General features: G+C 34.4%; 1 long non-coding RNA gene across 1 annotated transcript; it reads left to right on the forward strand.

Moving 5' to 3' along the window:
* Positions 1-47,487: 47,487 nt before the first annotated feature.
* Positions 47,488-54,354, forward strand: LOC136287781 (uncharacterized). Its single transcript, XR_010720325.1, has 3 exons — positions 47,488-47,655; positions 51,876-51,935; positions 54,275-54,354. It is a non-coding gene; the product is annotated as an uncharacterized lncRNA (long non-coding RNA).
* Positions 54,355-72,089: the final 17,735 nt, after the last annotated feature.

Here is a 72,089-nt window from a genome sequence, read left to right on the forward strand (position 1 = left end):
CCTCAGTCTCCTCCTGCCTGAACAGGCCAGGTGACCTCAGCCACTCATCATATGGCTTCCCCTCCAGACCGTTCACCATGCTTATCACCCTCCTTTGGATGTTCTCTAATAGCTTAATATTTATCTGGCTGTCATGTTTGAAATGGGTTTTGACACCTCTTACATAGGAGTTTAAGTAAGTCCCTTTCTGTTAAAATGTTGGAGAAAAAGAATGCGGGTATTATGATAAATACAATAGTGAAAAGTTCTTCAAATTTTTGTGCAAATTTCTGGAGTGGGATAGCCCTCTCAATGGCTCTAATCCTTAATATTTTATATTATTTTATATTATCTCTTAGTGTAATAGTAATTTAATATAGAAGAGAATTATAGGAAAGAATGGGCACATAATATATGAAAGAGTTTGCAATCCTGAGGCTAATTACTGTTGTAATAAGTATGTAGAGAGTGATGTTAACCATGATGGATGCTCGGCTGAGAGGATCATATTCATTGTCTCTACAATGTGGAAGCACTAGAAAGGAAACAAGGTCTTGAAGTTCAAGTCATGAAGTTGTTATGAGCCAAATGTTTTCATGAATTGGATTAAGGATTGTCCAGGTACTGCTACAGTTTTTGACTGCAGCAATGTGTGGAGTGTAACCAGCATTGTCTTCTTGTTTACTTAACCTTAAATAAAACCAAGCTCAGGATTATCTATATGATACAGGTATTTTAGCTATAGTTTTCTCATTAGCTCATTTATAATATGGAACAATTTGACATGAAACCTCACCATAGTGATAGTCTTGTGAGCTTTGGATGTAGAATATGACTGTTATGAATTGGTTTTGAGATTTGGTCTAGCCTAGATTCTCAGAACTTAATTGGACTATTTCTTGTTTGCACATTCAACTCTACCTATAAATAACATATTTTAAACTGCGAATGGAAAACACACAAGGATATGTTTTAGACGGAGATTTATTCTGTATTGTTCCTTAGTCTCAAGACCAAAAAGATTCAGGCTGTAGGGAAACAGCAGGTACCACATAGGTGTCCGTGGTCAATTTGCAATTACTGGTTTGTATTTTTTGTCTTTCTAAGAAAACAAGAGGTGGATTGCAGAAAATATTTATGTGCTTCTAATCAGTGAAAATTAGCTCATCCTGGGTTTCTGTCTCTTCTAAAAGACAAGGTCAATCACTTTCAAGGGGCAATGATACGCTCCTTGCAGTGATCCTGCAGAGGAAATAAAGCCCACAGTGTTATGAAGGGTTGACAGAACAGGATTACCAACAAAGGCACAGTCCCACAGGGACTGAACAAGGCAAGCAGAGGTCTGCTGATGGCAACAAGGGTCACCCAGAAGTGGTGTTTGCCAGAGACGTCTGTGGTGATAAGGAAGCCTGAAGGTCAAGCCAGGATGTCAAGTCAACAAGGCAAGGCCAGGATTAGCAAAACATAAGGCCAGGCACCAACATACCTGCGCTTTCGCTTGGGCAAGGGCCAAGGGAATGCACCTGAGGTTCTCTGCAGCTCCTGAGCCAAACTAAACAAGCAGGCCCTAATGATGTTTCTCGCAGCTTTTTCTAACAACTACTTCTCTTCACACCACCTGGATTCAAAACGTTACACAGTTGCCCTACTTTTAGGCTGACCTTGAGTGAGTGTAGGCAGCTGAGCCCCTGCAGCAAGGCTGAAGAATTTGGTGGTACACTGCACTGATTTGCCATTTGTTTTTTTTTTTCCTGAACTCGAATTGATGAAATTTTGGTTTGTATTTAAAGAAGGCAATATTGCTTGTGAAATTCATCTTTTAGAGGTAATTTCAACTTTATGAATATGTTTGTTCTGTGTTAATTGTGTGGCATCTAAGGACGATAGTTTAAGTGATTAGAACTTGTTGTATATCTGTCTGAATACAATTTTTAGCATGCTAGGGGGCAGATAATGATTGTAAAAAGGAGTACTGAACCTCTTGTGTTTTCACATTAAAAAACCAAAAAAACTCATGGTAATGGGGAGGATAGCTACTTGAAGTAATTTAATATTTTCAGCATTCATTTGGTCAGTTAGAGGCTTATCCAGAACAGACTTCTGTTGAAGTAAGTGTTGATCCTTTGTTTTTATTGAAAACTCTAAGGTATTCTTATAATTTCTAACTTTTCCTTCTGGTAACGTTGAGCCAAGCGGTCAGTAAATAGTAATACACCAATTAAATACATTCAATGGCAGTCAGGTATAGGTATGATTTTCTTCTGAGCCTAACATTTCACTTTTTCAGGATGTCACTAAGCATTGTAGCCATGCTCTTCAACATATCTGCCTGTTGCTTTGCCCTAATCTATCACTGCCTTAAAGATTTTGTGTTGGGGATATCAGTTTTTTAAACTACTACATTTAAGGTTTAGGGTTTTTTTGTCTTGCTGCAATTTTGTTATCTTTTGATGATGTTTTCAAGAATAGTAAAAGACACCCTATTAAAAATGTTTTATCTTTAAGCTCCTTTAGAACTGCTGTGTCTTTCTTTCTAGGATAATCACTTTTTTGGATGGAATATCAAGTAGGCTATCTGAAGCATTTGGTGCATTTGTTCCAGTCTGTCATAGAGTGCTAGACTATATTAGAGAACTTAGCCTACAAAATTTTGTAATTTATCTTCTCTTTCAAGTCTGAAGTAGGATAGTCATAGTCCAAAAGAGAGCTTAAAGCTGACATGGACCTTGTAACAGTAAATTGAATAGTGGTGGTGAGCTATAGCCTAAAGTATTTGTGTTCATTCAGTTGACAATTGTAGACAGGTATGGATCCTGCAGATAACTGACTAGTGAAAGGAGAATAAAAGAGTAATCTTTGAAGAAAATTATACATTATGTACACCTTTGATATGTAAAAATGTTATTTTGAAGATGTAAGGTTAATATAAGCTAGAGGTATTAGAAACCTTTGAATTAGTTGCATTCCTGAGTGCCCAGAGGACTTGTTGGCTCCCGTTCTTATGAAACACTTTCTGCTAATTTCTTTTATTGCATTTCTTTGGATTTTTTTCCCAGTCGATTCCTGAATTCTATTTTCTCATTAGCAGTTTTTAAGGCACCTTGATATGTGGCATATTTTTTCTCACATTGTTTTCTGCCAATATTTGTGTTTCTATTGTGTCTGACTTTGTTAAGCCATGATTTTTAATTGTCAGCTTGATGCTCCAGTTAGCAAATGTATCAAAATGGCTTGTTTGGATTGCAGGGTTTCCATTTCAGCTCTTGTATACCTTGCCACACAGTCACAGATTCCTGCCACTTCAGCTGCTAAAATTTCAGTACACAGCCTGTAAATATTGCAGCTTGCTAGATCAAAATATACCTCTCTGTGTTCTCCTGAACCCTAACCAATAGTCAAAAAACATCTTTCATAAGGTTTCCACCAGTTTGGTTAGTGTATGATCTTTCCTACTAGTCCTGACTTTCTTGCTTTTTTTCCTCTCTAATCTCCCCCACCACCTAGGAGCAAGAATCTGGCAGGAGAAATGAGTCTCTGCCATGGAATATCTAAAAAATAACTGCAGACTTTGGAAACATAGCAATTTTTAAGCTTCACAAAATGGTGATATGTTTAGATATCTGCTTTTTTTCCTCTCTTTTAATGCAGGATAAAAAAAACCCTCTCAGGTATTGAAATTTTGTTTCAAAAATTATTTTCTCATGTTATTCACCCTAGTCCTTACATTATATAATGGAAATTATCCTTTGCTCCCTACATTGTTACACTCTTTAAACTTTGTTTAGTTTTTGCACAGTCCTTATAGTCAGAAGTCTTTAAAAGATACAACATTACTTTTGTCCATAAACTCCATGCTGTCTATAAAAGACTCAATACAGTTTTCTAGTATAGTTTCTGTGTTTGTTCTATCATATTTATTTTAAGAATTTTTTTCTAAGTTGATATTGAAATCTTTGGTCTTAAGTAATCGAGTAATACCTTCTCTTCCTTCTAAAATTCCACTAAAACAATATGTTATCTATTTAATTAGAATTATTTTACTGCTTTAGCTATCAAGCAATTTCGGAATTATTAATTTCATTTATGTTAATACTGTAAAAATCTAGATATTGAAGCAAGGAGGGACAAAAAAAAAAAGTTGGGATTTAGAATGTTAGACGTGAAACACCAGATATTTATGCAAAAAGTTAATTAAAAAAGCACTACATGAAAAAATACTAGTAAAGGGCAAGAAGACATCCTGATTAATTTGAATGAACATTTGAATGATTTGAATTAATTTTGATAATCTGACCTTTTGATCAATGCCATGCTGTTTATAGCAAATGAAGATAAGATTGAGACAGATTGAAAGGGAAGAGGAGAAAGAACTGAAGCAGCAGATGAGAGGACTCACAGTAAAAAAAAAAAAAAAAATTACAATGTATGAAATCATATCTACATACATAAATCAAGAGTACAAAGGAATGTCCCTGAACACTACAAGTCACTTTGGTATGGTTGAAAAGGTGGTACACTTCCTAAGTGTACTTGTACTTCTAAGCAGAGTTAGCAAATTAGAACAGACCTCCTGGTCTATTCCTACACTAACTTCCCAAGCTGTGAAAACATGAATCGAACTATGCCAGACAGCTTTGGTGTTACAGGTCTGTCCTGAGGAGGTCTTAATTTTCTAGTAACAGAAAAGACTGTACTACAAAGAGGTAAGGGTGAGAAACTATGAGATACTAACTTATGTCAAAAAGTAAGTTTAAGTATTGGAAGATTTCTAAAGACAAATGAGTGATCTCTAAACAGGGAGACATTATGGGTTTGATACATGCAAAGCAGGTTCAGACAAGGTCAATTCAAGAAGTACCTCATAAAATGCAGATAATTCATAAAGATTGCAAAGCTGTGCAAAATAACTTTACTCAAATAAAATAAAATATTTTCTCTTCAGGTTCTGCTGCCATTAAACTTTTAAGTTCAATTTATGATGCGATCATACATATTTAAAACATAATTTTTTTTTGTTGTCCTAGACCCTAAAGTATCAGGATTTTTCAGATCAAGATAATTTCATTATGAAGAGCTTAACCAAGATTTACAAAATACTATGTTGATGAATGCTAAATGCCTAATGGACAATGGAATATATAGAGGGTCTGCTTGAAGGGAAAGGATTTAGACTTGGTAAGGAAAGAGCATTCCTAGCTGTATGTAATCAGACCACTGTGGTTGATAGAGAGTTAATCATATTAATGTACTTACAAAATGTGTCCTCTTTGTGTACATGTGAACTAGTTTGTTTATGGCATGTGAGTTTTAATTGATGATGATAAACTACAGTTATGTATGGAATTTTGGAGTCTCCTGTTTTCTGTTAATGTTTAAACACATCAATAAAAAGAATACTGGTGTTTATGATTTTGCAAAGTAGTTTTTGAAAGAAGCATATGTGATCAGAGTATACGTACCAAGCAAAATTGATACAGAAAGGAAAAAAGCTTTTCACTAGCATTCAAATGCAGAAAATGACTTTATCCTTTAATACTTTAGACATTAAGGTAGACTGGTTGACATGATGAATAGCATGCATGCAACCATTGCATGTTTAACTTAACTGTTGTAAACAGCCTATTAAACTCTTTCACTAAATGGGGCGGTATCAGAAATTTTAAACAATTATCTAGTGCCATGGTGGACTGACCCTGGCCAGTAGCTAAGCTCCAACACATCTGCTTGCTGACCCGCACCCAACATGATGGAGGAGAAAATGGGAAGGGCAAAATCAAGAAAACTTAATAACAAGACCAAAGTAACATGTGCAAGCAAAGCAAAATAAGGAGCTATTTACTATTTTCCATCTGCAAACAGATATTTTAGCCATTTCCAGGGAAGCAAGACTTCATTATGCATAACAGTTACTTGGAAAAACAAATGCCATAACTACGAACTTTCCCTCTCCCATCCTCTCCCTGGATTAAATGCAAACTGTGACATCAAATAGTATGGAATAATCCCGTGTCCTGCTTGTGTCTTCTTCAAACTCCTTGCATATCCTCAACCCACTTACTGGGAAGGGCAGAGTAAGGAAAAAAATCTTCAGATAAAGCAGTCTTATGTAGTTGGTCATCAGGGAAGAGGACTGACTGGGACCCAGTAGAAAAAGCAGAAATTTTCTTAGGAAATACAGTAGGCAATAGATAATCCATAAAAGGACAACTGCTGGTGTCTTGTGGATGAACTTATATATGACAAAAGGCATTGAAGTTTTATCCAATTACAGTGAAGTTCTAATGGTGAATTTGTTTGAAACAATGAGAACACAGACTGGGAGAAAGATGCAATTCATAACATCCTGTGAAGGCAAAGATGAGTTAAAAATTGTAACCTTAACTCACAGTCTCCTCAATAAACTTTGTTAATTGTTTCTCTGAAGCAATTACTCTGATATGAGCAGTTATAATTTATATCAATGTTATTCTGATTCTTTCGTCCAAAGACATCACCAGGATCCAAATCCTATATGTCAGAAAACAAAACTCAGATAACCCTTGGAAGTCTCCTGGAAGATTATTAATAATAAAAAATATTAAATTTGTAGCTAAACCCAAATATATCACCCCACACTTATGCAATAAATATACACCAGTTTCCAGTAATTATAATTATTTTTCTTCTAGATGCAGAACTGATTTTTTTTTTAGGGATTAATGACCACATTCAAATTCTAGCTGAGCTGCTGGTCAAAATGTTCATTTTTGGTAGCAAGGAAAGAAAAGTTTATTTGAAATAGTAATAGATTTGCTTATTGATGCATAGAAGTGTGGCAATAGGATACACTTGTTAGGTTTTGACTTCCTGAGCACATATTTATCCTGAAAATATGTATGCTCACCTGAGGGCAATTTTGATGATGCATTTCTAGTATTTTCTGTATCTAAGAAAATATCTGACACCTCATGAAAGAACTCCTGATTAGAAGTTTTCAGTTCTGTATTCTGGATTATCTACCCATATTTTCACCTGATTATACATTCAACCACTTGAAACTTTTTATTTTTTTGCTGGTTTCCCTTGTGTTTTTTCTTGGTTATTTTGTTGTTCACTCTAGAGCCAGAGGACCTTAGACAACTTACATGGTAGAGGGCTTTACACAAGGTTAGAAACTCATGTACAGAAAGCGTATTATTACAAGTAAGTGTAATTGCAGAACATAAAGGGGACTTTGAAAAGGGACTTTGACAACTTTGCAACACTTTGAAGCCTCTTCTTAAGACTGTCTGCAGTTATTTGAGAGATTCTTCAGCTAAAGGAACATCCTTCCCTTAAATTTTACTTCTTTTTTTGTCTACCACATTGTCCCAAAATATAGCTTAACTAACTTGGGTTCATTCTAGCTTACTTTAGCCATCTAACCAAAGTGGATTATTTCAGAATGTATTTAATTAAAACACATTTTACTTTCAGTAGAGGCAAGCAACTGAGTCATCCTCTGTTTACCAGTCGTAAAGTTGAGAGTAACTTTTGAATCAGCAAATGCTATTAACTGACTTAGGTAATAGAGGTTCATTTGGGCCCTAGAGTGTCAATGGCTTAGATGAAGAGCTGAGAGAGTAGAATTCTATTTCTCTTAGCAAACAGAAGGGTGCAATAGGAGCAGATCTGTGGAGTGAAGCAGTTGAATATTCACCAAGAAAATTTTATTTTGTAGTATTGCCTGATCCTCTACTCATACATCCAATAGCTGTTTGAGTGCTTCTGGTGACCATCTTCCGTGTTACCTTGTGCTAAAGGGAATTCAGTTAGCATGTTCACCCTGGCTGCTACAGTGAAAATACAGATAGATAGAAGGTGAATCACAATAAATGTGATTTATTACCTGTGGGTTTTTAACTAAGACTCTCATTCACCTTGTGTCTATTGAAATCAAGTTCACAGCAGTTTCCCATCTTAGGCACATGCACAGAGAGAATTAATTTTAATTTTACTTCCACAAAGAAGAAAATTGCTTTGAGCATATCAGAGGTGCACTCTAGAGCACACTGTAAGGCACAAAAATTCAAGGTAATTTCCAATTCCAAAAACCAAGGCCCTCCCTAAAAAAAAGTCCCTCTCCACAAAACAATGGGAGATGAAAAAAACCACCAATATCCTGCACACTAATTTTTTGGTGTAGATGTATGCAGAGAAGAGTTTATGATGCAAACCAAACTGTAGGAAGTAGGGATGACCAAGATATCCCCTTCAAAAGATTAAAAGTGATTAAAGTTTAAAGAGTAAGGTACATAGCTTTAAATGAGCAAAAATGTCTGTCGGAAGGATTCCAGGGTAGCTTTTTAGAAACACAGAGCAAACAGAAGAAAAGTGTCAGAAAAAGAAACTAAAAGTGAAAGAGGAACTTGAGATGGAAATAAACCAGACCTTTTTATCTTGAAGGATGCAGTAGCATGAAATATCAGGACATTCTGAATTTAGAATTGAGCCAGTGCTTCTCCAGAACAATAATATTTTTGAACCCCATTGTTGGGGGTTAGGTTTGTTCCTTCTTTCTCTAAAGAATTTTTTCCCCACAAGTTACCAAGGAGACCAAGTGTTGGATACTTGAGAGTACTTAACCGAAACAAAGAGGTGGACAAAGGTGGAAGGGGGAGATAACGCAGGTAAAAGACAAAGCTTGAGGCAGCTGCGTGCTTTTCTTTTTCCGGCATTCAGGGAGACGCGTGTCTGCCGCTCCTCGAGAATCTCAGCCGCCGCAAAGCACGCCGAGGAGAGAACGGCGGTTGCTGGCTGGAGGAGTTTCACGGTGGCCAAAGGGATCCAGTCCTGGGAAATCTACTATCGCCGGTTCGGCCTGAATCCTGAGTTTTCCCTGCCACCTACGGGAGCTGGTCCAGGCCCTGCCTCGCCTTCGGCTTCTTCGGCGCTGCTCCTCTTGCTGCAGCGTGACCCTGCACCCCCTGCGCTGCCGGGACATCCTGCCCCTGCCTGCCAGGACACCCTGCCATCCCAGCTACCAGCCCGGGACTTTTCCACTGTTTCAGCTTGGTGCTCTGAGGATCCTGCAGGGACACCGAAACCAAACTGCCCTGGGTTTTGTGAAACAAAGCCCTCAAGGTTCTTGGTACTGTTGTCGTTTGTCATTAATGCTGTAGTTGTTTGGTGGGGGTGGGGGGAGTTTTTTTGTGTTTGTTTGCTTTGTATTACATACTAGTAAAGAACTGCTATTCCTATTTCCCAAATCTTTGCCAAAGAGCCTCTGATTGTAATTTTACCTGGCAGATACCTGTCTTCCCAAACCAAGACACCCATGAAGGCATACTGACAAGCCTATACCACAGATAGGTTATAAGGTTATGGCTCAGTTAAAAAAAAACAGAATAAATAGCCTCCTTCAAATCATCTGCTGTTGAGCTTATTGGGACTTAAGTTTATTGAATAAATACAAGTCCAAGTTGTCACTACATTTTTGGAGTTGTAAAACAGGTTAATACAATTCGGTTTAAACCAACAAACTGAAAAGAAAATATTTTGAGTTGGAACAAGCAGCCTGTTGTAGCTGCTAGTAATCAGGCTTTGTTTCCTTGGCCACCTTCTTATTTGACTTGCATATTTCATTTGAATACCAACTGTTACAAAACATATGGACTGCCATAGTAATCCCATATGCCGGATGAGAACTTGCAATTATCTGTGCAGGATTCAGAAAATGATGAGATTACAGAGTATTTTAAACTGTATGTCTAATTTAATGAGCATTACTGAATGGGTATTTTAAAGGCCAGTAGTAGAAATTTTACTACCTTTAATGTTTCTACGCCTTCTTAGGCTTTCAACTTGAAAACCTGAGTTTTCATGCACAGCTGAGGTCTTAACAGATGTGAAAAAGTTCTCTTATAATTTAGGAGGGAAGTTGAAGAGGACTTAATGGAGTGGTAAAAGTTTCATCTTGTTTGAAGGACAAATATGAGTGCTGGAGTCTCATTCAGCATATACATGTACATAGCAGACATAAGTTTCCCTGTGAAATATTTTGACCACAAAGAAAAGAAAGTGAACTTGGAGTTTCATCATGTCCATGACTATAGAGGATCAACTGTACGGTTACTTTTATGTTAGATATTTCCATGTTAACTCCCTAAGAATCATTTTCTTATTTAAACACAACACAGTGCCATGCAGACTAACATTTTAACATTAAAAAATTTTAATATCTTATTAGTGGAATCTTGTTGTTAGCAATGTACATTTTAACAGGCACACTGAGAAAATAGGATATTTGTTTACATTTTTTGTAAATGGAAGTATTATTTGAGTACTTATCCCAAGAAAATCATGACTATTCCACGTTTTCCACTCAGTGATAAGCTTCAAAACAAAAATCATAGACATAATCACAAAATATCCTTAAAACCAGCACATTTATATGGTCTTATCTTGCACTTGTCTCTTTTATTCTGTGATTTAGAAAATGTAAATAGACAAAAGTGATAAGTACCCTGAAAATTACAGGTAATAAAGCAAAGTACTGTTTGGTAAAAACTCAAACTACATTTCAATGAACAGGATATTTCCAACTTACCCAAGTTTCTAGGAAGAGGCATACATCTCTAATTCAGAAAGACAAGCTCGAGAAGATAGTAATCCTTTATACCAAGATATCTTGTTTCTACATAAATTGAAACAAAATAAAACCAACAACAAAATGAAAAATAAAACCAAGCCAAAATCAAAACTAATTACTAAAAAATAATTTGCCAATGAGTTTTTCAGATCATAACATAATTGTTAACAGAATGTTCTTCTGTATTTGTCTTCTTTTGAGCAAACACCCAAACACTTTAATTCAAAATAGAAAATAAAGGATTTTGTAAAGAAATCCTTGGTCAGACTCTTTTACCAGAATTATGGAGAGTTTGATTACTGTGGGATTTATGTTTTCTCTTCATATGATGAGTGTTATTGTTCAAAAATATTGGCAATGATAATGTTGAGTTGAGACATGCCTTCCTAAATATTGTATTTAAATGTAAAGTATGTATTCTACAGTTTTAATGATACGCTGCAGATGCGATCATGAACTGCTTACAGGATTCACTAATCATCAGCTGAGGTAATTTGAATATCTATGTTGTTACATAGGTATTCATAATTGATCATAATTTAATCTAGGATTCACTGCTGGTGCTGGGAAATAGATGTTTGTTCTCTTCAGCTGAAGATCAGCTTGGTAGTTGTATCAGTAAAAACTCTACTAGAAAGAAATACTAAAACTGTATTGCTCACTAAGTAGTCATATCTAATTCTTATTTTAAGAATGGGGTTTTTTTCCCCTTCCTCTTTCTGTTTGTTATATCTTGATAGCACTATAGAACTGGAAAGAGAATAGCTTGCAGATAAAGTTATGGAAAGATGTGCCTTCACTGGCCTAATAAAATACTCATTGTCTTAAAATGCATTGTATTTCAACTGTATTTTCAATAATAATGCTCAGTGCCTTATTAATTAACCATCTTTTTAATAGAGAACTACTCTTGTAGAGTCCGAAACTAAAGCAGAAGGCACTAGAAGAAACAAAATTATCAATTTCCTAAGCCTTTTTTCTTTTCCTTTATATCTCATTCCCTGTGATTGATTATTCCCTCAAGACTTCATTTCTTTGTAAGTTATGAGGCAACCACATCATCTTCAGATGTCTTTAACACCATCTGAACTAGGAAAGCAGTGAAGAACTTTTTCTGTCCCCCACTGTCCGATAAAAACATGCTCAGATAAATCTCTGATATTAAAGCACACCAATGTAACAGGCAATAAGCAGGTTTTTAGAAGTAAAAGTAAAAAAAACCCCTTGAAATCATAAGCTACTGCCTTGACAGTAAACAATACTTTTAATTTTAAGGATGGTTTTAAAATTCTGAAGCTAATAAGACGCTTGAAATATGAATTCAAGGTAGAACTCCATTCATGTATTCCCTTAATGATGCAAAGAGAACAATCTTGGTTTGTGGACAGATGTTTACAACATGCCAGTTATGTTTTGGTATTGAATTGAGTTTTGGAAATTTTAACTCAGAATATAATTTTTCCTCCCATTATAATCACATTAGGCACACTATTTTTTAATATATAGGTCTGTCTCTCTCCTAAAGAACAAAACAATATAAACAACTGAATAGAATGGGTACTAAAGGACAAGGTGAATGGAAAAGAGCAGTGAACATCAGCAGAAATAGCTGGTATTTTAAAACACAGGCATTGATCAAGAAGGAAGGTCACCTAAGTTTAACTTGTGACTTCCCATAATTTCACTACTAATCATTTTAGGCAGGAAATTCTAAAACTATAACTATTATGTTCATATTTTTTAGTCCTGTATTTATAGAGACATTTCTAAATGAGGAATGTTTTTTAACATTGTAAATCTCTTTAACAGAGATTTACAAGTGCAATAAAGTTGTGAAATGTGCAAAAAGTGCAGAAGATGGAATGCATTCCAAGAGTCCAGGTCAGGAACAGAACTCCCCTTCTCTTTTCAAGCTGTGGAATGGGAAAATCCACAGCATGAGAAAGGAACTCTGCCATCTGTGAAAGGAGGAAGAGCAGCCCCTGGCTTGAGACATCAGAGGAGCACAGTCAGGAGTAATCAAGTAATGTGTAACATTTTATTTGAATATCCTGAGTTTTGATGGAACTGGAAAACAACAGCATAATCTCAGGGATTTTGTCTGTAAAAAATCCTGTATGTTAATGAAATAAACAATATCAAGTCATGGGTTAAAATATCAAAATTTAAAAATTGTTCATACTGTGAGTGTTTGAACAATCCTCAGCACGTCTTTGGGCCAGGACAAATAGTGCTCTTCCAAGGACAGTGTGGGAACAAGCCATGGGGCAGGTTTCCTTCCATACCAATGTTTTTCATGTGAAAACTGTCATGGATGCTAAAGCACTTTTAAATGTAGCCCACAGTACATAGTCAGTCTGTGCAGCTATGTTCAGGGCCAGAGAGCAAGCCCTGGAAGTGCTAATAACCTAGATGTCTCCAGAGCTTTCCCTTGAGCAGAACAGTGGAGCAATAGGTGAGACAGTGAAAGTGCAAGGTACTGCAAGATCCCCCTCATGTTCCTTGCTGCCTCTGCATCTAGTGTGCTCTGTTCTGTGCTGTAGGCAAACAGTCCATGTTACCTTTATACAAATGCTTAGACACTTGAGACAAAAAAACTTGAAAATAAAATAATAGAAGCAGAGTAGAACAGATTAGTCTTATATTGTGTAATGTGTGGTAGTTATGATCTTTATTATTTTATTTACTCAAAAAAAGTGGTGTCATAATTGTGCATGAAGTAGCAAGAATTACCAATGCTATACCTGCAGATAACCATCTCAGGGAATAAACTGATTCTAGTCCTCTGTAAATCTTTGTTAATACAATTTATTTTCTACAATATTAATTAAAAAAAAAAAAACAAGATTGATTTGGATCAGGACAAGAGATATGTTTCAAGTTTGGTAGATTCTAGCATGGTCAATATTCGTTTCATGTCACATGAGGTGTTATTGCTCTGTATCTAATGGGTCTGCCTGTGTTATTCATTACAGCAGCGTATCAGATAATTGAGAAATACAGGATACAGATATAAGATGTACTTAAATAACAAAACAAACAAAAAACTCCCACACCACCAAAAAACTCAAACCAAATTACAATATTAAAATTAAAATGTTCATAAATTCCTGATTGTGCACCAAATAATAAATGTGACCAATTTCAAAATTCTTATTAATTTTAAGTATGTATGATAAATTTAATAAAATTCTTTTATTAAAATTTTATTCTAACCTACAGAAAATTTTTTCCAGCACATGGAAATTTATAGCTTCTAAGGTCAGAGGCAATCATACTGAAGAAGCACGTTAATGGATTGTAAACGTGAAAGTATTTATAGTTGATACCCAGATAAGAACTGCAGTGCTCCTGAAGAAACATAGGTATCCTAAGCTACATACATATAGACACTAAGCAGCTTGTTATGATCAACCTTTCAACAAATTCAATCCAAGAATATTCCAAAGTTTTCTTTTATACATAAGTGCAGGTGTGACACATATGTGCCTGTAAAACTGTTCTAGAAAAACTGAGTGGTGTTGTATTTAACTCAAAGAACATCTGATAAGGTGAGGTGATCAAATACCTAAGAACATATATTTTTTTACTTATTAATTCAAATTCATCATAAAGCCAAAAAAAGTACTAGAATGTAATGAAATTTATATTCAGAACTACTTTGAAAAATATTTCACTTAGTGAAATTGTGTTTCAGCTGATGCAATCTCACTTAGCATTTCACTGTAGCACTGAGCAGATTCTTCAGCATACCAGAGAGGAAACCAAAACCCCAGATTATAGCACCTTCTATAAAATAAGAACAGCTAAATAACTTCTGTTGTTTAGTTCTGTCTGAACTTTATCCCTTTAAGTAACTTATCCCTTCAAGGAATGTAGGTTATACATATTTTGTGTCACTGACTGTTTTCCAGTCATGAATACAGTAGACAAACTAGATTAGTTGTGTTCTAGTCTTACCAGAATTAGCTAAGCATTATTTTAATTCAAAATGGATTGAATGAAAGTGGTTTATTAATTCATCAGAGACATATAATTAACTGTCAGTGACCTGTACACTACAGATCGATATTAACAGGGCAGCAAATAATGAGTTCCATGCAGACCTCCCACAAAGGCCAAGTAGGTTACACACAAAAATGTGGAAACACAGACATGAGCACACACACGTGGCCCTGCTCTGCTTGACTTTGTTGTGGCCACTCTGGATGGGACCATGCTCTGTCTCCCACAGTTAAAAATCACGATAGATTTCTTCTGTGCTTTTCAAGTTTGCATTTTCTTAGTTTTAAAAATCCCTTCTTCTCTTTTTTTGAAAGATTTGACACATACTGGTAGTATGTCTGATATTTTTTCAAGGAGCAGCTGAACTGAAAGAATTAAATAGCACCCCTTTGAACAGTGTGTTATACTGCTGAATTTTCCCATAATAATTTTGATTACATTCTTCTTATGGTAGCTTTTTTCACGGATTGCAATTCTGTCTGATTAGATAATGAAAACCAGGAGATGTCATTGGAATTTACATCTTTTCTTCATTTAGAAAAGCTATTCGATAATGTTTTGTTAGCTGTCATAGAAGTATGGACTGCATGTATGATACAATTTTTTACCTAAACACACACCATGTAATATTTTATATAATTAGAAACTCTTGATGTGCTGTTGTTTGACTTCACTAAAACTTAACAGAAAGCAAGAACTTTTGTTTTAACTGCATTCAACTGGATGCATGTGTAAGTTTTTGAAAGAGGGATTTTATATACACATATCTATTTATCTGCAATTTCATTCATTGTAGAATTATTTATTAGAGCATAATTAAAATAGTTTTGATGAATCTGGTCTAACAATATTATCATCAATATTCAAATGCTTTTGTGCTCTCCCACTGCCATTGCAGGAAAAAGACAGCATTTAGGTTGTTAGAATAGCTTGTGTTAGAATTCACAGTTGGTGACAAACTTCCTGATTCTGTGGTTCTTCAGTATGCCTAGTGCTCCCAAGGTGTTATTCATCTTGCATCATGTTCGATGGTTGTCATTTAGACTTATAATCCTCTACTTCTAATCTTTCCTTGTAGTGTCCTTTGTCAGTTCATCGAGTAGGCTTCTGCAGACATTAAATCACACAAACACTTTTCAGAAATGTTCTTCATGATGAGTTGATGTATCTTTTGAGAGAGTCTTGTTTTCTCCCCATCATTAGTTTAAAACACTGAATTTTGGGACTGGGATGAACCCTTATTTTCCATACACAGTTCTGGAGGATTTGTGGGACATGCATGGTATATGTTAACAATGCATGTGAGAGTATACGAACTGACACCTGTTTCAATGACCCTGAAATAGAAGTTTGTAATACAAACCAATTTTTTAGTAAATAGTAAAGGCAAGCATCTTTTGGTGGTGGAACCCTTTAATACTTTCTGTCCATACAGTTCATGATGACTCAATATCTATTACCTAGCAGGTATGGTGGATGATTGGAATCTGCCTGAATAGCAGTCTATAAAGCATTATAGTCACTTGCGTGATAGTCTGTGCTGTTCAGTGACTGTCAATCATCAGGTAAAGAAGTGTTAATCTTAAATGCTCCTCTCCAATAAGGCAATTGTTCTTCATAAACCTGCGACTTGGGTCACTGACAGATGAGCATTATAAAGCTGAGCCATAGGTTGCAACATCATGGACAGCCAGGTTTGCATATTTGAAAGTCCATTAGCTGACACTGTTGAGCTTTCACTGCAGAGAAACACAAGTCACTCTCCTCATTCCCATCAGGCATGACATTTTTACCTGTTGTTTCCAGAAGATACAATTTACTTTGGTTTCTGTCTGCCTGAGTTGGCACTGCTGGGAAATGGCATGACTAGGAACATATCTCTACCTCCACTAGTCAGTGGAGGGCACTGGAAGACCAGTTTGATGTGTTTGAGATCAAGGTAGGGCAGATACTTGGCTTTCTTCTCATGGTTCTTCTCAGGCATTCTTCAGCAAAAATGGGTAACACCACTCTTCAAGTTCAGTTTACATCTTAGTTGCTAAGTGGAAATACAGTAATTTCCATGGTTAGTTCCAACTGTCTACAGCTAAAGCAAATTTTGAGGGAAACCTTTCATATTCAACCATTTTTAAACATAATATTAAGAAACATATATTTTTTAAAAATGAAACAAGTAAAATTCCTATAAAATATTAACATGTTGGAAAGACGAAAGACGCCCTAACTCTGTATGTTTCTGTACTTACAGTTAAAAAATTACAGACAATCTTGAAAGATTTAAGACTGATTGAGTATTTTAGGTTTTACAACACAGAAGGCAGTCTCTTAAATCAAGTCACTTTTCCTGAGATAGCTGAAGATTCTGCATAAAAAAATTTGCAAGCTACAGTTAGTGTAAACCTATCTCTTATTCATTAGCAGCTATGCATTCATCTGCATTCAGTGCTGGTACAGACTCATCTTCAGAGTGCAGTTTGGACCTTGCAATCTAAGGCTGTTCAAATCTTTGAATGCAACCAGAGGAGGGCAGCAAAACTGGTGAAAGGCTGGAAGGCATATCCTGTGAGTAGTGGCCGAGGAATTTGGCTTTATCCAGTTTGGAGAAAAAGACACTGGGTGAGGAAGAGGAGGTGATCTCACTGTACTACAGCTTCCTGAGGAGGGGAAGCAGAGAGGGAGGTGTTGAACATTTCTCCCTGCAATTCAGTGATGAGACACATGGGAACAGTTCAAAGCTGTGTCAGGAGAGGTTTAGACTGCACATTAGAAGTAATTTCTTTACCAAGAGGGTGTTTAAACACCCTGGAAGAGGCTTCCTAGAGAGGTGGTTCATGGCCCAGTCCTGTCAATGTTTTCAGAGGCATTTGAACAATGTCCTTACAACATGTGTTAACTTGATCAGCCCTGAATTGATCAGGCAGTAGGATGATTGTTGTAGATCCCTCTCAAGAGAAACTTTCTATTCTATTCTATTCTATTCTATTCTATTCTATTCTATTCTATTCTATTCTATTCTATTCTATTCTATTCTATTCTATTCTATTCTATTCTATTCTGTTCTGTTCTGTTCTGTTCTGTTCTGTTCTATCCTGTTCCATTCCATTCCATTCCATTCCATTCCATTCCATTCCATTCCATTCCATTCCATTCCATTCCATTCCATTCCATTTAATATGTCAGTGTATACCTGCATCTATCTACCTTGAAAAAGTATATGCTAACATTTGCTTAAGAGTTGGATTTTAAAAAATAATAATAATGATCCTGATAATGTGTTGAATCAGTAAGTTGTGAGAGGCGTTGTTGTAAATAAATGTAATTTTGCAAAATTAGTGTAGTGAGAATATCTACCAGCAATACTTCTTCCAGTAAAGAGTGTTACAATAATAACACTTCCTATATGTTGAATACAACAGTAAAGGTCGCTGGAATAAATAAGTTTTAAAGGGTATAAATAGAGGAAAAATTTCAATCCAGTCTACAAACTGAAAAAACACTGAGACAATTTAGGAATTAATATTCATAAAAATACTTGGTGCTGCTTCTGTTCTAATCCTTGTAGCTTTTATAAGCATGCTCTGCTGACTTCATAGTTATCATGTGATATACTCACATCAATGAGAAGGCAGTCAAACCCTGCCCTCGACTCTAAAACCTTTACTACCTATATTCATTTTCCTACATCTCCCTCTTTTCTTAGGCCTTTTTCTTGTACTTTGAGTTCTCTTCCTGATCATGAGATTAAACTAAAATTAAAGTTTATCTAATTAATGTCAGTTACCATATATACATCCATTTCAATCAAAATTAAAATATAATCAAAACTTTGTCAAATACTAAACTTTGTGTTGTCTTTCCAAATTTGCCATCTGTTTTCAAATGGAATTTGTTATTAGGTTATCAATCAAAATGTTGATTGATTACAAACAAATCACAACAAACATAATGATTGTATATTTCAGGGTAATTCATTAGGTCCTACATTTTAGCATATCCACAATGTGATGTACTCATGTATTTATCCTTGTACATCCCTGTACTTAATATACGTATAAATTTGGAGCCTGACTTTTTCCTGTTTACCTTTCTGAAGCACCAGAATAAAGTCCATACTACCCATGTTAAAAGAAGCTGCAGTGAAATATAAAAAAAGTTATGGTAACTTGACAGAAATTCCAAACAGACTACCTGTTTTGTTTTGGTGTTTTTTTTTTCTCTTTATTTACAGATATATTTTATTCAAGCCTCCTGTGAGCAAACCTCATTAGATTGAGATCTGTATTGTTTGGAAGGTTTGAATAATTTAATAAAGCTGTCTATTACAGTGGAAATTCACAGGGAAACCAATTTTTTATAAAGACAACATGTCAAGATCTCTTTGTATTCTTTCTTTATATTTGAAATTTTGCCAACAGTAAAGAAAAGGGAGGAATTGTGACTCTTCAGTTACAGGTTACAGCAATGATGCATGGTTATCAGATACAGAGTTAAATGGTGTGCTTTTGGCTTCACTACTGAAATTGCAGCAGTGCAGCATTCAATGCCACCAAATTTAATGGAGGCAGATCAAATCACATATGTAGTCATCCCTGAATCAAATATATTATGACACTGGTCAAACCGCAACATAAAGGAATCTTCTGTTTATTGATAAAAAAAACCCCAACCAAACCTTTTGGAATAATCAATGTGAAATACTCATTTAATTTTCTACCTAATATTAAAATTAATAGCAATATGTAGACTAGAAAACAATGGAAAATCCCAGAGTAAAGAAATGGCAAGTCGTCACCAGTTTCATCCACTGGGAATAAGCAATTTTTAGATTCCTTGAAAAGTCTTCTTATTTAATTTTTCTGCCAATGACAGATACATTGTTGAATCCCTATGTGTAAAAATAAACACAAACCTCATTGACAAATGACTACAATTCAGATCATCTTACAATTGCTGCTATCCTAGGCTTATTTATACATGTTAAAAACGTATCCACAATAGGTACCAGAATAGAAATATAATATTTTTGAAATGACAAGTATATTTTCTAAATATTCATTCATTATTTCCCATTTGATAAGAATTATCAAAAAAAAACCCAAAAAACCAAAACCAAACAACAACAACCAAAAACCCCAACAAAAATCAACAACAACAACAACAACAACAAAAACCACAAAACAAACAAACAAAAATACGAAAAACCAAAACCAAAGAAAAAACCACCACAAACCAAAAAGGAACACCAAAGAAATGCCTATATAAAAAAATCTCTTCATTTTTCATACTTCTCCATGGAAACTTGCTATATCTGAAGAGAAAAGCTCCAAGGAACTTTGAGAGAAAACCCCAAACTCTTATTTGTACTCTTTTTATGGCATGTTTATATTATTTCACATTTTCATGACATGGTTTCAGCTAGACAAATGCGAAATATGCCCGTATAAGTACAGTGGAAGCCAAATATTTGATGTTATACTGAAAAGGCAAAGAAGAAAATTATAAAGAATTACACAGTAAGTACTCAAATATCAACCTATTGCATATTTAATTTGCCCAATTCCACTCCATTTCATAGTTTTGGTCTTCCTAATGTTGTTGCTTCCAATTCCTGTTCAGTTGCTTTCCACAGCACACATACTACTCTCTTCATTCTTTCCATAGTCTAACAAATCTTATCAAATCTGGGTCTATTATTTCTAATACAGAGAGACTCCCAGATTCCTGATGTTTCAGCAGAGGGACTGGAGGAAGCCTGGGCCTGTGACAGCTTTCACAGGGGTTGCCTAAGCAACAGATAAGGAGGTCTAGGAAATGTAAATTCCTAACATCAGCAAAGAGCTCATTGGTGGAGAAGAAATATGAAACACAAACATTTTTCTAAAATTATATCCTTTTCCAAGATTTGATCATGTTATTCTTGAGAGCAATTTGAGAGTAATTTCTTTTCCTCTTTATCAGTGACCCAGCAACTTTTGAACCCTTCTGCTGAAGTCATTAACATTTTCTAAAACTGTCTTTCATGGATACATACAAATGGTGCTGACAATAAAAAAGAAATGTGGTATGTTAGAGGTGTCTGCATGTTTTGGGTTTTTTTTTTTAAATTTAATCCTCCAGGACTTGGTTCTGTGGTAATATAGGAATTTATACATAATTTTAGCTCAAAAATACTACATATAATTATGTTATAGAGTTACAAAAGCTAACTCCGTATCCCAGACAATTGTCCTACCTTCAACACATCCCTCCTTTTAGCATTGATAGACATTGATTCCTTGCATAATGTAGGACAACTTTAATAGAAGTTTAACTGTGAAACTAGAGACAAGAGTTGAATCAAATGGGGGAAGAAAAGTAATGAAACAAATTGTTTCGGTCTTCTCCCGTCATTAAGACAGATATGTTCTGAACAGAAGTTGTTATTTTTACTATTTTCCAACAGAAAAATTCCATGTTGAATATCTCTCTACACTTGTGAACTGCCCTAGACACTTAATAATTCCAGAAATCTGGTGAAATTATTTCTGTGCTACCCACTATAAATCATTATTCTCTGCAGAATATCATGGTTTTCTGTGCAGCATGATTTCAGTCATGATAAATGTGATAAATCCAGGGATAAAACTTAGAAATACAGTGCCACCAATTGCTGTAAAGAAAGGAAAATTTAAAAAGTGGATATAAGAGTTGAATTGTTATAAATTCAAAAGGCTCCTTTTTGTTTCTGAGACTCAATCTTCTTAAAATACTGTCATCTTTTTCATCTAGTAGCAAAGATATGTAATTTCACAGTCAGTGTATGGACATGCTTGCCTGACTTTGTAGACCAAGTTGGTGCAGGATGGATTGTTGTTTGTTTGCTAATTTTCAAACCAACTATTTCTGATTGTAATGCAATTCTGATTGTAAAACTCTGCCTCTATTCTCTGTGGGTTGCATAACTCATTCAAGTAATTTATTTGATGAAACAATACCTTTAGAAATTTTCAAGCCCAAGAATGGATATTGCAGGGCTATCATACTGATATGATACTGACACAAACACTGATTCTGGGTCCATTTAAAAATCACTGTATCGAAAACAAAAATATTTCCCTAGTCATAAATGTTAAATATAGAACTCATAAGCAAGACCACTTTTTCTATGCTTGGTCTAGTATCTTATGTGATTTTTTTTCTTAGACAAAAGTAACTTAAATGGCTCTAAACATTCCTAACCTGTGGTTTAATGTTTTCCAACATGCTGAGCTACTACTGGATTCTGACTATTCCTATTTAATGAGTACTCAACATGAATGGAAATTATATTACTTCTTTAGTTGTCTGAATAAGAATATAAGAGACTAATTTTGACACTTTCTAAAAAAGAAAGGTCAATATTTTTTTTTAATCAAACATTTTGATATCGGGAAATTTGTTTTAGAAAGAATTTTAGAGAGAGTCTTCTAAGAAGTTTATTGATTGTTATGAATTTAAATGTTTTGTTCTTTATTTAATCCATATGTTTTTGTGTTAAATTTTTTAAAACAAGAAACTCTTTAAATTTGTAATTATACTTTGTTACACCCAAAATAAACTCCTTCTGTAGAGATTTCAGTTGTATTGTCTTTGAATGCCAAAATAAGATACACTGTCTATCTCTATATCCAGCACCAAGAAAGGCAAAGCTTACAAAGGGAAAAACATCCAAATATCGTATCCCACAAATGTTTTTTCTGGTCTTAAATTCATTGTCTGTAAAATTCCTCTTAGTTATTTAAATCTCTCATGACCAAACGAAGGATTACATTTGCAAAAATCATGTGATAGTCTTAGTTTGGTTGCCATATCACCATCATATTTGTAGTTGCATGACATGACCTTAAAATAGCTATAGAAGCAACTCTAATTAAAATATTTATTTCCATTGTTTTTAATAGCACACTTAATATCTTATTAATAAGCACTGCTAATATTCTGTGGAACAATATATAATACTGCTATTTGTTCAGAAATTTTTCTAGGGCTTGTAGAGAATATTAACTTTTAAAACGGTATATTCTTTTACAAAATATCAAGACACATCAATTCTGGTACTAACAGTCATTAAGGTGTTTTATGCATTTCACTTGTCTCATGGTGATAGCCTTTATGCACTTTCATAAGGTTATCTAGAATAAAGCCTGAAAACTGAGGTAAAGTCCTCTTGTTAAGGAGCTTCTTGAAAGATTGATGCAAGTGCAGACAGTGTCATCATTTTGATGATTTTTGTCAAGGATTTGCTGAAGTTCAAGAATGAGCAGTATGGCTGAAAGATGTAAAGTTTAATGAAGGAGTGGGTATTGCAAGCAAGAGCATCAAGTGTGAGAGTTTAGAGGAGAGTGTGTCTTGATAAATGTATTTTCATCTGTCACAGTAAAAAGCAAAAGAGGCTAATGCCTTTCACTTTGCTAATAGGTTTTCTTTATTAAATCTATGATCTAAGTTAGATGTATGGGAAAATCTAGGGAAATGTATTTGGAATATTTTAACACATCAATTTTATTTGCTTGAATTTTTTTCATCCTTTTTTTACTTTAAATATGGTCTTCTGATTTAGGAAATGATATATGGATTCATTGCATACATCAGAACAGTCCAGACCTCAAGCTTTGTTGGTGCTTAGCCAAAAGGGAAAATTACTATTTCTGAGGTGGTGAAACACATGTCTTTTCAATTACTGCCAGTAAAACATGGTTTTAGCATGCAGGCAGACGTAACTCAACAACCCTTGTATTTTTCTTTGATGATCACAAAGTTTTTGAGCATTCTTGAACTTCTTTACAGAGTTGACAAATAGCTCACAAGAGCTTATAGCACAGCTAAAGCATTGCATTTCTTTTTTGCTAGGAAAGCTTTGTATTTCTCTCCAGCTTGGAGGAGTCTCCTTCTTGCACATTTTGCTGCACAAGGCAGACTCTGAGCAGAACTTTATTTTTATTGATCTATCATTTGCAGAAATTGCCTAACACCTGACTTGGCTTATCATTTTTATGTCTTCCATTATATTCTGTTTTGAGAGACAATCTCTAACAACTCTATTGCATTCAAAGTTATTGCCATATTATGCTGGAAATCAAACCTCACCTCTTAATAATAATTCCTAAAATTTGACTTAGTCTATCTTAAATCTGAAGGAACAATCTGGTTCTTCAGGGGAAAAAAAAAAAGAAAAAAAAAAAGAAGAAGAAAAAAAAAAAGCCTGCAGGCTGCTAGGCATCAAAAAGTAATTGTCTTTTGATCAATATTCATAGTCACTAACACTGAAAGGTTTAAAACTGCCTTACTGCAGAGTATATTTTAGAGTTAACAAGTAAAATTATACTTTTGGAGAAGAATTTCAAGGGTTGTTAGGCCCTTTAGCTTCTATCTCAAAAATAAGAAAAGTATGGATCTCTTAAAAGTATTGTTCATATATACAATTCAGTCATTTTTGCATGGTGTTTTTACAGATAAAGTTGCATTCTGTATAAAGTAAAAAAAAAAAATTAAACAAGTACAAAACAAAAAGAAGACCATAGCTGACGGAAAGAGAAAGAAGAAATAACAAGGAAAAAGAAGCTGGCTATCACGTGTGGGTTTTTTTCTCCCAGATCTTCTGAAGAAAGAATGTGAATATATCTAGCTTGCTTTTCAAAGTGAAGCTGGACCAAAAAAATAAGAGTATTGGCCCTTTAACTCTTAATCATATTAATCTGTTTTAAATGTTTATCCTTTTGACTGATTTATGTTTGAAATGTTACTTTAGGTCTTTCTAAATCATTAAAAATTTATTTATGAAGTTACTTCAATAGTTCCCATCAGGTTTAGTTATTTGTTTCTTTTCTCCTTAGCTATCTCTGCTTTCTTTCTGGTAATTTTTGTCCCACATGTGTTCCTGACATTGCCTATTTTTAGAGGAACTAGAGATCAAAATATGAAACTTTTCCCCCCATTTATTATCTTAACCTAGAAATCAAGCAATCCAAACTGAAGTTACAATGATTTTATAATTTTAAGCCTCATTTATTTTCTGTGTCTTTAATAAAGTAACAACCCAAACTGTGTACAGAATTTCAGAGTCACAAAATGGGCAAAGTTGGAATGAGACACTCGAAGTCATGTAGTCCAACTTGCCTGGTCAAGCAACCCCTAGAGCACATTACCTAGGATCACATGATAGAAAATATATTTTTGAATTATGAGAACTCAGTGAAAAAAAATTAATTGCCTGAAACAACATTTTTTGGTGCGTTTTAAAGAAAAGTAATTTGTTGCAACACAGAGCAAAATTTGACATTTGATGTGTCTAAGTAAATACTGTGAATGCCCAAGAGGTCAAGTTCTGAGCAGGTAAACAAAACTGTTTTGCAAATCTGATTGGCACCTCTCAGCTGTTTCTCTAGGGGTATCGTCAGCATAACTTACCAAAAGGATGCATAATTTTAGGATGATATTTATTCTCTTTTGAAAGCTGTAATTATTGAATCAACTAACAGTTTTTTTCTCTTGGAGACCTGATTAGTTTCCTTATTTAAAAACTCAAGCAATAGCTCAAAATAAGACATCATTGAAAACCAGAATAGTTTTGATGAAGTCCATTGATGGATGTTGACATAATCATCAAGAGTCATTTAATTAAACAGAAAACTGAAATCAATAAATTGAAACTTGCCAGAAGCTAAATAAATTACAGTAGAAATCCTTTACTAAAAACTAATCTTAAAAAAAATATTTTTAGGTAGAAATAAAAATTGCTCATTCATCCTGATTGAGTAAATTTACAATTATTTTTATTCTATACATAATTAATAGTGTGATGACATTCTAAAATATTTATTGTACTGAAATTAGTGCATAAGATTTAAATCATAATGAAAATATATAATGAATAAATACAAAACTGTATGCAGGAAAAAGTTAAGAACCGAACTTGATCCTATCTTTTTCACAATAATCATGTGCAACTGGAAGTCTGAATCTGTCAAACTACAGTCTCTAAGCTAGCAATAACCATATCCATAATCTTCATAGGTCATTGTCTTTAAAGCCTATGAAATATATGGTCACTGACCTCTGTGCCAGTCCATCAACACTCTGAATTCACCATTATAACAGGTTCTTTGTGGATTATAGGGTTATGTGTGCATTTGTGTATGCTTTCAGTAAAGGAGACAGTACTAACTACCCTGACAGCACAATCACAAAATTTAAGTTAAAAATCAAAAAAAAAAGACTTCTTGGTATTAAAATATCTAAAACATCTAACTTCACATGCAACATTTTGATTACAGACTTTGGTTTAAAAATGAGAATAATAGGTGAACAGTGTCAGAATTTGATTTAAGGAAGTATTGTATGGTGCTGTCATCTCTCAGTGGATCTCCCTTTGCTATAAGCCTTAAGGTCTGGATTCTGTGGATACTTAAACATTTTTCTGCTATTTCTTAATGATCTTCTGTCCATACTTGCTGAAAATTATATAAATAGGAAACATTTGAAGGACCCGTAGACCAGATTCAAGCTTATAAAGAAATTTTGCTGCTCCTAATGACCTGCCACTTAAGTTCTGTTCTGCTGATTTTACTATATTGTGCCACAAACAAGAAAGATTCTTTGAGATATTACAGGCAGTTTCATAATGGGGAAGCTTATTGAGACTAGATTAAGGGGATCTCTCTAATCTATCATTAATCATTAATTTGAAATTGTTTAGAGTTATAAAGAGAAAAAAAGTTGTTAGAATGCAAGCTAGAATGGAACAATTTTTGCCACTCAATATCCAGTATATTTTCCTGTTGTGTCACGTTTTGCTTCTTCTAATTTCTACTTTGCATTCTGACATTTCTTATGTAAGCAAATTGAACTGTACTCTGAAATACAGTTTGGGTGACCTCTCATGCAGTAGGGAATGATTCAAAATTAATATGGATGACAGTATTTAGCCATTAGAAATATCCATGACCTGTTCACAAAAAAGAAACCAAAAAAAACCCCCACAAAAAAACCCACAAAAAACACCCCCCCCCAAAAAAAAAAAAAAAAAACCCGAACCACAACCCAACCAAAAAAACCTCCAAAAACAATTAGGAGTACTAATTCCTTTCCTAAGTAGCAGAAAGAATGAAAATAAACTAAGTGGTTATGGTTCTATTTGTGTTTTCAAATCTTACTGTGTTAAGATGTCTTTCACAGTGTTTTGATGAGTCCACTCAATATAGGTTTTACAAAATTAATTACCAAATGAGAATACTTGTCACAACAAGATTAAAATACTTTTCATTAGATTCCCCTTCTGTTTGCTTCAGAGGCTTTTGGAGAACACTTGCTCTTCCTTTAAGTTCCAAATATATTCATCATGGGACATCACTTAACATATTTACTTTACTACAGTGCGTCGAGTTAAAGACTCAGAGGTAAAAAGGAAGTAACTTTAAGGTTGAAATTATACAGAAATAGAATAACTAGTAGTAAATAGATTAGTAGAGTAGTAGAGTAAAAAGTACTAAAACTTCATACTATCTTTTAGTCTCCCCAATGCCAATGTTTCACATTCAGGTTGATTGCCATATCAAAATATTTTTCACTAGCACCATAATACAGGCAGACACCTTTATTCAGTACAAGTGACACAGAAGATATTAAAAGCAATTTTTAAAAATTAATACAGCTCATCTCCTCTATGAAAAATATTCCAGTTTTATTTTAATCTAGTTCAAATTCTGTTGCCTGAATTACCTGAACAATTAAGAGTTTGGGAGAAAAAATATAAAAAAAATTCCCAAATAAACAGAAGGACAGTGGTCACTTCAAGATAATTTTGTCCAAGATGGATTGTCTATTACTAGTCACTGGCATTAGTGAGCTGGTGAGTCTTACACAAGTATACAAATGGATTGATATTATGGTAGTTATTTTGGGGGTCTATAAAATACAAGGTTCTCTGATGAGGATTGCAAATTGCCTTGCTAAAAAGAAAATTGGTTTAATGAGTTCTTAGTCATTAACAAGATTCCAGATAATGTTAGGGGAGGAATGATTTCCTATAATCTGTCAGAGAGAAACGGTAGTAGAGATACTGTCACAGAAGTGGTGGCAACTACTGAATCAAAGAATAAGATCAAGACTGACTTCTAAAAACATGAAAAAGGATTTTTTTTTTCAATGAAAAATAGAGAGACTCTGGTATATCACTCAGAATAGGAACTAAATTTAAAAAAACCCAGCATTTTTTTTCTTAAGGTGCTGTTTTATACAGAAGCAATATAAGGACATTAAAAGTGAGGTTTTGGCCAAAATGAGGAGTACCTATCTACAAAATCTATTAAAGAAGCTGGTGGGGATCTTTAGGAGGCTCTTTTTTGGTAGATTAATGAAAGGATGAAAAGTATTAGTTTTCAACAGCTTCCTCTGTTTTCAAAGAGAAAGGTAATAACTGTAAAAACGTGTAGCTAAGTAGTGGTGAAACTCCCTTGAAAAAGAAATATTAGCTCCACAATAATCACTAAGCATTTTGAAAATATTAATTATTTTTGAGCACTTGGTTCATATTTGAAATAAAATTTCTTTACTGGAAAAACAAAAGTTATTCCAGGAAAATTCCAAGGAGTACATCACAGATAATTTTCCTGGATAGGAGAGCATTATTTCAGAACTATCTTTGAGCAGAAATTGTTAAGTAAAAACTTGTGTCATGTCTATTAGTTGGTGTTTAAGAAGTTCTTTCTCTTCTAGCTTCAGAAAATATGTCTCCATAAAATTATTGTAGCTGGAACCCAGGTAATTTGAAAACTCAATTGTTTTAATATTTTATATATGCATACTTATGTTATAGAAAGAGTTTCTGTTTCGATAGGTATCTTCTATTGTCTCCACATGACACAATAAGGTACATGAGTCAAAATTCAAGGTTTCCAATACTGTTGGTAGTAAAATAATATCAGTCACTCTATGTCCTTGGAACAAAGATAGTATAGAATGTTTTACAGCACAGCGTACAGAATTGTAAGAGGTATTTAAGACAGTGATAATTGAATTAGTTCAGCAACAATACATCCTCTGTAACTTTTCAGAAGACCTCAAGACTTTATCAGAGGCAGAAAGTAGTTTCTGCGGTATAAATGTCTGAGCAAGTGACAGCCTTTTCTCCTAGTTTGCTTCAATTTTTTAGATTGTCATAGTATTGTCACTGTTTCTAAGATTTGGAAAAAACTCGTCCATAAGAAAATAGTAGGACTGTAATCCATCTACATTTTTTCTAAATAAAAATCTGGAACTATTGATTCCCATCTTTAACTATTTGTCTTGGTTGCTCTTTAGATATTTTAAGAATACAATGAATAAAAACCATCCCAGGGAACATCTTTGCTCATAAATACAAATAGCTGTATGTTACAAAAATTGTTCATGCCCCCGTTTTGAATATGAGAGAGCATTTTAATTTGAAATAACTTTTGTGAATTTGCCACTATCAATTTTTTTTGTAGACTACAATCTCCCTCAGGCAAAGAAGAGGAGACACTTTCCAACACCCATTAGTTTCTTCCATCTCTCCCTGGGAAACAAACAGGTCCAGCTGTTGAAATGTAGACCACTAGACCTGGCAAATTATTAAAGAGAAAAAGGAGAGAAGTGCAGAAGTGCTAATTATAAAAACCTATAAGCACACAGGGGAAAAAAATAAAAAGAAAGGACCTGATTTAAAAATCAAAACATTGGCACAAGATCATGGGAAAGTATCTGAACAAGTTCAATTAACTTGACACTGCATCTACCTTTCAAGGAATCAGGCTGGCAGTCATTTTAAAATAAAATTCCTAGCTGCTGACATCAAATATATATTTATCATATTTAATCACAGATCTTCATTTTCAGCTGAAGGAAATGTTCAATATCCATTTTCTCTGGGTAGAATGCTAAAGATTTTTTTTAATAGCTGAATATCCTTTTTTTTGTTTGTTTTGTTTTGGTTTTTTGTTTGTTTTTTTTTTAGAAAAAAAAGAGTGGGTTTACTTTCAGACAAAAAGGTTTGGATGTAGAACCTAGCTGAGGAGATAAATAGGAAAACCTGTAGAGAGTCATAGAACCAGATAAAAACCCTCATTACATCAAAGGACAACATTGAAATATATGAAGGAAGACACTCGACAGCTTTTTAGAGCTTTTCAATCACCATGAAGAAATTTCTTTTATTTTTATTTGATAGATTAACTTGAAGGGAAAATACATGGAAAGCATGATCAGATGGAATGCAAATAGGTGTTTTTTTTCTTAAATAGATGTCTTCTATTTTTTTTTTCTTACTTAATGTTTAAGGTACTTGAATGCATCCTGATGGGGACAACAACGATTTTGACAGGGATGGAAGGAATGTTCTGTGATGAGTGGCGACGGGTTTTTGGGTTTGTCTTGTTCAGAGACAGGGAGACTGGGAAACATTCTCATTGCTCTCTACAGCTTCCTGAGGAGGAGAAGCAGAGAGGGAGGTGCTGAGCTCTTCTCCTTGTTATCCAGTGGTAAGACACATGTAAGTGGTTCACACCTGCATCATTGGAAGTTCAGCCTGGACATTAGGAAGCATTTCTTTACCAAGAAGGTGGTCCTACACTGGAACAGACTTCCTAGAGAGGTAGTCAATGCCTCCAAACTGTCTGTGTTTAGGAGGTATTTGGCTAATGCCATTAAAAACACATTTATATTTTGGTCAACCCTGACCTGGTCAGGCAGCTGGGTGAGATTATTGCAGCTGGGTCATTGTGGGTCCTTTCCAATGGAATTATTCTGTTCTGTCTATTCTATTCTATTCTATTCTATTCTATTCTATTCTATTCTATTCTATTCTATTCTATTCTATTCTATTCTATTCTATTCTATTCTATTCCATTCCATTCCATTCCATTCCATTCCATTCCATTCCATTCCATTCCATTCCATTCCATTCCATTCTATTTTTAAAAAATATTAAGGAGAAAACACCCAAAATGAAACACCACCAGTTTAGCAATAATCTCATATGGAATCCCTGAAGTGAACAAGTTTTAAATTGCAGTAGTATTGCTTGTGTCAGTTTGATGTATGAGAAATAAATACACAGCAATCTCAAACTCAAAATTTCTTGATAGCTAGATATGTGTCAGGGAGCAGCAGAAATGGGGTTGTTTCAAGGGAGAAGGCAGCTTAGGATCCAGGGTGGCAGTACAGCCGGTGATGATGGCCTGAACCATGGTGTAGTGCTGCAGCACAAGCTGAGTGAAACCAAGCTGGTGATAGAGGACACCAAACACAGTACAGAAACCATCAGCCCAGGCAAGGAAGGTGAGAAGTTTGGTTCAGGTTATTCCACCCATCTCAACATGAGCAGGAAAGACATCTGAGCACAGGTATAACTACAACACAGCTCACACCAAGACTGGAGGCATTGAACTGAGTAGCAATAGTGCTCTTCACCCATGTGGAGAGAAAGGGAAGGAGTCCCAGGAGAAGGTGGCCAGGACCACTACAACTTAAAAAGATACTCAAGGCCCTAACACTACCTCAGTTAGTGTTCTCCTTTAATGATAAGAATGATAAAATGCTTTCTGTTGCTTGTACAATTTTCCTTTCTTGCAAATTTCTACCACAATAGAGAAATTCAATGTGTACAGTCATATTCTCAAATAAGAGCTGATCTTCCTCATCTGTTCAGTGCATTCCTGTCACATTCATTTGTGGTGTGTTTTAATAGCTTGATGGTAGAAACATTTTGTCAGAAAAGAATAAACTCAGAATCACCTTGAAAGCAAATTTTGAGTACCTACTTATCCCTCCACGCTAAGAACAGAACAAGTATATAGCCACTAAACTTTCTCTAATTCTATAACAGCAGGTATATCTCAAAGGTATTCTCTTTGTGTCAGAATATTTTGTTCTGACAAAATGAGGACAAGCACAGGTGAGATAATCTGAAAAAATAGGTTAACATCAGAAACTGAAAATAAATGCAATGTTTTTGTTTTTTTTTCATTAAAAAAAGTTTCTTGAGATTTATGTCTTTGGCATTGAGAGAATAATAAATAGGTATCTCTCCAGAAGATATAATCCATTGCTTAAAATTAAGAGCAAAATCTTTGTTCCAAGATGGGACAATTGAACTTCCTCCTGGAATTTAATGCAAAATGTAGAGATTTTTATTTAGTTTTTCTTCAGCATCTTCAATAATTTGCAACTGATAAAAGATTTCTATATGTATTCCTGACATATTGAGTGAGATATTTTCATCAGCCTACACTGCAAAGTATTTTTGGGGTAAAAAAACTTTGATCATTATAACCTTTTGCTTTCTCAGTTAGGTGGTTTTAAAAATACTACCACATTGCAATTGAAAATTTGAAGATTGCCTGATTCTCAGACAGGCTACAGCATTTTTCGGGTTTTGCTGTTTGGGTTTTTAGAAGAGAGGGTGTGGTTTGTTTTGGGTGGGGTTTTTTGTTTGTTGGTTGGTTTGTGTTTAGATTCTTTAGTTTGGTGTTTTTTTGGTTTTTTTTTTCTATTACAGGTACATGAAACCATGAGGCCTAATTCTTGTAGAAAGAAACAAATGTCTCTCAAAAACTAAAAGGCTACCTAAAGGAGTGTCCTGAATTACAGAAAATTTGTCCGTCCATTGAAACTATCAAATTGCTGATGAGTTTTCATCCTCCTGCTGAGATAAAAGTGATTTTTACTTCATATAACGCCTCAGATCCTGAGGGTGAGCCCATTCTCTCAGGAACATTTTCTTGGAAACAGTAGCAATACAGGAATTTCTAAACTTAGTTGTAGTACCCTATGAGCAGCAGGGGTGTCTGTTGCAACACCTGCTGTAAGAGGAGAAGTTTCTATCTAGCTCCTTGGCCACACACACAACAGGTGTGTATAGCTAAATTTTAACGTCCTCATTCTCTTCTCACCACTTAAAACATTCATAAGGCTCGTGCTTTGTTACCCAGAAATCTGGCATAATTGTCTGAACTACCACATAGCAATAACAAATTGCCATATATTCCAAAGTGCTGGCTATTTTTGAAGCAAATGCACAAATTGTCTTAAAGGTCCAGGGCAGGTAAGAGTAATGCTCCCTGGATTTATTTATTTTTATTTTTTTTTTTCTCACTATAAAATCCAAAGACAAATTTAATAGAAACTTTCACACCTGTATCAGCTGACTTCAGGAACTGAAGTGTGGACTGCAGACACAATCTATCCTTTGCCACATATTCTAGTCTCACAATTCTCATGCATCATAATCTCATGTTAACAAGGTACAACCCAGAGCCCTCACATATTTTTTTTTCCAATGGTCACCATAGAATATTCGTTCTCCTATTTAATTCTATTAATAAACAATCAGATGGATATGCAGATTAATTGCTGGGCTTCACAATCCTGATGTGTCTAAGACAGGGACTCCCTCTTACTACAGCAATTATTTCATGGCCAAGTAACCTGACCGTGAAAACATTTTCGCCAGAAAGCTATTAAGTCAAAACTTTTTCTGAAATCATTTTATGCTTCATTGGCTGTGGTTCAGCCTAGACATAATCAAACCAACTTTAAATGAATTCTCTCAGGCATAGACAGCAGTCTAATTTCATGAGCAGAGCAAGTTGCTCAAGCCACTAGAGAAATACAAATGCCTCTGCTGAAATACATGTTACCAGCACTAGACTAAACCTACTAACTGAAGTAAGCCGCTGAACACCACTCATTCAGCTGGAAATGGAGAGGACCTGATATCATTGTCAGTGCACCAGATCAGAAAAATAAAATTAATTGCTCATAGGTTGGGGGTTGTCATGCCAAATGTGAATTTTGATTAGGTTCTCTAAACTGCATGAGAATTACTGTAACTTAAAATTCTACTGAGAAAGCTTAGAAATTACTTGAGACACTGTGGATTTTTTTTGAAAAAGACTGGAATTGGTGGTCTAGTATCACTCTGACTGATCAGTGTAATGAAGTACAGATTATGTGACTGAGGATCCATATCTTACTGGTTAAAAATACTTTTTTTTTTTTTTTCTCTTCCGAAGTATAAGACTGCAGTCTAAAGCTCTTGCTTCAAGGAGATGTGTATTCTCATTCAGTGGTAAATGGGTGAAGAATCCCCATGCTTTTGCTTTTCTGGAAACATTAAATGTTAAAAAGAGAGGATCACTTCTATCCAGATTTTGATTAGTAAGGGAAAATATAACTACAGAGATAGTTATATTGCAAAAGTGACAGTCTAGGAATTGTCATGATGATGTGTTCTCTCAACTTTGACTGTGTTGTGAAAAAGAAGTGAAAAAGTACATTTTCAGAAGATTAAGTCAGAAATTATCGATATTCAAATGAATATTAAACCTGTTCTCACTGTGACATAGTTGTGTATGATCTCAGTATATTCAGACTGTATTTCCAAACTATATTATATCAACATCAAAGATTCTGGTACTAAATGATGCTACTGGTATCAATTGATGTATCAAGTTTGGTAATATGACATCTAATTAACTAAAGACCCTATTCCTAATTTTACTAAATAAAAAGCTTTTTCCTTTGGACTACATGCTTGCATATGTATGAAAGCTGACCATGGATCCAATGAATGGAATGTATGTTACTTTTGGTTTCACAGGATAGTATAGCTTTCATCTCCTTTGTTTTTGGAGGAAAAGAAAAAATGCTAGGGAAAAAATAAAAAAGAGCAAGCAAAGGAGAGAGTGTGTGTGAGAGAGATGACCTCGGAATTGAAAATGGCTCTTTAAAGCAAATCTCAGCAGGAGAACTGGTTCGGATTTCTGCATTCCATTAAGAAAAATAAATTAATTAGAGTCAACTATAAAATTTTATATGCTTTGGTTGCAAAATATTTATTTATATAATATTTTCTGGCATAAGTAAAAAAGTCTTGTGAGGAAAAAATGTTAATTTAAAGTATACCCAAATCAACATAATATAATTGGTGATCAGAAAACTGTGCACACTGAATTACACATACCAAGACAATCACCATTTCCCTGCTGAAAACTGGTCGTGAAATTTTGAGCAAGAGATATCATCCAAATGGACACAGTTCATTCTCTTAAGTTTTTTCCCACAATCCATTACTAAAAAACAATGCAGTTGTCAACAATGTGTGGCCTACTCCACTCTTTTCTACTTATTCTCCCAGAAGGAACAGCTTAACTCTCTGTAAGGGCATATGAGATATTGTTGCAGTTAGAGTAGATATAATCCAAACTTCTCCTGTAATCAGGACCATGCTGAGTGAGTATTTTGGTTTGAACCAAATAATCTCTCTCTTCTTAGGGAAAGAACCTGGAAATGAATTTTCTCTGTCTAAGCTGTTTCAATTTTTCCTAGGTGTATAGGTTCACACTTATATTTTTCTTCTATCACATAGATTTCATGCACAATTTTCCCTATCGTAATTATATATTTTTCTGCTGAAAGACACTATGGCGGGAAATTTCCAACCACTTCCATCTGCAGTACACCACTTAGTCTACTACTGATTGATTTTTACTCTGTTCTGCTTGAGAAGTCTGACTAGTTTAAGACTAAAGAATCTTGAGCAGAATATCTAAGTGATAATGCAAGCACGACATATAATGGATTCTGCGAACACCAGTAATAGTGGAGGTTAGTCCTGGACAGAAGCAGAGTTCTGCAAAAGAACATTAGCTGAGGCATGCTCTTCTTCAAAGGAGAAGGCACTGACTGGGATAGGATTATCCCACAACAGGTCTAGTACTATGTTATGCAAAACATGCTTTTGCATCAATAAGCTTGCGCATGTAAATATGTGCCTATAATATGACAGCAGTGTGCATTATTAAAAGGTAGACAGAATCCTCTTATTTTGTTTTTGTTCTGGGGTTAATTTGGGTTTGTTTTTTTTTTTAATATAATAGCTAATTTATATTTAATTTTCCTTTGATTTTTGTCATCTATGTACTTTTATTTGACCTGAAAAAAACTTTATACTACCAAATTTTTGAACAATCTTTCCTTATTTTGTGTCACTCATGTTAATCCTATGAAAAACACATTGGTTTTTACTGTCATGAGGAGTTTTTTGATAATTTGATTATTCTCTGTACATCCTTTTTTGATAGAAAATTGAACATGAACTTATGTGCACAAGTACCAAAATTAGATTCATGCAATTGACATAGTGAGAGCAGTTATGTCCTCATGGCTGTCATTTTAGACATCTCTGAAATCTCAAAAGATGTTCAGGTCTTTCACTGCTCTCCTGACATTATCTACACAAAGAACTGATTCTTTTAGTGTTGCATTTTTCCACTGTCTCGAATACTGAATCTATTTTGTTTTACTTAGCATATCCCACTCCTCTCACCAGAGTCAACCATCAAAATGCCAGTTAAATAAAACAATGCAATTTATCCTCACCTCTGACCAAAAACACTGTTGCCTTTGGTCACTTTAGCTTAAGCAATACATAAGTAGCTTTTAGCACCATCTAGCTAACTCCCAATGTAACATACTTCACCAAAGCTTCGTGATCTCTTTTGAAACACTTTCTACAGACCCCACTCGTCAGTTTTTTACCCCTCCATATGAAATTAATCTCATGCATAAAGGCAGAAAACTTTCTCTGATATGGCTGTAGGTTAATTTTACATGTGATAAATTAATAGAATGAGGAAAGCAATTTGGATGGACATTAGTAAGGGTGTCACACAGGCTTTGTTCTGTGCTGTAGGCACTCGTGCTGGGTGCTGCAATGTAGCCCTTGGAGCATTGGCAGTGCAGACTGTCACTTCTCTGCAGTTGCTATCAGTGTGACAGTCCCTTTAATACAAAATGTGTTCTCAGTTTTATTCTGATAGTTATGCAGTATGATAATTTTTTCAATGAAAATCATGGAAACTTAAAAAGCTGAAAAGATTTTATGATTAGTACTGCATGTCTTGTTTCTACCCTTCATATGTAAGTGAAATTGTATTTAAAGTGTTATCTACATGTCATAGCAAAAGAAAACAATAAGAGCAAAGAAATCTTCTTTTTAAGCAGTGAGTAGATCAGCAAGTATATTTTCTTCAAATATAACTGTGTTTCCCCTTCCCTTCCTTTCAAGTCACTCAAATATCACTGCCTTGAATTTCCTAAATAAATACACTGCCTTGAATTTCCTAAAAGATTTTGGTTTGACCCACTACATAAGAGACTGGCAACAATTTTCTGCTCCCAAGGTGAAAAACCACTGTATTTGCTGAAACTGACTTTCAACCTCCAAATCATCCTTTCATTTTGTGCTCCTCTACCATCAAGCAACATGCAACTGAAGCACTTGAATAGTAGCTTAAGGAGTAACAGAAAGATGATTGTGGTAAAATGAATGCTATTACCTAGCAGTAACAATTAGATTTCATATTTTCTCTGTGTTAATGTAGGATTTGTAATTTTCCAGTAATCCAGTTGGCATTGCATTATGAAAGGAATTTTGTGAACTCATCTCTTTTTTCTGTTGAATTAAATGATTAAAATACATTAAATAATAGAAAAAATAAATAGATGATACTACATTAATATAGCCAGATATTCTTCTTCTGTTCACCAGGATTCACACAGAAAAGTATGATTCAGAAAAAGGACAAAACTTAAAATATTAAACAATTCTAAAATTCAGTGGATTTTCAGCAGCAAAATTATTTATATACTTAAAAATGTAGGATTTTTTCAGTTATTATTTAAAACATTTTTAAGTATGTTTTAAATTATCTAATATTGCTTAAAACATTTCAACTTGCTTCTCTTGGAAAAAGTATAAAATCTAAATTCAGTTTTTTTGAGTTATTATAGTAGCTCACTTTGATGGGTATCTCAATTTTCAATAACACAGTTAAAGAGTCAAGATTAATGCAATTGATATTATTTTATTGTAATATACAAATTGACTTTTTTTTTCAGATTGTTAAGTTGCTCTCAAAGGAGTTGGATGAGATTTTTTTTGGGTTTTTTTAAGTATACATTTCTTTCCCAGTTTCACTTAGAGATATTTCACTATTTCACTTAGAGGCACAGCTCTACAATTACTGACTTCTATACCTTAAAAGCTGAATTAGGGCTGACATTCATTTCCAGAAATAAGGAATTTGTCCACGTTCAATAAGTTTAGTGCCGTGCCTTCCCCTAGAACACACCAAGCAGGCTTCACCCGCAAGGCATTAAATGCCACCACAGAGTACATCTCTAAGTTGCTTTGGATTGGTCAACCTAACATGGAGCAAAAACAATCTACTGTTTTATTTTTTGCTCCGTATCTACTTTTCCCATTACAGGGATCATTTTCTCCCAGTGGGAGAAATTCATTTCATAATTCAATTCATTACGATGCATTAACTAATTGTCTCCATTCTCTTGCAGTTAATTAAACTAAATTAAGTCAATTATACTTTTCTATCTCTGTCTTTTTTTTTTTTTTTTTTTTTTTTGCCTAATTTGAATTTGAGAAAGTGAACCTTAGCTGGAAAACAGAAAAGAGAAAGCAATCCCTGCAGGAAAACTGGAGACTCTAATATCACAGTGTGAAGACAGTTTAAAGTGGTGTAAAAGACTTTGGGTTTCATTTACTTATGATAAAGAACAGTGGCCAGTGTTACTTGTGGGGGTTCTTTTTGTTTAGTTGACTGTGTGGTTTTTCCTTCATAACATAGTAACATTTTTTCAAGAAATGGATACTGATGGTCACTTCATTTAAGAATTTTTATATAAGACAGCCATTGTATAAAGGTGTAGATAAATAGCACTCATTTTAGCAACTAAAATTTAGAAGTCAAATAATCACTGCATTGCTGTTGAAATGGGAAACAAACAAGCAAACAAAAAACAAACAAGTTTTTCATACATTTCTTAAGGAATGGTCTATATAAAATTTCCAGATTTGATTAGTTACTTGGAAATAATAAAAATAATCTTTAAGGTAATCATATTCCTCCACTGTCCCTTTTTATTTTTTTAATTACTTATTCTTTATTCTTCTTTTAGTTGGCTAATTTTTGCTGCCACTACATAGACATCAGAAAAGTAAATTCGGGAAGATGTTCATGACAATAAAATTGAAAGTTTCCAGAAGTAGTGCCACCCCAGTTAAAAAAAAGAGACTGTTTCTGATTTGTGGACTCCATTGAGAATGACAATGGAAAATTAAAAACCACTTTTCTTTAGTTTACTTTTCTTTCTTCTTTTCTAGCTATGGTTGTTCACACGAACATTTAAAAGAAGCAACACTTGGTTTTCTTCAGATTAGTCCAATTAGTCCGCAGATGGCCCGTGAATTCTGTGTTTATTTTCCCTCGGTACCAACGTACAGCAAGAGAAGACCAAAGACCTAGCAATATGAACATAAGAAGTGCTTTCTATTACACATTTGAATAAAATGCTCTCATTTTCAGCCCAGAGCAATTTGCAGTCTGTAGAATTCAATCTGGTCATGACACAGCTTCAGAATTTCACAGACATTTTAAATTTTCTGCTTTACTAACATTCTGCCACTTTTGCATTCCCTACAAAATGGAAACTCATCCTTCTCCGTCTTGAAGCTGTACCTTTTGGATGAGGCATGCTGATCACTAGCTAAAACATTTCTTATTCCTTTCACACTCTCCACTTGGAATCAGCTGTGAGAATGTACTTGTAAGGAAGATCACTGTCACTGAAGAGGCGATATGGGTAAGGGATTCCAGAATGCTGATCTAAGCAGGTCTCTCTTCTTTTTCACATTTTTTATGTTGTTTTGGCTTTAGTTTTTCTCCTAAAATAGAACTCCTTTCTTTATATGGCTGATACTTTATTTCATTTCTTCTGAAGGTGCCTTGCTACAAGAGTTATTACTTTATCATCTGTCTATATATCCATCTACATCTAGATCTGCATCAATATATATCTCAACCTCTAAGGATCTGTAGCTCCGTGCCATTATAATAATATCATTATATCATTATATAATAGCATCTTATCATAATATAATTATTTTCAGCATATTTCCAGACCTAAATTTCCAAAAGTGCTTTTAATCAAGTAAAAGAGTCTCAGAAACTTTAAAATTAATTCCCTTTTTTCACCATCCCTTTAATTTACCTAAGCTGATCTCATGAAACCTGGGACGTGAGAAATTTAATGACTAAGTTAATTAAGAAATACGTATTTGTTCCAATAAAATCTGCAAGATTTTTTTTTTTTAACATCATTTCCATTTTGGTCCTTATCCTGTTTCTTTCAGCTAAACTTCAAACTATACATCAATATCCAGAACATGTCAGGTAGCTGAGAAGGCATGAACTTGTATCCATAATAGGACAAAAAATGTACTTCACTCTTCTATCATACAAATATGACTACATTAAACACTAATCAAAGATTTCTACTTCTTTATTTAAGGAACTGATATTTGTCTGCTGCTGTATGTAGTAAAAAAAAGTCTACCTACTAACATTTTAAAGTTTCCTTCTGGTCTTTAAGGATGTTGTTCATGAATTAGAATATATCTTCAAGAGGGAACATAGGTGGTTCTGGCATATTTCTCTATCTTACCTCTTTGAGCACTTCATTACTCTTTTGTATATGAGATACCCTGTCACGAAAAACTCCAGAGTTTATCCTACATTTGCTCAAAACAGCAATAACTGACCAGTCTCATTACTGATTCTAACACAGATGTTCCTGTGCTGGAGAGAGTGAGCTAAAATCAAACGACTGTGAGACTAACTTGTTTTTATCAAAGTACACAGTATGTTACAGTAGCTGGGTTACTAGCTGGTGTGTCAAGATAAGGTTATTCCCTGGAATAAGATAGCTGCTCTGATCTTAAAACATTGATTTGAATAAGAAATGTAGCATTTCTCATTCAGTGGTATTGTGTATTGAAACCTTCTGAAAGGCAGTAGCACTCTGTGAAAAAATAATAGCTCCAGGCTGTCTTTGCCTCTGCATCTGGGACTCCTTCTGACTGTATTTTTAAAATTTTACTTTACATAGAGATCTGGAATAACCCCTTATTCAGGGAGAAGGCTCCTCTGTAGATGTACTCTGAGTTCCAGTACTCCAAAAGATATGTTCAATTTGTAAAATACATCAAACAGCACACAAGTTTACCAGGGATGTTGTTTGTAAAAGCAAGCTGCAAACAAATTATAGTCCCACAGGATACCTGATTCCATCCAGGTCCTAATATTTATTTTCCTCTTTTTTAAACGAATACAGATGAAAAGTTCAAACCTCAAGTGTCTTATTTTCTATAAGATTGTTCTACTTCTCAGAGAAAAGAAATGTGACTAAAGAGATGGGAAAATCTGAAAATAATCTTGGTTTTAGCCATGACTACATCATAATTTCAGAGATATGATGGTTTTTGAGGAAAGTAAAATTAGAGAGTATACAGATAAATGAATAGGAGTAATTATTTGCTGACCTTGCTAGACTAATAATATAGATTACCAGAAACTTCATAAATAACAGTTTTAGTGATGACATGGATATGAAATTCTCATTAACATGTAAGAATCTCAAATAATTTGCAAAACAAAAATAAAGCTCTTGGTTTATATGCTTTATTTTATGAGTATTTTACTTCTTGTTTTCTATGTACTTCTGAATATAAGTCAGACAAATAACTTTCCTTGAGCAATATTTGACATAGAAGGTATCACCTTGCAAAGAATATCTTTGACTGCTCCATAGAATCCATTTTTGAATTTTTCACTCTCTGGTAAAACTCTTGAGGCTTATTCCTTTCCCCAGAACCTGTAATCTTCTCCCCAAAATTCATATAATTAAAAAGTGTATGTGTGTGGTGAAGCTTTTATGATCAAGTTCCTTTTACAGTTCACTGCCCTGTGAAGAACGTCTATGAATTTCCTGAATGAAGTCAACATGAAATTTTATTTTTCATTTTCCTCTTTCTTTTTTCCTCTTTTTTTCCTAACTTTTTCTTTTCTCTCTCTCTCTCTCTCTCTCTCTCTTTTTTTTTTTTGTTTATTGTTCTTCTTTCTATTTTCATCTTTTTATTTTCTTTTTAGAAAAACAATTTAAAAAAATACAGATGTTTTTCTGGAAACCAGAGAAGTAAGCAATAGATCAAAATTTTATTGGACCGTCTGCTTTAGTCAGAAATTTATTTCTTATATATCTTGATCTAAGATAAAAATAGGTTATTCCAGTGATTTTATATTGTTGCGTTTTTCATCTAATAAGGACATGGGCAGAGGGGAATAATAGCCTAATATTTAGCAAAATAACTAAATTAAAATAAGAATAAAAATGTAGACTGTTATAAAAATAGAAAAGTCTGTGATTGCAAAGTTCAAAGTATATTATGTAAAGTTAAGAAACTAAAAAAGGTAGTGGTTGCAATGACGTAAATATATAAACAATTTGAAATAGCTCAGTTTCAGAAAGAAACTTCATTTAATAATCTTAATGTTTTTCAATGTTTTCTTTTGGGATTTTTGTTTGTTTGTTTGTTTTTTGTTTTTTCCTGAGGAAGGGGACTGGAGGGTAGACCTGATTGAAAAATGTTACAAATTCAAATATTAAGGGGAAAAAGAAACCCACAACAAAACAAAACAAACAAGAAACCCTGCAAAAAACCAACCCCCCCCCCCCCCCCAAAGCCCAATACCAACAAACCACAAATATTATTTATTTCTTATTTCTGTATATTCAAAAAATATGGAAGGCTTGCAGGTCTTTAGTTCAACATTACAAATTACTGAAACATGAATCACATTTCTAAACACTATATACCTGTAAAGAAAACATCGGTGAAACCAGACAATGGACTGTTTCATCCATCATTCTTGACACCGCAGTTGAAATGTCCTTGGAGAGTAGTAAACACCCTTTTTGATCATTGTGAAGTTTTTATACTGCACCATGACCAAATCACATAATGAACTGCATGCTAAAGCATAGGCTCAGCTGTTTATTTACCTCTGTCTCAAAACTGCAAATAGACTTCTGCTTCAGTGTTTTCTGAGAGATCCTGGATGGAGATACTGTCAGAGCAACCATGTCCAGGAACGAAAATACTGAGTTCTGGTTCCTGGTTTTGTTAATAAAGAAAAACTAGACAGAGCTTTCTGAATTTTGTAAACCCTGTGAAACCTACTCTGCTTAGTGAAGCTATTGACTGTAGCCACATATAGAAATAGCTCATGTGAAGCACAAGGCCATACTGTTTCTATCAAACATTGGATTCCTGAGAAGTAAAATCTCCTGGATCAATTAGCCTATATTTAATTAATGTGCCACACAATCGGTTTACTATCACAAGAAGAAATACCACGAGATTTAGTGCTTTCCACCGACATTAATTTAGCAAATTAATGACTCTGAAATAGCCCCAAACAGAAACACAGAGCTCTTAGAGACATTACTAAATTAGGGGTATTTTTCTGTAATTGCTTAAAAAAATTAAAAGAGAAATTGTGTTGGTGCAGAACATACAGAAAACAAACATTGATGGAAAGTAATGAAAAAGCGTAGGTTAATCAGTGACACTACAGGTTTTTAATCATCTCTCTTGTTAAGGACATTAAAAATAGGAGGCTGCACTAGTGTAAAAGAAGAAATATGAACAATTGGAGAAAATAAAGTAGCTGTGATTGCCTGTCGCTGCTTGGCTGCTGCATTCTGGGTGACAGTGGTTGTTTTGACCACTATCTGAGTAAAGGTAGCAATCACAAAACTTAACAGCTGTAATTAATTAAATTCAAACTTGACTGTTGGAGATAAGTATTCGTTCTCTCACACCCAGGGCACAGATAAAATACTGTGAACCTGAAAATTTTAGGTGTTTAGAATATATGGTTAAATTGATGGGAAAATAGTGTGTTTTATTTTTGAGGTTTATGCAAATTTAATTTATGTAATTATAGTCCTGGTGCAAATTCCTTGCCAGTTTAGGAGAAATTAACTTTCTGTGCCAATATCCTTAAATGTCAGAAAGGGATGCATACTTTCTTAAAGCACATAAGGAAGCAGACACAGAGAAACCTCATTTTGGCTTACATATTCAGATTTGTTATGGTATCTAAATTGAAAAGTAACTAAGACTAACAAATTTTGCTAATAAAATCATCAATATTATGAAATTTCACCTTAACACAATACAAAGCCCAAATCCCAAAAAACTTGCTTTGCCAGGGATTGGTCTAAACCTTTAAATCTAGATAGTATTAAATAACAAATATCTTTAATACTCAAATAGAATGGAATAGTCATAGAATGGCTTGGATTGGAAGGAACTTCAGATGTCATCTAGTTGCACCCCGTTGCCATGGGCAGGGACACCTTCCAATAGATGAGACTGTGCAGGGCTTCGACACTTCAAGGGATGAGGCACCTACAACTTGTCTGAGCAACCTGTTCCAGCATCTCACCACACTCAAAGGTTTTCTTCCTAATACCTAATCAAAAATATTCAGTTTAAAGCCATTACCCCTTGTACTATTAGCACACTCCCTGATAAAAAGTCACTTCCTTCCTTACACAGAAGCTGTTTTGGGACTGTGTTTTGCATTTATGCTGGTAACAGTGTTGGTAACACAGGGGTGTTTTCACTTTTATTGAGCAGTGCATTCCATTGCACCAACAATGGGGCTGGGGATGCACAAGGAGTTGGGGCAGGACACACAACTGAGCCCAGCTATCCCAACAGATATCCCATGCCATCTGGTGTCATGCTCAGCATATAAAGCTGGAAAAAACAGAAGGAAGGAGGAGACACTCAGAATGGTGATGTTTGTCATCCCAAGTCCCTGTTACAAAAGATAGAGCCCTTCTTTTCAGGAGATGGCTGAGCACCTGCCTGCCCATGGGAAGTGGTGAATGAAGTTTCTTTTTCTTCACTTCCATGTATGCCTCTTCTTTACCCATTAAACTGTCCCAATTTAATCCCCAGAACATCAGTTTACTGGTACCTGCTGGGGCAAACTGTGGAGTGCTTGAGCGTTGCAGTTTCCTAATCAACCATGTCAGGGGATCTCTTGGACCACTTTGCTCCTTCCTTGCATGGAAGCCATGGGAAGAAGGAGAAGGGAACAAAAGGAGGAGGGGGAAAGCAAGGAAAGGAATCTGGATGCTTCTAGGATACATTCATATTTGGAAAGTGCTCCTGGGAACAGATGCCAAGAAATGTTCTTAGCCCTAAGCCAAGAATTTCTGAAGCTTTTGTCCTGGGTGGTCTTTAGTGGGGAGAGGCAGATCGATGCTTGGTTGGCTGGCTGAATTTTCAGCTGTTGTTTTTGTATGTTGTCTTACCTGATTACTTTTCACTGATATTTATGCAAACTTCAGGACTGGATTCTTTCTTTATTTTTCTTTCTTAGCACTGTGTAAATAATGTTATCTGTTAAGAAGAGATAACATAGAAATCAGGAATAAAAGCAGAGAAAATAATATTTTAAATCTTAATAATAACGTTCATGAGTTTCCATTATAGCTCTGCTAGACCTGACACTGTTGTATTACACATATCTGAAGTTTAAGAAGGTACACTAAGGACAGAATCTGGGAAATTTTCAATATAAAATAAATAAACTTAAGCTTTTGGCAGACTACCATAAAACAGGATAAGGCAATCTGTGCAGAGATTGGCAGTTTAGGTTTTGTACCTCAAATTCAGAGCCCTATTTTATTCCGGCCTACTTCTTTTATATGCAAGCTGTAGATGTCCAAAACAAGTACAAAGCACTTGAATAATGATTTAAAGCATGATGTCTTCTCTCTTACATAGCTGCAAACTCATGAACTGGTAAATGGAAATTCTCTAAATTTAAGCACAAAATATTGCCTTTAGGCAATAAGAAATGAAATCTTATACAGCTAGTTTTTCCAAATGTCACACAGAATTTTGTCAAAGAAGTGCCTTCCCAACCATACGTATAGGTTTATTTGATCCTACAATAAATATAAATTATTGACCTGTTTTTTAATTAGGATGGTTATATGGTGCTGCATAGCATTTGAATTAGACCAGATTATAATTCGGAGAGCCTCTATGGAAAGAGCGATATCCTCATAACATTAGTAGTAGTAGTAATAGGAGTAGTAGGAGTAATAATAATAATAATAATAATAATAATAATAATAATAATAATAATAGTATAGTAATACAATTTTGAAAAAAATCTATAATCTTAAGTACCTCTAAAATTGGACACTGGCATGAAATATAAGAAGAAAAGTTTGGAGTGGTGAAACTGAAACAACTTCAAAATTTCCACTTTCTATTCTTTGAGATACTCTGGCTATTACTCAGCCTGTTCTATGGCCAGGTGAAAAACAAATGGCATTACAGTGAAAACATTGTGTAAGCACCTCGGTATTGTGAACAATATTGTGCACAACATCTTTCACCCTCTATGAGTATATGTGCCACAATACATGTAGTATAGGTTTTGTCCTTCCTTCTACAGGTATATGCCCAAATTTATCTTTTCCACAGCTGCCTAAAGACACCCCCATTGAGGCTTTGCTAGGGTCCAGTCACGACAGTCTGGAACTAAAAATGTGCTATTTCATCTTACTTCCCAGGTAATTTGCCAAGACAACTAGCAGTGTTAAAACTTGCTCAGGTTTCCATATCAGTGAACAGATGGTGAAAATCCATCCTGGGATGTGGAATCTGCATCATCCCTCTTTCTCAGACAGCTTATCACATATTAGTTTCTATGGAAGGAGACTCTATAGCTAAGGACACACTGTGATAGGCACTGTACAAGCATCACAAATTGAGAGTTTTTGTCCAGGGAGCTTAAATTTAAGTTTGAAATGAGAGACAGCAGGTGGATAAGACAGATGGAGAGGAAACAGAGAAATAGCAGTAAGACAGCTGTAACCAGTGCAATAAGCAGTGGTCACACCAGCTGGCTAATCACTGCCAAGTGGTTTCTATCATTGACACAAAGACAAGCTTGAAGGAAGGATTTAAAGTAGAAGTGAGGATTTTTGAAAGTTGTTTCCAGACAGAAGTGGGAACAGGAAAAAAAGTCATATTTTGTGTGAAAAATGCTACAAACAGGCAGTCAGAATCCAGGATTCCAACCAGCATGGCAGTAGGAATCTTCACCCTCAATGTGTATACACAACAGTTGATAGGTGGTAATAATTTTTGGAGGTTTTAAAAGTAACAAGAATTTGCTTTAAATGAGAGCTCCAATAAGGAGGATTAGTGTTAGCTCTTTGAAGCAATGAACAGCACAGTGATGTGTGTCCAACCACCCAGAAATATTTTAGATTTGTTTAAGAGACATAAGTTTAAATATGACTAAGAAAGAGGAGGAAAAATTTCATTGTTTACAGGGATATATAAAGAACTCACCAGTACCAATTTCAGAGGTTGGAAGGTTGAATGGGACTTGGAAATGAATGCTGATGATTGGCATTTCTGCATTTTCACCTCAAAAAAAAAATCAGAAGGCTTTTTCCTGTTGCAAAACACGGACTGCTGTGGATTTCCAATGTTCTCTAGGCAGAGCATCTTTGTAGAGTTCTGATAACTGTTGTCCTGCGGAAATGTCACTGAGGAAACTTCACCCTCTCTTTCTATCAGCATTCAAAAATTATCAATAGTTAAGAACTTATTTGGAGCAAGTTTTCTATTTAAGAACACAGATTTTCAGTTTGGGTACTTTATGCCCATCTCTGAAGCTTGCATCTCTCTCTGTACATCTCTCTCCTCTCCACAGATGGTTTCAACAGCTTGAGCTTGCCTCTTTGCAGATGATGCCAGATGCTCCCTCTCCAACAGGCAGCTTAATTCTCTCTCACCCACGTACACAGAAACAGGTGATATCAGATGGCCCCTCAACTCCAGGTCTCAGCAAAGTGAGTGCCAACACACACACACACACACACACAAACAAACACACACACAAGCAATACAGTAGATCTGCATATAGTAAACAAATGAAGTCAGATATGTTTTCATGAGTTACGACTTGCTGGAAGAAGTTCATCTTTCAGTGGTGCCTCCAATGTCTAATCAATATATACTCTTCTCTTTGGAACTATTTCTTCTCCTTTGGAAATCAACTGTAAGTCGATTAAAATTTAATACTTGAGATTTAAGGTAGTTTGGTTTACATATATGTCACATATTTGCAATATGGTCATTTGTAAGGTAACATTTATCTAATTTATTTCTGGATCTGTTAGATGTGCTTATTCAACAGTTACTGGAAAACTAATGAAGCTACCATTTGTTTTGATGAAACAAATTGTGTACATACAACATTTCCTCTTGGAAAAAAAAAATATATATATATATAAGTATTACCCCCAAAAGCTGTAAAAACATTTTATGTTCTACTTCAGGAATGCTACAAAGTTAAATATTTTATTCCTAAGTGATATTTAGTGCCCACTAAAACATATCTGCATCATATCTACTCTTATGAAAAAATATATGAATGTAAGTGAAGGGTGCTAAGGAAAGATTTTCCTCTGCTGTTTATTTATGTCCTTTAAATATTTTGCAAATGTCAAACTATTGATGCCACTTTTTTCTCATACTTGTAGGCAGAGACAAGTGATACCCTGAAACATATTAAATGACAACATTGGTTATTTTGTCATCTTTTTCCACCTTGTTCTGTTGTTGGTCCTACTTATTCTCAGGTTTAGCTATACAGAAAAATATGAAGAGTTAAATCTGGAGACTAGAAGAAACCTATTGGGTTCTACACAGCTGTAAGGGTCTAAGCATGAACTTAAGATTGCAGGACTGAGGGAATTATGTTCTGATATTAAAAGTTTTAAGTCACCCAAATCTATCATTACACTGTTTTCTATGGTGCTGGGATGGCTGTTTAAATGACTCAGCTGGCACTCACAGAATACATAAAATTCTAGAGGTCTGTACCAAAATACTTTAATTTTTTTGAGTTTCTGACCTGTTTAAAGACAATTTCTGGATACAAGACTTACTATGCTCTATAATGAGTAATTAACTCTGTATTAGTATCCCAGAAAACAGAACTTAGTCAAAGAAAACCAGACAAATATTTTATCAAATTCTACCAAAAATTTGCTATTGTTCTGTGAAACTTCTTGAATATAATACTATAATTCAATACGGAGAGATATGAACAAGATATTTAATATTCTCTGGCTTTTGTAAGAAAGTATTCTTTTAAAGTCTTTCCAGCATTCTGTAGCATTACGGGAGGGTTAGTCATTATAAGAGCATTAGGTGACCCACTCCTTCCATGGGCCAACAGATCCTGCCAGAAGACTGCTCCAGCACAGGCTTCCCACAGGGTCACAGTCCTCTTTGAGCATCTACCTGTTCTGGTGTGGGATCCTCCACAGGTTGGAGGTGGATCTCTGCTCCCCCTCGACCTCTGTGGGTTGCAAGGGCATAACTGATCTCACTGTGGTCTTCACCACAGGCTGCAGGGCAGTCTCTGCTCCAGCACCTGGATCTCCTCCTCTGCATCTCTCTTCACTGATCTTGGTCTGCAGAGCTATTTCTCTCACATGTTCTGTCTCCTCTCTTCTCCAGCTGCAACTGCTCTTGCACAGAGGGTTTTTTCCCCACAGAATCAAGGTGTGTAGACCTCTTACTGCCAAAACTTTTCCATGTAAATTCAATATGATCTGTAAAAGTCACTACAAAGAAGTGCCTTTGGAATACAAAAAGTAATACTGAGGCCAACAAAATAAAATGAGAGAGAAATAGTATTACAGTGCCAAAGAACAGATATAAACTTAGGGCTGGTCCAAATCAAAATAGTACTTCCTAATATGATTGCCCAAATGACTGGTGGTAGTCAGTCTGTTTCCTTCTTGCTTTATGACAGCAGTAATTTTGACTTATTTTTCAATATTATACCTGTGCCCAGTGCAGGAAACTGGTATTCTCATATGTTTTGCTAGACCATGAAAAGAGCTATCTGGAATACTTGTCATTGGTACTCTTGAACTTAGATAAAAAGATATCTAAAAGTTACACAATATTTGAATTAGGTCTTCTCTTTCAGAGAAGATTATTGATTTAGAAAGTGTCCTAGGACTTTCTTGAATGCTTTGGAGCATCCAAGCACACAGCTGGTTAGGCATGTCATCAGAGACTTTATATCTAATATATTTTAAACACATAGGGAATGCCCACCTCCAGATTTGATGTGCTTTTGCAGACCACCTGAAGATATGCAATAGTTTCACCATGTCAGACCTTTAACATGCTATTTATATCTTTCAGAGCTTTTTGCTCTAGTTATTTGATCTATACAGTAAGGTTGTAGTGAGCATAGAAGCACTGCACGTCATTGTCTTATCACTGGGATAATCCAGAGTATCTTCCTGACAGAGATTATAGATTCCACTAAGTCTTTTTCAACAAAATAGCACTTTCAATAGCAAACATTAACTCATCTCTAAATCCTTCACATTAGATTCCAGGATCGAAGGATTCAAATTACAGTTTAAATGTCTGGATTCTTCTTTAATCTGTTGCAGAAATACCAAATTCAAAAATATTATGCAGAATTACCTCTCCTTGGATGAATCAAACTTTTCAGTGTTGTTCCCCATGAGGCTTTAAAAATAGATATTTCAGTGCCTGATAGCATGAAAGGTTCCAGAAATGATCTGAAAGATAAAAATTGACTTAATAGCAAAAATAAAGACCTTGATCACTGGAGATATTTTAGAGTCGGCTTGAAAGTTGACTTCCTTTCTTATTCCAGAATATCTTAGATCTCAGTTTAATAAATTCACCTCTCCTGCAAGTGAACATGCTTCTCAAAATCCTAAAACTGTATCAAGGACTCAGTAACGTTTTGTTACTGTTGATGAAACTTTTATTTGTAAATCCTCAACCTGAGGGTATTGTAGTTCAATAAAGATTGAATTTTTTTGCCAGGTTTGATGGTTTTTCAATGACTAGAACATGAGACAAGGCAGTGGTTTTTCATACCTACTCTTAATACTCACAGTTGAGGAATACATTCAGTGCGTTTAGCTCCATGTGCAAGCTGCAGGTTGAGCTCTGGGTGGGCAGGAGCTCCAAGCAAGAGGCCCAGAACTTTGGATCTTCTGCATAACAAAGGACACAGGAACCTGTGGCCCTGCCAGGTAACAGGACATTAGGAGACACAGTAGGAGCTGAGGACTTCAGGCTTTCCTGTGCTTAGGCTGTGAGGGCATAAAAGCCCAGGGATACCTTTGGCTTGGTCCCTCCTTGCAGGCACTATATTGAGCTGTTTTTCTTTTATTAAATTATTGCACCATGATTAAATTATTTTAAGGATGTGGATATCTGAGACTGTTGTGGGATAGCAGAGATTGAGCCGGTGAGGAAATTTGGTCTGACTGTGTGGGTGTGGGGGATGTGGCTGCAGAGGGGCTCCTGTTCCAGCTCAGATGGTGCCAGTGTGACTGCCAGTGTGGCTCCTGGATGGTCAGACATGGAAGTTTCCTCAACGCTCACCCACCACTTGACACACTTTGGATCTTCAGAAAAAAATTATGCAATATGTGAATCTTCTTGGAAACAGTGTTTATACAAGAAGTTGCTCTTAGTTACTCATTATGTAAGATAAAGATCTTTAACCAGGAGTAAATCCAAGCAAACTTAATAGTGCAGATGTTGGTAATTTTATAAAAACTGTAGGCAAATATTCAAGGACTCACAATTGCCATCCTGTAATGACTAAAACTTGGAAATGAGGATACACAGAAGAAAGAGGAGACAATGGGAAGTAATGATAATGAACCTATGAGGAAACAGGAAAAGGAAAAAGGCTGCAAGTGTGGGCTGTTGTTCACAGAAATAATACAGGTAAAATCCAGTGGATATACAATTATATTGTTGTGACAGACACATTACCTTGGGGTAGGAAAGAAAACTGTACCTATATCCCCTTGGCTTGATGATTTACTGTAAATTTTCGCAGTCAGTTCTGGTCTGATAAATTTAAAATGAGATGGGTTTGCTGACTTTACTGAAATGCGGTGTATATAAATACAGAAAAAGTAATGTTTCTCAATGACATTTATATTATTTGCTCTCAAGGGTTTTCTTTCTTTTACTTCTTTCTTTTTTTCATCTCTCAAGTTCTTTCTTTCTTTTCTTTCTTTCTTTTTGGAGTAATTTTCCTCAGCTTTTAGTCCTTAGTAGACCTGTACCAAAGAGTCAGAGCCCATCTAGAGAGGAAAATAAAGTACTTAGATCAATGACAATGCCTGGAATCTGTTTATAATGAGTATTACAGTGCAACTTCCTTTAACTTATACTCTTCTTGATCAACAGGCTGGCTGAAATGCTCTAAATTGCAATATTGACTTATTGGAATTGGAGCAACTGACTAAGGTTTGTGTCAAAAGGTAACACTGCAAAAGAAAGCTCAGTTCTCTGTACAACTTTTCCAAGCCTATTTCTTTAGGAACGCTGGCTGAAAACTTGATGAAATGTCAAGTCTTCAGAAGTTTGCCCTTAATGAGCAAAACTTCTATTATACTTCAAGGCATTCTACTTCTTTGAGGCTTTTTTTTTTTTTTTTCCCCCATTTTCTTGAAACTCTCAGTCTCCAGCTGTTAAAGTGTTTCAGAGACCTGGGAAGTATTATTGATTTTTCTTTGCCAAAAAAAAAAAAAAAAAAAGCCCCAAAAAAACCCCAAAACAAAACAAACCCCCCCAAAAAACCAAAAAAACCTCCCAAAACAAACAAACAAACAAAAAACAAAAAAAAACACCCAAAAAAACCAAATCTGAACAAACAAAAAACCCCCTCCAAACCCCGAAACCAAAAAAAAAAAAAAAAAAAGAGAAACCAAGAACAAGAAAACAAAAAAAAAGAAAAAAAAAACCCAAACCACTAACTCTAGGCAAGGTGTGAATACCAGACTGCTTCATTTTTTGCTCACAACTTCTAATTTCCTTATGTCCTAAATCCAGGTGACTCTTCCTTATGTGTTTTCAGTACAAATATTGAAAGTTTTTAGATCCTACCTTCCTTTGAATGTCACAGTTATATATCACAAATAGCAGCAGTGAAGCTGAAGGGCTTATACAGGTCTATTCTCATACAAAGGAGAAGAGAGCTTGTCTGTGGTCCAATTCACTGATTGCACAGATTTAAACATGGGGCTTCTATTTTTCCTCAAACTTGAAATTTTCTGAAGACAATAATTGGACAAATACAAACTGTTCTTTTATTCAACATAATACAGCATTATTTTTACCTCCTTACTCTGTGACACACATAACTGTTAGCTATGAAAAGTCATACTGATTTTTAGAAGGTTTGGGGTTTTTTTCAATTTCAAATTTTATAAATATCTATGTTATATTGTATAATACATAAGAAAATATCAAGTAAGTATTAAATAAAATACAATTGCAATAGCTTTTCTTTCTACATTGACTATATCTGTTTTTAAGGAAGTGTTCTAACTGGCTTCTCAAAGTTTTTCAAATGATCATCCAAACTCTTAGGAAATGCACAGAAACATTGACATTTGATCTTACAGTGTTACAGTGACTACACTTTTCAAATGTTAAAACTGTATCTGAATTAAATTCATATAGACTTTTAGTGTCAGAAGTATAAATATCTGGGACATATCTGGGACATGTTTCTCACTACAGCTACTTCATGTATAAGGGAATAAATTTAAAGAAAACCACAACACACAACTAAATCGGTAAAGATTGGTTAAGATTTAGTTGCATAACACCGAGTATTTAAATCCTACCAGTGAAAGAGAGTAAAGGACTCAAAACAGATGGAATTCCAAATACCTTTTCCATCAGAGTTAACTGGTGTCATATTTAATTACTGGTCAAGTATCTCAAAAAGGTATTCATGGTGTTAAATGTGAAATTTATTTAATGGCATCTGTGATTATAATCTATACTGTTAATGCACCAGATAAACTGGCCAGGGGGAAAGGACTATTCTTATCCTCCAGATATGTAAATAGTCCATCCTCTTAGTGGTTGCAGTGTGACATGACATTTGCAAGTCTTTTCAGCTCTAACTGGATTTAGAGATTTAGAGAAAAGCAAAGCAAATAGAAAACTAAATTTGCAATTATTGCAGTTTTAGAAGACAGGTGTAAAGAAATGGGTTTCATGGGCTTTATAGGGAGAGTATGACGACATATAATTATTTCCTCACTTTCTGCAGTCATTTTTCAAAAATATTGATTTACCCAGTCCAGAAAGGTGTTGAAAGAAAAAAATAAAAGGACTGTCATTGTACACAGCATGGTGTTCAGCTCGAAATGTAACAAGGCATTGTCCAGTAAAACTGCTGTATTTATACAGGTAACAACCCCATGTAGAGGGTATTTTCACTCCAAAGTAAGCTCAAACCTGTCAGCTGACAGGATTTAAATAGCAAAACGCCCTACTTTTGATGTTGATTTAAAAATTCATTACGAAATTTTGAAATGGTTATCAATGGTTTTGAAAAGGAAACATTTCAGCTATTGTCTAATAAATGAGAATATTGATTTGGTCTTTCTAAAAATGTGTTTAAAAGAAAAGAAAAGCACTTTTAATAATTCTAATCTAGATTTATACAAAAAATTTCAACATTACAGTGGTTGTTCTGTCAGTATTATATTATTCAAGTTTTTTAGAGATTGTTTATTACTCTTAACAAGCTTTACAAATAAAGAAATTTTTAATATTTAAACTTCCAGATCTCTAGTCCTATTGTTATACTCTCTTACTAGACTGCAAGAAGAGAGAAGAAAAATCTCACCATTAAAGTACAGCAGGCCAGACATGAAATCCAGGTACTATTCAGTTGTCTATCATTTCGGAAAGCAGTCTGCCATGTCAATTAGTCTAACACAAGCAAAGTAGCTCTAAGTTAATTATCAATAATATGTCTCTAAAGGCTTTTTAAGTTTAAAGGCATTAACTGCAGACATTAAAAGAAGAAAAAAATTATTTCCATGCTGTACAAAATTAAAGAAGCTTCTTCAGGGTCTCAGCTGGTGTTTGCTTTCTCAAAGTAGGATACAGGCATGCTACACAAGATATGATTTTCTAGGATATTTTTCTTAAACATGAAACAGAAATAGTCCTATGCTCTGGTAGAAACTGTTGCATATTTTCCTCTTTAGAATGCTAGGTCTTTTATGCAGGTTTCTCTCTATATATTCTAATTTTATTATATATTATCAGAAAAAAAAAGAAGAATTTGTACAATAGAATAAGATACAAAGAGAAATAGTACTCCATAAATAGGAAGAGTTTTTCTGATAAAAACTGAAGGGGCTTCTAACTCTAAGGCATATTACAAGCCTTCAGTTATCAGGGTTGGAAATGAGACATTCCTAAAAAGTGAAAATAAAAATCTCCTCAGGAGAAAAAGGAACCAAAAGTTTGGATAAGACAAGAAAAGATGCAAGATTCCCAGAAAATTCTTTAACTTGACCTGTACATGCTACTCTGCTGTAAAATTTGGTTGAAATCGAGCTAAGGTAACAAGTTTGCAGACAGTGTGGAGTCGAGAAGACTTATCTTGTGTTGTGTCTTCCAAAACTCCTGTCATGCAAAATAATTCTCAAAGAGGAAAGAAACAGTGATTTTGAGTTTAGGCTTTTTTAATTATTATTATTTGTTCAGTTTTTTTGGGTTTTTTTAGGTTTGGGTGGGTTTTTTTTTGGTTTTTTGTGGTCTGAGGTTTTGGGGGGTGGTATGTATTTTTTTTTTTGGAGCTTAATAAACATATATATAACCTTCAATTTCTGTAATTTAAGCAGTTGGAAGGTAATTACAAAAGCAAAGCCTGAGGAATAATTCTTCATATTTATAATTGCTTTGTTTCTTAAATTCCCAGAAAATCCTGTGTAAAGGTGAAACCTCACTGATTACAGGTTTTAATTTTTTGGTGATTTTCAAATAATTAAAACCAGCTGGAAATGTAAATTAAGAATTAAGTTAACATTAAGGTAAATTTCTCAGTCATATTCAAGCTAATTAATATTCAACTAATAATGAGTTATAGCAACATTGGTTCCAGTTATTGGAAGGAATTAGAACACCGAGTTAGTCTTACAAAAGAGGCAATTTTTCATGACTTCTGTTAAGCATAAGCAAAGCAAAGTGTTTAGTCAGTTTTTAACAGCTTCATTCATTATCTGGAAGAAAACAGAAGCAGCATAATAATTAAACTTATGTACATGCCTATTGTTAACATTTAGAAGGAAATTAAGAAAATAAAAAGTGACACAAATTTAAAAGATACTATCTTATGTAAAATAATTGCTAATGTTAATATTACTTTTAAATAATTTGCAGAATTAGTCAAAATTCAACTCTTAATGTAAAAGAGAAAGGACACTGGGGTATAAAAAAGACATGTCTTCATAAAATAATTTAGAGAGGAAAGGACCTCAGGGTATTTCTAGTCCAGCTTCCCTCTCAAGTTAGGGTCAATTATGGGACTGATTAGAGGCCGATTAAAGTTATGTCTAGTCAAACCTTGCTAATCAACATAGACAGAAACTGTACAGCCTCTTTGGGACACCTGTTCCTGTGTTAGTTATTCCTCATGCTGAAAAGATTTTACTTAATTTCAGTCTGACACCCTCCTTTTCATATTTGTTCTCATACTCTCTTATTGTTAAGGTCTCCATCACTCAACTCTTGAGGTTCAACTCTCATCAAATCAGCTTTTGTAGTCTTCATGAATTGTAAAGTGGCTCTGAGAAACAATGTCTTGTGACAGGAGGTAGACTTTCATCAAGAATCAAAGTTCCCAAGTTTCTGCTCTTCCTAGTAAGGGTAATGGCTGAACTTCTGCATCTAGGACTAAGAATTTGTTCCATTTGCAGGGAGTTGTTACTTCATTTCTACTTTCTGTGTTGTCAGAGAAGACAGCAGTGAACCTCACTTGCTTCAATCACTTCCTACCCCATGCTATGCTGTGGGGTATGACATTTCTTAAAACTCTGTCATGCTCATGAGAACTAGATTATGAATCACAAGTCAATCACAGTTGTCATGATCCTTCAGCTGCTCATCTATCTGACTAAGCTTTTGCTCCTTAGAAATAGGCCAGCAGTCACCTCTACCTACTTTTGCAATGAAGTAGAAAAGAGGATACTTTCAACTGTCTCTCATCATTGGCATAGATTCTGCTGAAATTTCTTGGTTCGTGCCAGAAAAACTAGCTCCAATAAAAGAAATTACATGTCTCAAGTCAACAGTGCACCCTAAATTCCTCCAAAACAGAACACTGCTACAAAAAGTAGACATTCCACCCAGATTATTTAGTCACAAATATTACATATTTTGTTCTTATTCAGCCCAACTTTTTTGCTAATTCAGTCCAAATTAAATAAACTTCAAAATACTTTGTGAATGCTTTGTTTTTCCCCCAGTAAGTCCTGTATTTATTTCCCTCCTGGCCCCCCAAATACTTCTAATTGTATTAAAGAAGTAATAATCCCACAACTTTACAGATGAACCATACTGACGTGTGTCAGATATGAGTGTTGCTCAAGCTTACCTAATTATTAGATTTCATTCTTTGTCTAGATGCAAAAGAACAATTCTGGTACAATGTTAATAACAGAAGTATATGTTCTTTCTGTGATTCTCTTGGAGCTTGTATGTACTTCGAGAAACTGCAGTGCACCAGTAGAAATTTTGTAGAACTTCAGTGGAAGTCTGTGAAAGTGGTGCTAATTTTAGCCTAAAGGGGTGGGAAAGATTTTTCACACACAAGATAAATGATCAATAAATTAAGCAAGTGACTTACTCTTATCATGTTTATGTATGTATTCAGAATAACACAAGGAATTCAAGTTTAACCATAAGGTTATCACTGGTAAAATGGAAGGAAGGGATCACAAGCTCAGGGAAAAATATGTGTTTTAAGGGATAGAGAATATGTGAATAGTCAAAAGCATAAGATTACAGAGTGCAGAAACAAGTATCTAATATATATTAGTATTTTAAAAGAGTTTATCTGTAATGTAGTTTTGAAAAGTAATACTGCTACAAAGCCATACATTAGGAAGTTCAACATACTATGAATAATCTTCTGCAGCTTAAGCCAGTTAAGGCTTCTTTAGCATAGGGATGGATTGGGTATAATTTCTCCAGCTTTCTGCCTCAAATATCTGATGTATGTGTTAATCAGTTTTGCTTAAATAAGGGTGTCTTGACAGTGCCCATAGATAACATATATTGACCAATCCATTCAAACAATGTTTTCTGGAATTTCCCTGAGAAAATTAAATAACCATCAAAAGAACAGTATTATTTCCATCAATGCCTTTCTGCCTCTTAGGGGTATTGGAATTGGGTTATTCCAATGTCATTTCAATTCTTCTTTCTTTGTAAGAGAACTATCCCAACCAATTTGCTTAGAAAGTGAAATCTTTTTATTTCATTAACTTGTCTTTCCAAATTACGTTGCTGTCAAAAAATGATGATGTATATAAGACATCAAACATGGCAAATTTGTTTTCATTAGGAAGCTTTTCAACTGTGTCTGTGTGTTGTTTCATAATCTTCTTATATGTAACCTCTAGGAATTGCAGGGGGAATGACAGGAGCACAGATAGCCTGCTTGCTTTTAATTTCTCCTCCTGAGATTTCACTACTGCTTCCAGCACATTTAACATAATCTTTGAACAAACAAATCTCCTCTTTTGTCTTACTAAGTCTTATCTATCAAGCCCTTTTCGAGAGTTTGGATATGAATAATATAATGATATGAATTTTAAAATTTTATAAGCTATATGCAGAAGAAGAATACTAATGAGTCTTATTAGACACATTGGAAAACCAGTGCCATATTGATATTTCATATTCCATTGGCAAGATGATTTATTGATTTTCCTAAACTTATGTCCAGAATGTATTACAACCATAAAGAACCCCAAATATTAATAAATTGCTTTTATATAGTCAAAAATAAAAAACAGTATAAGAAGCAAATAAGCAAGCAGAAAGTTAAAATTACTTACTGTTAAGAAAATGCATTATAGATGGATTAACATTTTCAATGATATTGTTTTAAAATGTTATTAATGCTTATTTGTGACCTTATAAATATTTTAATATAAACAGTGCTCAGAATAATAGCTGTGTTTTATGTATAAAAAAAGTCCAAAACATGTAAGAAAAAGATGTAAATTGCTAAATATGAAAATAATAAATGTAGGGTTTTTTTTAAAAAGTATGCTTTCTGTGAAAAACCTCAGAGAAAAAATGCTATGATGTGTCTATACTGGTCATTAATCTATCCAGTTCTGAAATCTTACTAAGTTTGTGTTGAAACAAAATATTTTTCTTCCCTTTTATGTACTATTCTGTTTTTTTTTTTTTTTTTTTTTTTTTTTATTACCAGGTAATCCTAAGAAAACATGTCCTTGGAGTGGTAAAGCACATTTACCCATTACTTTATAATGAAGATGCTCAAGGGGACTACAAAGATTTTCAGAATCAGTACACTATATTTCAGAAACTTTAGGATATGGTTTATGTTCATATTTAAATCTGTCTCTCTTTTTTTTTTTTTTTTTAATTCCAAAACTGTATTTTATATATATTCTAGTTACCCTTTACTCAACATTTGGCAGGTCCCTGGTTTAAAAGTGTACTACAAAAAGCACACGTATCTTCATGAGGAATAAACAGTATTTAGACCAGGGACAATATTGCTTTTTATTGCATTTATATTTCTATGTAGGTTTGGGGTATTTTATTGCTCATGCAAATGAGAGGTTTATAGTACAGGCTGCTTCAAGGCCCAGTGCTGAAAGTCTCTGTGCATTAACATCTCTATACATCTCTGCAAAAGGCCCTCCAGGGCTGACATACAGCACCTCTGCTGCTCTCATAATGCCTGTGTGTGCTTTCCCTGTGCCAAGGCTGTCAGATTTGTGTCGAGCTGTGTGGTGCATTTTGAACTAGCAAGCCTTCCACCAAGGACTACAGTAAGATCACCAAAATAAATCCATGCTTGCTCTACCTGGAAGTAGAAGTAATGCAAACTAAACGTATTATTCCTTTCTTTGACCACTTCAGTGACCCTAACCCTTACACTCATTTTGATTATAAAGATGTGACTTCTGTACTTTTACGCCTTCCTAGCTTCTGGATGAAGTCCCTAGATTTATTGTAAATGATATAGGACTTAGAAGCCTTTCTTCTTTATGTAAAAATCATGGATGCAAACATGGAAAATCTGTGGTTCCAGACCTACAGCTAAGATCCCATTCTCTATTTTTTATGCCAGAAAAAAACTTTCTTGTTGATCTAGAGTGAGAAATGCTTGCTTCTTAGGGGAGGTTTTAAGCGCTGTTAAAAGTCTCTGAGAGTAAAATTATCTGGAGTTGAATCTGATGAGCAGGGGGAACTGGGAGAATTTGGCAATTCCAGACTCGTGAAAGCCTTTGACACTGAAACTTATCTATAATCATTGATTATTAATATGACTATGCTGCAAAGAGAAGTTTCACAACAGGTAAATAGACAATCAGTTTTCATGTCCTTTTGTCCCACTTCAGCCTATACTGAAGACATTCGGGGAAAATTTAACTCCTCTTTTTTAGTTATCCCTTTAGAATCTGATTTCTTAATCTGCTTGGTGTCTGAACCACATACACTAAAATGACAGCTAGTATTTTACTATTCCAGATGAGAGGTTTCAGTTTATCAGAACACTACAACTTTTTCAGAATTCATAAACCAGAATTCATACACAGATTAGAAAATTCTTTCTACTCAAAACATCCTACAATTTAGCTGCTTAATATCCTTGCTGTATACCTAAATTCAGTGGATTGTACTGAGAAGACACATGGATAGATGGGGAAAAAAAACCCATGTAAATGTTTTTCTTCCAGATCTGCAACATTTGATTTCTAGAGGAAAAAAACTGGAAAAGAGATATGCATCCATGCAGTAAACTCAGCAAAATGAAATTATAACCTCCCCTTCCAAAATTAAATATGCAGGTTAAAATTTTGTGTATGAATTTTATGTATATGAGTGACTCTTTCTATTTGTCTGCTCACCAAGACACTATTTGAAAACCTCTTTTGAGAATAGGATTAAATTTCCTGATTCCTCTTATTTTAGAAGACTCTAGGGTAGTCAACTGCAGAGCTCGGACTCAAATTGTCAAGTCATGCAGCAGTTTATTTCTAGAAATCACTATAAAGTTTCTCTGACACCTTGAATTGCATTCAGTTCAATTCTCTCAAACACCTTTAAATTTTTAATTGGTTCATCCATACCGTACAGTTTTGTTCATTTTATCATGCTGTGTCATAACTCTTTTGTTGCTCCGAAGATTCAGCTTTAAAAGAGGGGAGAGGGGAAGGAGAAATCTATTCATTCCAGATTATTTCGAGGGAATGTCTCCTCACTCACATTTGTTGGCTAGCCAACAGACTAAGTTTTTTCTCATTTAAAGCCAAAATATTCTTGTCTTTAGGGCTCTGTTCAGACAGTTTCCTGACACCAACTTGAGATTTGAAATTTTGCTGGCACTCCAAGCTGCACACCAAGCCTGTGTGTTTGAGAGTTCCTGGCACTTCACTGTATTGAGCAGTTCCTGTGCAATCTAACAGCATGGTGTAGTCTTTTGTGAAGCACTTCTGGTAAAGAAAGAGATTGATTTACAGCAATAGATGCATTTTTCCACTTCTTCTTTCCTGTGGGGTCTGAATGTCAAAGGCACTAACAGGAGTGTCATGGATATTAAGAATATCTTAATAGAGATGAACTAGAGTGTCCTTAATGCATTTTGTTTTCATCTGTGAAGTAATGTCTGTAATTTTTAATGTAAATTGTCTTCCAAAATCATAATATATCCTTTAGAAACATAAGTTAAAAGTAGATTGTTATAAATAAATTTATAACTGTTCATTGTTAAAAAGTAAAAAATGAAATATATAATGACATAAATTCTAGACTCAAAGATTTGCTAAAAAGTATTTGTTCAAGTATGTGAATTCCAGAAACATAGAATTTCTTCCTGCCTTTAAGAAAATGGGTGAACAATAGACCCTTAGATGTTGCTCTATTTGGGAGGTATTGCATTTAGCCAATTGAACTCCAGAAAAGATATTTTATTGATTGTAAGGCAGCTCTTGACACTATGAAAGCTATGAAAATCTTTACAGGATAACACATGCTTCAATAATTTTTCACTTTAAAAAAATCCAATTAAGTACTACACTTGTATACAAGTATTGAAATATTGAAGTTTGAAAATGAGAGGGTTTTTTTGTAGTCACATAACCTGTAATATCAGCACCTAAAGTGGTGCAAGCTACTTAAAAATATCTACAGAGTTAAAAATTCATTTTTTTATGATGCAATTAATTTTTTTCCTTTAATCCTTTCCCAGTATTAAATGAGAAACACACAATTCAACTTCACATATTATGCTTTTTTCTTACACTGCTGCCAGACAGATGCAACTTATTTCAAGTAGTTTCTGCCATGGATGAATTTGCTCATACCCTTGGGACTGAGATTACATATAGGAAGAACTTTGTAATGTTCTAATTACAGAAGACCTATGTCACACTACGTCACACACTGAGTCATTATAACTCAGAAAGAGGCAGATTTTCAAGAACAGGAGCAATAGCATAATGCAGACAATGTTGATGTCACTGCTGCTTGAAAAGACAGATACCTACTGGAAAAAAAATAGTTAAGCTCTTGATACAAATGAATAAATCAGTCACTTTGAAAATATTTAAATACAATTGTCTTGCATAGCTGTTTTTCAGTAAACATACTGACTAGATAATTTTGATATTCACTGGGGAAATAGAAAAAGGCCACAAAACATTCTCATAAATAAATGTGTTTTTTCCCTATGGATTACAGAGATTAATTAATTAAAATTCTTATTTTCCCTTTTTACTATGTGAAGAGAATTCTATGTTTCACTAGATACAGAGTTTATTTTTCATAAGGCGTGTGAAGAAGTGCTGTGCTTACTTACGGCACACTCCAAGTGACAATCATGCTAGATCTAATTCATCCATTCAAAATCCCAGTGCTTCCTATCCTAATCTCTTTCCAACACACTATCTAGGATAGAAAACTTACTTGAATGATCCAAGCAGGAAGCCTATTGAATATATCACCTGAGTTACAGTAAGATCATATTAGGAGTTCATATGCCAGTGTACAAACATAGGCACTGTTAAACAGTAAAAACAGAATTTAATTTAGTACTATGTCGCTGTTACGGGCACGAAAGAACCACACTCACCCGACAGGTTGAAGTGAGGAAAAAAGGGACCATTTATTGTCACTTTGGGTTTAAATATGATTAGGAGTTTGGTCCAGGATTGGAGGACAAAGGGGACACCTCTCTGACCTCTATGGTCATCTCAGAAGTCTATCACACGTTGGTATGTGAAAACAATCTACTTATTTATGTTGCATCCGTGAGAAACTCCACTAGAAATATGTAAACAGTCATCAGAAGGCTGAAAATCAGGGCAACAGTACCATGGACGTATACAGAGTTTTCAACCAAACCAAGATTCAGAATAAATCTATCGTTGCAACATTCTAAGATATTTTGTGCTTGCAAAAAGCCCTTAGATTGATGAACTCTGTGAGCCTTTTCATTTTACACAATCTGTACAGGGGGTTGGAGTAAATGATCTGCAGAGATCCCTTCCAACCCTAACTATTTGAAGATTCTGATTCTGTGATTCCCTGGACATCCTGTAGTCTTCAGAGCTGCCAATAGCCTCTACAAGCATTTATATGACAATCCCTTCTAAGAGACTTCTGGCAAGATTCAACCGTGCATTCAGATAGTCAACTAGACATCTATAAGATAACTGTCTAAAATTAAGATGGGTATTTAAGCTTCTATTATACTCAATGATGATTGAGTAGATGACATTGATGGAGCCTACAAAACAACTTTGCTGTCTTTTAATTAGGTAATTAGTGGAAAGTACTAGTATTGTATACACAGGAGAGTAGTACCATTTGAACCACCCTAAGTTGTCTCCTGGCTGGTATGATAAAATATAAACAGGAGATCATTGTTTTGTGGTTTGATAGCTAGAGGACAAACTTAGATGTACCCAGTGCTCAGGACACTGAATCCCTTTACTGAGAAATTCAGATGTGTGAAAATAGGCATTTAGTGCTATTTGTGTTGCCATATTTGACTCAGTCTCCTCCTGGAGCAAGTTTCGGAAATCTCCTGCCTTTGATATTTGTAATCCCTTTATATATGACCTGGGTTTTTTTAGGAGGACTAGGTTCTCATGTGTGGGTAAGTAATTTCCTTAACTGAGTCAGTCTCTAGATTCCTTTAAATGCATAATTTAAATCCACTGCCTATGAATTCAGTTTAAGTATTTATCAGCATTAAAATGTAGATGTCTGTCTCCCTAAAACCTGTGCAGTTTAAACACAGTACACACCCAGATGTGATGAACTCACCTCAATGTGTCGGCATGTGGAGCAGAGTGCTTCGATCTTCCACCTGTTTTACACAACCACCTCCTTATGATCATACATAGTTCAAATTTTTCATCCTATTGTGGTAATTTCAAATGGAATCCTAAGAAGCAGTCCACGGAAATTTTGAGTATTTTATGCAGGTGGAAAGAAATATTACAAATATTAAGACAAGTGTACTGATTTTCTTTTTTTTTCTTAAATTTTTTTGGCTGTTTTGGGTTTTTTACTTTATTTCATCAGCTCTATAGCATTATATCTATTCTATGGATCCAATTCTCACTTCATAATTCCTGCCTTGGTCAATTTGGGTCTTTTAAATTTTTTTTTCACCAAGGAAATGTCCAAAATGATGACCTAAATTCACTAATTATCAGAATTACTCTGAGGCTATCGAAAAAGAAATATTTAAATTTAAAAATCAAACCAAAAAAAATAATAATCAAAAAACCCAAAACCCAAACAAAGCAAAGCAAAAATACCCCAAATCAAACCAAAGAAAACCATGAGGATGATTTACTCCATAGCCGTCCAGAATGACAATACTGTCTGCTCCAAAGTGACCTTTCACTTCATTTGAGGTTCAAAGCTACTTTCTCTATGAAAGCTGAGATGGACAAGACTGGCTTTCTGTTCAGATGAGAATAGGGTTATTCTTTAGGGGTTCCTAAGGTGACTGACAGATCCTTTGCCTTCATTAAATAAAGTTTTTTCAATTGTGTTTGTTCACTAGATTTGGTTGCATAAATAAAGATGTGTTGGCATCTGTTTCTTCATCTTATGGAGTGGTTCTGTAAAGTTTTTTCTATAGATTTAAAAAATTGGCACCAAAAGGATACATCCTAAGTGAATAAAATATATAGAAACTCATCTGCTCAGGAGGCTACCAAATAAGCATATTTCCTTTAAATTATGTAGATTACAAGATGTATTTTAAAGACTTGTTTTAATTTTACTAGCTGTTATGAATTACTTTTTCTTGTTTAAACTACTTATTTTTTATTTTGTAGAGTTGTTTGGTTTGGTTGGGGTTTTTTTTATTTATTTGCTTGGTTTTTTCTTTTTTTCCCCCCGAGATTTCAGCAATTTGGTAATTATAATCTGGAATGCAAAAAACTTATATGTGTCAGAATTTCACTGTGGTATTAATTAAAATGTTCTAAATTATGGATAAAGTTCCCACAGTCCTGGATCCTCTTATTTGTGTTAATCAACACCTTCAAGCCTAGATGTGCTTGTCTCCTGCCAAAGATCAGATGCGTAAAACAACTCTTTGAAGTTTTATTTAAAGCTGTACAGTGTCATTTTGGATATTTCTGAAGACTGGTTTTTAAGTCATCCACAGTTCAGCGTGTCAGATTTTTGTGGCACAAGAAAATTTAATTACAGGTTTCATAGCCTTAAAAATAGGTTAGTTAATTGGACTGAGTTTTTCCAACGGACTATTCCTTTTAATGTTTCCAATTAACATATGATTTTGTTTTCCTTCACAGAATAAATGAATTAGAGGAAGCAGGAGGAGTCTAATCTGCGCTTATTTAAGATACCCAGGCCAAATATTGAATTGCTACCCACAACCATCTTTGCAATGAACTCTGATGCATTTCCAGTACAGACAAACACAGGTTTTCAACCTTATGTGCTTTTGTAAACTGATATTTATGTTTCTGAGTTATGCGGTGTAAAGCCGCAGAGATTTTGCCATCCAGGTCCCACAGCTTAATGAATCCTTCTCAGCAGAACTGGAAAGCAGTTGGCATTTAAACTCATGAAAATAGAGTATATGAAAAAAAAATGAAATTAAGAACCTTAATTATTAATACCAAATACTTAGTCACTTACAATTAATTAGCACAGTTAATTAACAGACCATAACCAAATAGGCAGGCAGGGTAGGTCCTTTCTTTTCTCAGTGTGGGGGCCATGTAGTGAAGAGAGGCTGAACACCTACAGCTTTAAATCTTCAATTCTCTTTGTTCTCTGCTGCCCTGCTGCAGCACAGGCTTCAAATCTATTTCTGGCATTTCACCACAGTTTATCTCTTTTTCTCCACTCAATCCATTATAGTGAGTGTTACTAAGAAGTTTCAGTGGAGCCATAGGTGAACTGGCCTAAGAAAATTCGTGATTTCATTGACCTGGCAACAAAGTGAACAACAAACTCATGATAGTTCTGACAAATCTGTACTTTACTGGAGCAAACTGTTACAAAGTACAACAAAATATTTTATGCCTACTAATTCTTTTTATTAATAGGTGAATATCTACATTTTGCAGAGCCAGTAGAGCACTAGACACCATGTTTTTCAGTTGCTTGGGAAGGCAAATGCCATAATCACAAATATTGATTCTTCCTCCTTTCCCTCCCTTTGAGTTTTCACTGCAGAACACAATATCATATGTCAAGGAATATCCCTTTGTTCAGTTATGGCCAGCTGTCCAGGTTGCATTCCTTCCAAAATTCTCACCTCCTGCCTACTTACTTTTGGGCTGGGAAGGGAGAAAAAGTAAAAGGCTTGATGTTGTGCAAGAATAATTTAGCAAAATACAGAAAAAATCATTCTATCAACACCTATTTAGCCACAAATACAAAGCACAGCAATGTATGGGCTTCCATGAAGAAAGGTGTCTTAATCCAGGCCAATCCCAGTTCACTTATTAAATTAGAGCTTTAGCAAAGCCGTATAGGAACAAGTGCAGACTCTATGTTCATCCACAAATGGAAATCTTACTTGTAACATTGAGAAGAAAAACACATGTTTTACCCATTTAACAAGTAGACATACTCAAAGTTTCCATTTGCAGTTTAATTTTACCTAATGAATCATCTTGCAGAAAATAAAGAATATTTCTTGATCTCTGCAGGTAAATATTTTTCAGAAACAAATTATACCATATTGAATAAATACCGTTTTCTTTTAAATGTTATGGAAATGTCTTAAAATCACACAAATCAGGAAAAAATATATATATAGCTTTAATAAGTGTAGAAACTATGTTCTGGTTATAGAAATAGAAATAAATGCTCCATTACAGAAATAACCTTAAACTTGGACCATGATGGATACTGTAATTAATTAAACAGTATGTTGAAGTAATATATTGCATTGGAAAAGGAAACATTCAGATGAAAAGGTCGGAAATGGATTGGGTAATAGGCAACATAGTCCATCTTTTGAAAGCATGATAATTAAAAGCACTCATTCAGATAGATGAGGTTGTTGTGCAGAGTTTAGCACTATATACATATCTGTATAAATTTTTAGATGGATTTTTGTTTTGATTTATTTCAGTGACTTGAATGGTATTAGTCAGACAAGCATGTAGGTGTATTTTTTACAGAAAAACTTCTTAAAATTTGCCAGGTACCTTGTCACATTGTAATGCTCTAAAATTTGCAGGTAAAGTTTGTGGTTCAACCTACTGAGAACACTGTTGGGTTCTTCTTTGTTCCTCCTCAGGGCACTGAAATACCTTAAGCCCCTCTTAAAAAATTCACCAAGTGAGTGTGGAAGTACAGAAGGTAAAGGAAGGACTTGACAATCATATGGAAGAAATGGAGTCAACCTAAGTGAACAGCAATTTTATGGAAGTTGAAAAAGTATTTACTCATCTAGGAAAAAAAATTAAGGGTCATATAGTTGAAATGGTGATGAAAAAATGGGGAAAAAGAGGAGGATTGGACAAAATAACACTGTCACCAGCGCAATATTATTGCAAAAAAGAGGCTTTATATTTGCCAAGGAAAACCAACAAAGTAGTAAGTAGGCTGAGGAAATAACACTGGTCATGTTACAAAAATTATTTTTGGAAAGTGTTATTAGTTCCTAAAATGTCAGTAATAGAAACTGAAATCCTAATGGAAAATACCATTTAAATTACAATAGACCATCATACCTCTGTGGTTTGGGGGAATTTTTTTTTAATGCAATATATTTTACAATGAATGAAAGGAATATTATTGGTAGATCAGCAATAATTATACAAAGTACTGTTTTCTTAAAATATGTTTATAATAAGCTGAAGTTTCCTAGTATCATTTAGCAGATACATGAAAAATATTGGTGTTATGCATTCTTCTTTGTATAAAAAGAAATTAATTGGTAGATGACTACCTATATACATCTGTAAATGTATATTGCTGAAAACAAAAGATAATTCTTAAAGGACTAGTAACACTGGTATTGACTGTTCTTTAGTTACACTGACAATATGAGTTGACTTACATCAAGATAAAAGTAATACCAACATGAAAAAAGAGATTGATTTCAAGGTACTGGTCTGTATCATCTTACTTTTGTTCAAAGACATCTGAAGGCAGTTTCTAAGATGAAGTTAAATGACAATGTATGGCAAAACAAGCAGCTAAATGTTCTCACGCTTCTGGTCCCCTGCTGGTCATCAGGCATTGAAGATATTGATTACAAAAGAGAATGATGCATATTGCTAGGAAACCTGACAGCAGCATTTGAACACATCATTCGGTACTGAATAACACAGAGCTACTTGTCAAAGCAGAAAATGTTTCTGTCCACAAGGTCTTGACAATTATTATCTTTTTCATGAATTTTAAGAACAGTGAATACCTTTAAAACTGTCTGAAATACTGGTGATACAAAACAAATTTAAGGATGCCAGATGTGTCTGACCACAGCAGCTTTCAGATAGTATTAAGGATTGATTAAAGAATATTTTCAGACTTCATTATGGCATATTAATTTGTCTTTTGTAAACCAATGTAAAGAAAACTACTTAGAAATGGCCTTATTTAATATCCAGTGGGTGTTTAATCCAATTAATGTTAGTCCCTGTCCTTTCCATAATGAAATGAGTTTTGCTTTTAATATAAGCAATAGTTTATTACTTCAGAAGGTATTTTTTTAATATCAGTTTCTTAATTGCCATTTACTCTTGCTATTATTCTATTATCGGGAGATTTAAATAAAACAAACTGTTCTCTGCATTGTTTCACTCTCAGGCCAAAAAAAAATATTCAAGACACAGAATATGGCACTCAGAGCCTTGTAGAACTCCTTGACCCTGCTTATCATCTTAGCATTATTTCAGATACCATTAAATCAGGATAAGGTTAGCAGGTTAACAATGCATCACCATTACTTCAGTATTCAGTGAACAGAAAAATACTTTCCAACATCTAATGGAGCACTTTCTTTTCTATTTCCAAAACATATGAAATCCATGATTACTTTGACCATTGACTTATTTACTGCATTAAAAACAAAAAGTGAAACTAACCTCTTAGTGTCCTGATTTTTTTCAATACCTTCTCTTTTAAAAGGAGAGAAAAGAAATTTATTTCTATTGCATGACATTTTAAAAAAATAGACTGACATCAAGCATATTCTCATTAAATTCCTTAGATAGGTAAGTTTTCCATGCTTTCTGCTTTACAAAACAGAGATGAGGGATGAGAGAAAGATGTCATTTGTTGAACAATCTTTTTGATTTTTTTTGATGAATACTTATTCACCCAGAAAAAAAAAGAAAGAAGGTTAAAAAATAGTTATTTGTTTGAGAAATAGACATTGTGTTTCCCTTACTATAGTCAGTATTCAGAAAATAATTAATGCGGATAAAGTAAAAAATAAAGAAGAAAAAAATGAAAAAAAAAAAGAGTTTTAGGAACCTGGCAAAACTTCTAGTAATAGAAATGCTACATAACTTAACATGGTAATTATTCAAGGTATTTACCTCAAGTCAGTAGCTTGTTTCATTAGATCAAACTAGTCAATGACAACTTCACACCATAGTAGTCAGTCATCAACCTACTGATTAATCACATCAGTGACACAAAAGTTATTCCTTTTTCTCCCCTTTCACTCAACATGCAACCAGAGCATGTCCCAGAGAAAAATAGACGAAAAACAACATCAAATGCAATCCAGTATGTAGGTGGCTTATTTCTAATAACATAGACATTTTATTTTCTGTGAAAATGAAGAATCCAGTACCTACTGGAAAATTTGTCTTTTTAATGAGTCACACATGATGTGTACCTTGGAGAAATTAATTCAGATACATAAGTTCAAAATATTTTCTGACATTGTTATAACAAGCCTGTATTTGCTCTCTTACTGGAAGAAATTAATGAAAAGGATCTGCAGTGGTGTCTCTTCAGAATAACAGATACACTAAAAAGACAGTGTTATACCTCATAATAAGATATTGCCTCTAACATCTCAAAGAGATAAGTATGAAGAAGCTAATGAAACTTTCCTTACCAAAATTTCAAATACATAACAAGATTTACTACTTCAATTTTTTTTTTCTAAAGATAATTAGTAGTTGCAAAGCCATAAAACATATCTACCTTATATTTATTATAAAATTTATTCTTTTCATTTTGAAATAATGTAAAATCTTTACTGGTGTTACCTTATTTAGGTGATTTAATCATTGGGCACAAAGATAATAAAAACTCTTGGTGTAGTTTATTTAGCTTCAGTAAAAACCAGAAGTGTTCTGTTCAAAAGCTAAAATTAACTTCTTTAAAATTATATTGCGTGTTTTTTTCCCAAAGCTAACAGAGATATGAACCTTAAAGTTCAAAACAAGTCTTTGCAAGCTACGAAAATGGACAATGTGCTCCTGAAATTTTAAGAATAAAAATCATGTGGTTTACGTCATGAGAGCTCTACATAGTATTGTTAGATATAGTAAGGGAGATTATAAAAGCAGAGTAGACAGAGTAGATGGATTCTTCATATGCTGTGTTTTTGTCTTCTGATGTATCATTATCGTAAAAACAATAGTATAGGTTGTCTGCCAAGATTAATTAATATGTAAAGAGCCAATTTAATAAAAGCTCTCAGTGGTTCAGGAATTAAATCAAAGAAAAGAGTTTGTTCTACTTAAAAGTAAATTTATGAATAACATCTATTAGAGGCAATGAAATCTATTATTAACTTTAATGTTATGAGTGCAAAATAATTACCCATTGAAAAACAAGACATTTTGAAACAGTTAGACTTGTTGCAGATTTGTAATTTTGATAGGAAAAGTAGTTAGATACCATAGATATGTTCTTGCAATAGTCATATTAATGGTTCAAGGCAGAGAAGGCTACTCTTTTATTATATGTCTGGATCTTTTCTGGTTATTGAAGACTACAAATGGTAGATCAAAAAAAGCAATGTCTTCTAAGAAAACAGTGATGACACTAGAAATGTTCATTTTAGTGTGATTTTGTATGATTTTGTATGTTGTGTATATCATTGGTATCTATTTATTCATCGTCAACAACCTATTATTAGTGCTTTTGTCTAAATATATGGGGATTTTTTTTACTATTAATTCATAACAAAAATGGTATAATCTGAGGGTGCAGAGCAAATACAGAGCAAAACAAGATTAAATCATTTAAATCAAACACCTCCATAAATGGAAAACTATGAAGAACCTAACATCTGTGTGAGCTGGTGTCTTCTGGACTGTGAAGAATTATGTGCAGGGCTGCAATTAGATGTCACAATATAGCAATGTCCAAAAAGTTTTAATATTTACCCACTAAATCAGTAAAATCATGGAGTTCATGACTAACCTTTTCCCAAATATTTGCTGTGTTTATGGGATGCATAATATCCGTGGAAGGATCCTTTTAGGCATATTAGTGCTTTCATTAAAAAGCATTTTTTCTGGCTACTTTAGATTTAAATCATCAAGGCCTGTTGAACCTTTTCCTGGGCTCTCCTTTAGCTGGTTACAGAAGCAGACAAAAACTCACATAGTGAGTACTCACAGCAGCTCTCTATGCTCAGAGATGTGTAAATATTTCTGTAGCTTGATCCTCCAAAGACATGACCACATCATCCTATCCATGAACAAGCACTGAAGTACTTCAGTGACACAGAAAGGAGAACATATTGCATGTATTTAACTTGCAAAAAAAGTTTTGAGGGGTGGGGGATGTGGGCTACAGTTGTGGCTTATGTGAGAAGCTTCCCCTATGTCTGACAGAGCCAATTCCAGTTGACTCCAAGGTGGGCACACTACTGGCCAGTGCTGAATCCAT

This window comes from Chamaea fasciata, unplaced genomic scaffold (assembly GCF_029207755.1).
Source record: "Chamaea fasciata isolate MVZ Bird 193981 ecotype frontalis unplaced genomic scaffold, bChaFas1.0.hap1 SCAF_3, whole genome shotgun sequence".
NCBI lineage: Eukaryota > Metazoa > Chordata > Aves > Passeriformes > Sylviidae > Chamaea > Chamaea fasciata.